General features: G+C 40.3%; 1 protein-coding gene across 1 annotated transcript; it reads left to right on the top strand.

Annotated features, from left to right (window-relative positions):
- Positions 1-35,421: 35,421 nt before the first annotated feature.
- LOC149024156 (Tetratricopeptide repeat (TPR)-like superfamily protein) lies at positions 35,422-39,753 on the top strand. The gene is made up of 2 exons (XM_089144480.1): positions 35,422-38,469; positions 39,372-39,753. Exon 1 carries the CDS (start codon positions 35,742-35,744, stop codon positions 38,349-38,351), a length of 2,610 nt encoding a protein of 869 aa, XP_089000606.1. The 5' UTR covers positions 35,422-35,741; the 3' UTR covers positions 38,352-38,469; positions 39,372-39,753.
- Positions 39,754-72,089: the final 32,336 nt, after the last annotated feature.

Consider the following 72,089-nt stretch of genomic DNA (forward strand, 5'->3'; position numbering starts at 1 on the left):
AGACCTCTCCGAAACTCTCTTTGGTGATTAGAACGATTCCTCTCAGGATCTGAAGCTTCTCATCTCTGATCTGCCAATTCAAGGTTAGTAATCACTTCGACATTACGAAATTCTTTTCTTTAATCTTATTTTTGATTGAGATCAGGAAGAAGATGCTGCATTCTTGCAACCATCCCTTCGTGATCTCCTTCGTTTCTTTGAGATCTATGATCATCGTCAAGATCTTAACCCTAGCCGAATAATTTCTTGAAACCCTGACCTTGTATGATCTTTCTGGAAACCTTTGGTAACCTCCTATGCGAGGGAAACCTCATGGGTAATATTTATGTTAATCTAAAGTTGATTTTCTATGGTTTTCTTGTTATAATTGGCCAAGCATCTATTCCCTTTCATCCTGTGATCATAACCTTTTCATGAGAGCCATAAAGGTTGAAACCCTAGTTTCTTGGGTCAAATCAAGAACCCATATTTTGACCATGACCTGATGTTTTTATCTTCCTATATGATTCTAATACATCCTAGGAAGTTCCTCTTCAAATTTCGGATCAACCTGACTTCAAACGAAGAAGTTATGACCAAAACAGTTTTCACTTTTCCGTACTGACTTGCTTGGTCGACTGGGCCAGTCTACCAAGCACTCGACCAATGGAGTCCGTAGCTTCATTTTTTGTCCGATTTGATTCGTCTGCTCTCTGATCTTTTAGGTATCTTTCCTAATGTTGTATCTATGCTTGTTAGGGGTTTATTTGCCAAGTTTGGTGTCTCTCTCTTTGATCTTTAGATTATCTTCAGCGATAATCAAGGTAAGGACAGTTATTTCATAATAACATAGATCACATACTCTCTGGTTTCTACTTTAAAAAACTATGAGTTGTTTACTGTTCTTGTACTTTATACTTCTGATATACTACTGTAAGTACAGTAGCACTTGTTTATGTATTCTTTTTCATTATTCAAGCTTATATGAAATGTTTATTACTGCTTGATCGGATTATGCTTTTACATTTTCTTTTATATGATGAACTGTTGGTTGTGTATGTCATCACTGATCTGAGAATGTGTTTGACTAGGTATGGTTTGGGAATGGGAAGTGTCCTTTTGACGCTTCTGTCCTTGGACATCGGAGGGAATAGTATGGGATGTTCTCCGAAGATGCCCATCGACGCTTTCCCGAATCATTGGTTGTCATACCTAGGGCTGTCTAGCAGTGTTTGGCTAGGATGCCCCCATTATATCAGACCCGAATCGGAAGGGTATTGAGACCGAACGACTCGTGGCAGCAATGTGATTCACGGGCGCTCAAGACCGGTAACCAACTCGTGAGAGGACGGGAATCATATTTTGGGGGCCATTTATTGGAGGGTTGCATATGGCTAGACTTGGTCTCCTGGGCGCTCAAGACCGGTAACCAACCCGTGAGAGGACATGAGAGCTTCTCGTTTACCATATGTGGATAACCAATGGGGTTGATGAGTCCGTAGTCAGGGACTATTAGGACTCTAGTAGAAAGGATACCAGAAAGGATCGCCAGGGGCGAGGAATGGACATATCTGGACCTGAGTTGATGTAACTGAGTAGATGACTTGCATTGGGCTAGGCTTAACCCTGACATGCGCCAGTACTTAGACCCATGGTGATGTGAGAGAGTGGTGACTTAACCCCCAGCCATAGAATGTCCCGAGGGATGCCGGACCCACTACAAAAAGGCGTTGTGTGATTGACCTACCCAAAGAAGTACGGTGCTATGACTTAAAGCATGTCTTCCATAGAGACCAGCATACATAGAGTTTAGATGCATACATACATTATCTGTTTCATATGGCATTGCATCTTGTTATGTTCTGCAACATGTTATTTATGTTGTTATGAGTTAACTTGCCTTACTGGGGCCTTACTGGGTTTCTTTCGAAACTCACTCCTTTTGTACCATATCTTTTGTTAGACTTCTCTACAGGTTCGGAATACCATGACGGTATGTACAAGGAAGCACAGGGTGAAGAAGAAGAAGAGCTTACTGAAGATGTGGAATAGTTTTCTCTACATTCTTCTAGACTTTTACTTTACTTGTATTAGCTTAGAGCTTAACCTTAGATGTCAATCTACCTTCCGCATATGTTTGTGGAGTATATTTCCGCTATACTCTATAGTTGCCTTTTTATTTGGTATCATGTTTTCCGCACTCTGATATTCTTAGTGATCCTTCTGAGATATTTTCTTGAATTTTATTATTAACTTATTAGAATACAATGATTTGTTCTTGCTTTTGATTATGTTATTGTGCTAAATGGATATGATCGTTCCTAAACTTGATCTTTTGGGCTGTGGATCACTCCCCCGGATAACCCAGATAGGGTATAGGCTGGGTGTATTTGGGCAGGATGTGACATTGATGGCCCCCACTATGAGGAGACCATTGATGAAGCATACTACCCTCCGGGTGCTGGCTACTACGAAGACTACTTTGAAGATCCCACGGGTGATTATGCTACATTCCAGGATTAGCTCTACCCTGGAGTGGGAGCGGCCGTGTCTAGTGCCTTTTATTTACACCTATGAGGACATTTTGTATTAAACTGAAGAAACCTTAGTTTAGATGTTTAACTATTTATTCTATCTTTTGAGACTTGGATTTGTAACCCTTAATTGTGATTCGAACTACTTTCCACTACAATTAGGGAGTGATTTCCGCTCACTCTCTATATACTTTGATTATATTTATGCATGGAGACCTTTTACTTCCGCACTCTGATTATATTATCTCTTTTAATCTTGTCTTGATCTCATTGTTTATATGTCATTACATTGATTATAATGTTCATGATTGTGTTATCGTGTATGTGGGAGGCATGGTTCCTCGATACTTGATCTTCGGGACTGTGGATCACATACTCGGGTATGCCAGGTAGGGTACCGGCTGGGTGGATGTGATAGAGTGGTATCAGAGCCCAAGTCCAAGTGAAACCCCAACCACAGAAACGATAACGGAACATTCTTGAGTCATAAATCCAAAAGTGACTCCTGTATTCTTAGATGTGAGTAATAGATAACTCGGACTAGAAACCTAATTAATGAAGCATAAGTTGGTTGTTGAATAATACACCATAACTATGATCTAACAAGCATCACTTAATGCAATAAAAAAGAAAGTGCATAATACACAATAATAAAGTGAACTTTATTAAGTTAAGAAAGTTTTACAACAAGTTACATCTAAAAAGCATAAACTAAAATCCTAGTACTATCAATCTATCTGGGGGACCACCTCTGATCTCTAAGTGCCCTGACATCATCGGAAATTTGAGTGAGCTGAGATTGCATCTTCTCCTATCTCGACTCTATTTGTGCCTGTCTCACCACCATCCTCTCATGCATGCCGAACATCTGCTCCTGCCTGACCTCCATCCTCTCTAGCATGGAAGTCATGGAAAGCATTTGGGCATACAAGTCTGGTGTCTCAGGAGCTGCATGTGATGGACCTCCGACCTCAAAGTGTGGTGCGGGAATCCCATGATCAGCCGGACCAGCATCACGCATCTCCGCATCATCTCCATCCTGATCATCTGAATTTGGATCATCCTACCCCTCATACACTAGTAACATCATCCTTGTACTCTGACTCCGACTCATCTTCTGGACCTGGTGATCTCACAGCATCATCTAGCTGCATCAATCCAACGGTCCTAGCTCCGATGGGGGTAACCCATATCCCTAGTGGCAGTCACCTTTGTGTCATCCAATCTGACCCTGAAATACCTGAAGATGCTTGTCAATAGTCGCCCAAAACAAAGATTCCTGGTACTCGGGTGCTCGACGATCTTGATCATGACATTTTGTATAATGTAGGCCAAATCTATCTCGAATCCCATGTAGATCAGATAAATGACGAAGGCGTCCATCATGGACACCTTCTGGTGATGTCTTGCCCCCGGTATGATGTTCCTACCCACTATCCGGCCAATAACCCTAGCTGACAGAGTCATCTCACCGCTGATCTGTGGACGATAGCATTGACGATCATCCCATAGGTAGTACAGATCTCATGTAACTCATAGGGAAGTAGATGTCTACCAAACTCCTCACCTGCTGATATCCATACACATGCATGCGGGTAGTGAGGTACCCCGAAAATCTCTGTAATTGTGCGTGTGGTGAATCTGATCCATGTCTCTCTGATCTGACTCTCCACCACTAACTGAAGCTGATCTCCTCCATGACCCTCCTAGAACGATGTCAAATTGCTGTAAAACAACCGTACTAACTCAAGATACACTGGTAAATACTCCGTAAACAAGTGTGTCCATCGCATCGTATAAATCTGCATCTGATCCTGAATGTGCTCAACTCTCGTAACTGCAGTAGTCACCTGTACTCAATACAACAGTGTCCAAAGTATACCTCGTAAAGAAACTCCGCCAGTGGAGTAATGAAGCGGTGTCGATCTATAACCTCCACTCGTAGCTGCACAGGAACCGGACCTCCACCTCTCCTGGCCCCTACTAAGCAACCTCGTCCTCGACCTCGTCATCGTCCCTGTCCCTGCATAGTGTCTGTATCTATAGAAAAGATGAAACAAGTCAAATGTCAGAGAATTACCTACAAGTTTAGCAAGAAGGGCATTTTCGTATTTTTTCGAAAAAATTCAATTTTGGGGAAAATTCAAATTGAACATACTAGAAGCATGTGCTTAATACTTGGAATTGCATGCTTATGAAGTTTATTTGAAGAAAACCCATCGAAATTGCGGTCTAAAGCCAAAAATTCAGTAACTTCAAAAGAGGAATTTTTGCATTTAAGTAAAAAATTTGGATTTTTGGAAATATCAAAATTGGTTGAGATGAATTGCATGAGTACATCTAGCATATCATTTCTAGCATGTAGCAACTGATTTGGTGTTAAAATTCCTAGCGGTTTGAGAGTAATCGAAATTTTACTAAATTTGGGGATTTCAATTGCGTTAGCGAAAGCAAGTTGGTGTTTGTGTTTATACTTGATGTTTAAGGTTTGGTTTTGCAAGGAAACTATGGGAATATGTTGCAAAGCATGCATGAACATGTTTCTAACCTAGAACAACAAGTTTAACATGGTATTTCAAGAAATCTAAATGAAGAACCCAACTTGAGAAGATGATGAATAATGTTTACCTTGCTTTGATCTTCAATGTGTGTTGTCTTGATGTTGTTGAAGCTCTAAACCACTTGGAATCTCCTTGAAAACCCTTGCAAGATTGTTCTCCAATGATTCTAATTTAGTTCTTATCATTCCCTTGATTGATTCCCCATCATTCCTTGCAATTACAATCAATTCCAATTCAATTCTTGATAATTAGCATATAGAACATAGGGTTTCGATTTGGGTATTCACGATTTGACCATTGGATCGTGATAAAATTTAGTGTGTAGTGTCCTCATATTGCCATGATCATTCCTGTCACATCCACCCAGCCGGTACCCTATCTGGCATACCCGAGTGTGTGATCCACAGTCCACAAGATCCAGTATCGAGTAATTCAACCTCCCACATTCACAATAATATAATCAAGAACAAGACTAAATCAAGGTTAACAATATTATATAAATGAATCAAAGTAAAGTAACAAGATAATCATCAGAGTGCGGAAATGATACCAATAGATATATAAAATCAAATATAGAGTGAGGCGGAATCTCACTCCACAAGTACAGCGGAATGTAGATCGAAAGTCAAAGGAGATTACAACTAATTCTAAAGACAAGAAAGAAATATATAATCTAACTAAGCTAAAGTCTATTCTAATTTGTAAAGAACGTCTTCATAAATATAGACTTCATCAATCACGCTCAGACACTCCCACTCCACAGTAGAGCTATTCTTGGTAACAAGTGAGATCACTCGAGGAATCCTCAATGTAATCTTCATAGTTGCCAACACCTTGCGTATGGTACGCTTCTTCATATTGCGCTTCATAGTCATCAATGCCTGTAGAATAGTCTAACAAAAGATATTGTACAAAAGTAGTGAGTTTCAAAAGAAACCCAGTAAGGCAAGTAATTTCATAATAGCATAAATAACATGATCGCATAAACAAAGCATAATGTGATATGATATGAGACAGACAATGCATGTATGAATCTAACTCTATGTATGCTGGTCTCTATAGGCAGACATGCTTTAAGTCATAGCACCATACTTCTTTGGGTAGGTCTCAATTTACTCATCCTCGGTTGGCAAAGGGTCCTTCATCCCTCTCGGACAATCCATGGCTGGGGGTTAAGTCACCTCTCTCTCACATCACCGTTTGGTCTAAGTACTAGCGCATGTCAGGGTAAGGCCTAGCCCAATGCAAGTCATCTACTTAGTTACATCAACTCAGACCCAGATACGTTGATTCCTCCCCTCTCGGGATCCTTTCTGATATCCTTCACACTAGAGTCAGCGTATCCGACTTTCTCAAATATGAACTCATCAACCCTATAGGTCATCCAAATATTGTAATATCCAGCCCTATTCTAACCCTGACCCTAACCCAGATCCACTATTGTATTTAGGTCCGAAGACCCAAAGTAGTGGTAGAAGAGACTTATGGACCCTTTTGATTGATAACTATGAGTCGGAGACTGAGCCCATGGACATTGACGATGATACCCCTTGCTTGAATACATTGTTAGTGTTTAAGGAAAGTCTGCGCATCGGAGAAGATTGATTTAGTTGAGGTACCTAATGACCTCCCGTGCACAATCTGAAGGTATTCCCCGAAACTAGACTTCTTGATTGAATTGTAGAAGAAAACCTCACTCAATTTGACCTTGTATAGCCTTTTAAAACCCTGTGTGAAGTTGCTGAACTAACCTGTTTTTCTGCTGAGATATATTTTTGTCGATCCTCTTTGGTCGATGCCATCGACCAAGGACCATCGACCAAAGTTTCCCAGTCAGCCAAGTTAATGATTCTATGGAATATTCCCTATTATATTTATAATAGCCTCGAGCCTTGAGCCCTATTGCAATCATTTTCACTCCTGAGAACGTGGGGGAGCTTCCCAAAGCAACTCCTAGGCATATGTGAAGGATACTCCACCAAAACTCATTGTTAATCATTGATTCTTGTCTCCATCTACAACTACAAGGTATGATCATCATTCCACTGTCTATTCTACCTTTTTCTATTCTTTTTTATTCCTCTCTTGTTGTTGAGACATTGGAGGTGGTGCTGCAACCTTGCAACCATCACTCCAAGTGTCCACTCATGCTTAACCTATGACCTTCTTAGCCATCTATTGATGCTATGCCCCCATCTCAAGCCTAGCATATGTATTCCTTGATTTTCATGTTAACATCATGCCATTTTGTACAAAACTGAGTTGTATGGTATGCTATGTTCATGTTTATCACTATCACATGATTCCAATCGAATTTCTATAAGTTCCCCCAGCTATTGCATGCTATTTCTATGCCAATGCAATCAATTCCAATTCATGCCATGATGCTTGTCACTTGAACTTGATAGCTCAATTTGGGGCTTTCTATTTAGACCATTGGATTATGTTAGTTTCTTGATTTATAGTTTCCTCATACTATTCTTAAGCATTCCTCCAAGTTCCAGATTGATCCGAACCCTGGAAAACCAATTTCGGATGAAAACCCCCAAAATCCACTATTCTGTCCCGAAGAAGTTTTGCTCGATCCTCTTTGGTCGATGCCATCGACCAAAGACCACCAACCAAAGTTGTTGCTGACAGCAACCTTAGCCAATTTTGACCCGATTAACATCCGATCTTCCCAATTTCTTCTTTAACTTATTATTGATGTTTATTTAGGGTCTTAACAATTCTTTTGCACCATTTCTTGGTATTCTCAATTCATCATCAACTCAACCTAAGGTAAGGATGGTTATCTCCATAAACATATAGGCCATCAACTTATGATTTGTGTTCATACTTAAAGAATAGAATCTCTTGATTGCTTTTAATTACTATAAGGCTGATATACATGTGTTAGGACAGTAATATCACAATTCATATTCTCTTGTCAATATCAAATTATTATTCTTGATTACTTGTGTCTATGATGGTTCATTTCAATATCATGATTTAACTTTTATTATGAAGATGTATTGGATGCATGAGAAATGATGAACTTGAATATGTGATTGCCTACGTATAACTTGGGATTGGGGAGTGTCCTATTGACACTTCTGTCCTTGGGCATCGGAGGGAATAGTATGGGATGTTCTCCGAAGGTGCCTATCGACACTTTCTCGGGTTATTGGATGACATACATAGGATTGTCTAGTTGGGTGGCTAGGATTGTCCTTGTCGTGTCAGACCCGAATCTGAAGGGCATTGAGACCGAACGACCCGTGGTAGTGTATGGTTTGATAGGCGCTCTAGGCCGGTAACCAATCCGGTAGGGGACATAAACCATGCTACGGATACCCGAAAGGGGCCATTTATTGGTAGGGTTGCAAATAGCTAGACTTGGGCTCACGGGCGCTCAAGACCGGTAACCAATCTGTGAGAGGACGTGAGAGCTTCCCATTTACTATTTGTGGATGACAAATAGGGTTGATGAGTCCATAATCTGGGATTATGCTGACTCTAGTGTGAAGGATTCCGGAAAGGATCGCCAAGGGTGAGGAATGGACGTATCTGGATCTGACTTGATACGACTGAGTAGATGACTTGCATTGGGCTAGGCTTTACTGTGACATGCGCTAGTACTTATACCAAACGGTGATGTGAGAGAGCGGTGACCGATTCCCCTACCATGGTTTGAGAGGACTTTACCCAATTACCACGGCATTCTCAAGATTCGGAATGGGTTGAGGGAGAGTGACTGACAACCCAAAGAAATATGGTGCTATGACTTAAAGCATGTCTACCATAGAGACTAGCATTCATAGAGTTAGAATCATATTTGCATCATATGTTTCATATCATATTGCATCATGTTATTATGGAATATCTACCTTGCTGAGTTCTTCAAACTCATTCCTTTTTGTACAAATATTTTTAGATTATCCTACATGTACCGAAGATTATGATGGCACCTCCTTCGAGACAGACTTTGATCCTGCATACTACCCTCCGGGTGGTATCTTCGGTGAAAATCAGAGTGTTGGTGCCGAGGAGGATTACTATTCGCACCAGGGTTAGCCCCACGATAGTGCGGGAGCGGCAGAGCTGGGCTTTCTTCATCCACACCATTGAGGATACCATCATTAGGATAGAAGAAACCCTAGTCTAGTGCCCCATTTCCCTAGTTTATTTATGGAACATTTTGGACATGTAATTAACTTGTTTGGGATTATCTTTTGATACTTGGAGTTGTAACTAACTTAATTATACTTCTTTTCCGCTGCTCTGAGAGGGTGATTATCACACATTCTCTCATCTTTATGATCATAGTTATACTTTGACATTATCTGGTTTTCCGCACTCGATTTATTGAATCTTATTTTATTCGTGATATTTAGTATTAGTTGCTTTTACCTTGATTATTATTGTTCGTGATTGTCTTATCGTGTATGTGGGAGGCATGGTCCCTCAATTCTTGATCCTTGGACTGTGGATCACATTCCCGGGTATGCCAGATGGGGTACCGGCTGGGTGAATGTGACACATATAGTAAACGGGAAGCTCTCATGTCCTCTCACGGGTTGGTTACCAGTCTTGAACGCCCATGAGCCCAAGTCTATCCATATGCAACTCTACCCATAAATGGCCCCCACAATGTGATTCATGTCCCCTCACGGATATAACTCACCGGTCTTGAGTGCCCATGAATCCCCATTGCTACCACGGGTCGTTCGGTCTCAATACCCTTCCGAATTGGGTCTGATATAACATGGAATATCCTAGCCAAACACTGCTAGACAAGTCCTAGGTATGAAAACCAATAATCTGGGAAAGTGTCAAAGGGCAACATTGAAAATATCCCATACTATCCGCAATGAAGTCCAGGGACAAAAATGTCAAAAGGACATTCCCCAATCCCAAATCATACCTAAACAATCACAATCATAATTTAGTCATATCATCCACGACAGATATCTCATCATATGAAAGAGTATAATAAGACAATATCAAAATAATGAGCAACATACATGAATAAGTATTCATACATGATCCAAGTACATAAAGTAAATAAGGAAATAAGATTCGAATATATTCCGGACAGACAAGAGGATGAATCCAAAGTTAGCAAATAAACCCTAGAATAGCATCACAGAATCATTAGGAAGTAGTCCTAAAAAAATAAGCATCAATCGAATCGAAACGGACGAAGAAATCCAATTCTGTCATTGCGGGTTGATTGGCTGGGTGGACTGAGTCAGTCGACCTAGGCAGTCTGCCCAAGAGCAAATCCGAATCCAAAAAGAGAATCTTTATCCGAAACCTATGCTACACAATCCGGAATGCGATGAAACTTGGAGAGAATGTCTAACACAGTAGTCTAAGACTAAAAAGCATAATTTAGACATCAAACAACTATTAAAACCATTACTTACTAATTTGAAATCATAGTTTCTATTTTGGTAAAAATCATGGTTTTCATTGGAAACATGCTATGAATGAAAGAGATGAACTAGAGATGATAAGATCTCATTCTAGTACAAGAACACAGTAAATCAGAGGTATGAATAATCATAGAGAGGCATCTACAATGCTAGAATAAATCAAAATAAGAATATGATCATAGTTTAAGAAGAAATCATAAAAATCATATTAAGAATAAATAAGATGATAATGGCACAAGAGAATGAAAAGAGATTGTAAAGATATGACTACAAGGTTGCAACATCTTCATCATAATCTCAGTTCAGAGATGAGAGTGATCATAGAAAGAATGAATCAATAACACAAAAGATTGAATACTAACCTTTGATTGAAGAACAAGAGAGAGAATTGGCAAGATTGCAAGATTAGATCTTTTTCTACACTTTCGGAGGCTTGGAGATGGTTTCCCTTCGTTCTCTAAGTGTTTTGGAGGCTAGGGATACTAAAATCATGAAGTCATGGGGTATATATAGCAAGATACCCTAAATAGAAGATTATGCTCGAGTTCAACATCTCTGGGTCGATTGGCTGGGTAGCCTGGCCCAGTAAACCCAAGCAGTCAACCCAGGCAGATAGCAAAGCCAAGATCAGGGAATTGAGGGCCTTCCACTACTCGGAATCAAATGAAACTTTAAACACATATTCAATAACTTACCTAGCATGGAAAAATGGCTTTAAATTATATCCCACCAAGCTCTATGGTCATCAACCAATCTTCTCTTCATCAAGGCGTAGTCTCTTCTCTATATTCAACACTGTCTTCAAGTATGGAGCATCATCTTCAATCTCCATAGGTTCGGAGTCGAACACTATGTCTTCTACTAATATGGCCCATAGTTGACTTTCACTTCTACTTCGGGTCTTCGGACCTACAGACAAAAGAGTATCCTGGTCAAGGTTAGGGCCGGGTTTCACAATTCCCTCCAAGTGTCATATCGATCGGAGCACCGAAAGATCAGTTTCGGGCCAAATCTCAATTTCTGCCCGTTACTGTCATGCCTTGGTCGACTGCCTGGTCGACTGACAGTCAACCAGCCAATCGACCAGCATATGACAGCAGCTCTGTACTTGGCCGAATTGCTTCGTTTGACCTCTGATTCGATTGTTTTCTTCTCTAATGTTACTTATGTGTTGTCTAGGGTACAAACACTGACTTTTGGGCTATTCTTAGTGATTCTTGGTATTATTTCCGACTCGATTAAAGTAAGGATGGTTATCGCCATAAATACATAGGCTATGGGCTTATGCCTTGATTTTCATAATTTGGTGAACATGGTCTCTTTATTACTTTTGAACATCATAGGACTATTATACATGCTTTAGAACAGTAGTATTGTGATTTCATATATTCTTGTTATAATGATTAATTATTATTGTCACTTATACTTATGATGAATCATTTCAATATTATGACTGAACTTCTATTATGGTGATGTATCAAATGTATGTGAGATGTTGGACTTGAGTATGTGGTTTCTTAGGTATAACTTGGGATTGGGGAGTGTTCTATTGACGCTTTTGTCCTTGGGCATCGGATCGGAGGGAATAGTATGGGATGTTCTCTGAAGGTGTCACATCCACCCAGCCGGTACCCTATCTGGCATACCCGAGTGTGTGATCCACAGTCCACAAGATCCAGTAGTTAGTGAAATCATCCTCCCACATTCACAACAATATAATCAAGAACAAGACTAAATCTATGTTAACAATATTATTCAAATGAATCATAGATAAGTAACGAGATAATCATCAGAGTGCGGAAAAGATACCAATAGATATATAAATCAAAAGTAGAGTGAGACGGAATATCACTCCACGAGTACAGCGGAATGTAGTTCGAAAATCAAATGGGATTACAACTGATTCTAAAGACAACAAAGAAAGATATAATCTAACTAAACTAGAGTCTTTTCTACTTTATAAAGGATGTCCTCATAAACATAAACTTCATCGATTATGCTCAGACGCTCCCACTCCACAGTAGGGCTAATCCTGGTAACAAGAGAGACCACTTGAGGGATCCTCACAGTAATCTTCGTAATCGCCAACACTTTGCGTATGGTACGCTTCTTCATCTTGCGCTTCATAGCCATCAAAACCTATAGAATAGTCTAACAAAAGATATTGTATAAAAAGGAGTGAGTTTCAAAAGAAACTCAGCAAGGCAAGTTATTCCATAATAGCATAAATAACATAGTATCACAAACAAAGCATATAGTGATATGATATGAGACAACAATGCTTGTATGAGTCTAACTCTATGTGTGTTGATTTCTATAGGCAGACATGCTTTAAGTCATAGCACCATACTTCTTTGGGTAGGTCTCATCTCACAACGCCGGTTGGCAAAGGGTCCTTCATCCATCTTGGACAATCCATGGTTAGGGGTTAAGTCACCTCTCTCTCACATCACCGTTTGGTCTAAGTATTGGCGCATGTCAAGGTAAAGCCTAGCCCAATGCAAGTCTTCTACTTAGTCATATCAACTCAGATCCAGATACGTCCATTCCTCGCCCCTGGCGATCCTTTCTGGTATCCTTCACACTAGAGTCAGTGTATCCTATGGCTACAACCAACTCGGACTACGGACTCATCAACCCTATAGGTCATCCACATATAGTAAACGGGAAGCTCTCATGTCCTCTCACGGGTTGGTTACCGGTCTTGAACGCCCATGAGCCCAAGTCTATCCATATGCAACTCTACCCATAAATGGTCCCCACAATGTGATTCATGCCCCCTCACGGATATAACTCACCAGTCTTGAGCACCCATGAATCCCCATTGCTACCACGAGTCGTTCGGTCTCAATACCCTTCCGAATTGGGTCTGATATAACATGGGTATAACCTAGCCAAACACTGCTAGACAAGTCCTAGGTATAAAAACTAATAATCCGGGAAGGTGTCAAAGGGCAACATTGGAAATATCCCATACTACTCCCAATGAGGTCCAAGGACAGAAATGTCAAAAGGACATTCCCCAATCCCAAATCATACCTAAGCAATCACAATCATAATTCAGTAATATCATCCACAACAAATATCTCATCATATGAAAGAGTATAATAAGACATCATCAAATAAATAAGAAAACATACATGAGTAAGTATTCATACCATATCAAGTACATAAAGTAAATAAGGAAATAAAATCCTAATGTACTTGCAGCATTCATATCATAATTGAAACTAACATAACAGTAGCAAATCTAAGTAGTTCCCAATTTAGAAACTAAATCTATACAAATCTATGTTGATATGGTAACAAATTTCCTTACCTTAAATAGATTCGAATGTATTCCGGAGGGACAAGAGGATGAATCCAAAGTTAGCAAATAAACCCTAGAATAACATCACACAATCATTAGGAAGTAGTCCTAAAAGAATAAGCATTAATCGAATCGAATTGGACGAAGAAAATAGATTATGTTCTTGCGGGTTGATTGGCTGGGTTGAGTGCTCCAGTCGACCCAGGCAATCTGCCCAAGAGCAAATCCGAAAATAAAAAGAGAATCTTGATCCGAAACCTATGCTACACAAATCGGAATGCGACGAAACTTGGAGGGATTGTTTAACACAGTAGTCTAAGACTAAAAAGCATAATTTAGACATCAAACCACCATTAAAACATTACTTACTAAATTAAAATCATAGTTTCTATTTTGGTAAAAATCATAGTTTTCATTGGAAACATGCTATGAATGAAAGAGATGAACTAGAGATGATTAGATCTCATTCTAGTACAAGAACACAGTAGATCAGAGGTATGAATAATCATAGAGAAGCATCTATAATGCTAGAATGAATCAAAATAGGAATATTATCATAGTTTAAGAAGAAATCATAAGAATCATGTCAAGAATGAATGAGATGATCATAGTACAAGAGAATGAAAAGAGATTGTAAAGATATGACTACAAGGTTGCAGCATCTTCACCATAATCTCAGTTCAGAAATGAGAGTGATCATAGAAAGAATAAATCATTAACATAAAAGATAGATTACTAACCTTTAATTGAAGAACAAGAGAGAGAGTTTGCAAGATTGCAAGATTAGGTCTTCTTCTTCACTCTTGGAGGCTTGGAGATGGTTTCCCTTCGTTCTCTAAGTGTTATGGAGGCTAGGGATACTAAAATCACGAAGTCATGGGGTATATATAGCAAGATACTCAAAACAAAAGATTCTGTTTGAGTTCAGCATCTCTAGGTCGATTGGCTGGGTAGCATGGCCCAGTCGACCCAAGCACTCGACCCAGGCTGATAGCAAAGCCAAAGACAGGGATTTGAGGGTCTTCCACTACTCGGAATCAAACGAAACTTTAAACACATATTCTATAACATACCTAGCATGGAAAAATGGCTTTAAATCATATCTCACCAAGCTCTAAGGTCATCAACTAATCTTCTATTCATCAAGGTGCAGTCTGTTCTCTATATCCAACACTGTCTTCAAGTATGAGGCATCATCTTCAATCTCCATAGGTTCGCAGTTGAACACTATATCTTCTACCAATATGGCCCATAGTTGACTTTCACTTCTACTTCAAGTCTTCGGACCTACAATCAAAGAGTATCCGGGTTAAGGTTAGGGCCGGGTTTCACATTGCCCCCTCCTTAAAAGAAATTTCATCCTTGGAATTGAAAGTATACCTGAACTTCCAAAAAGATGAGGAAACTTCTCCTTCATGTCTTCTTCCTTCTCCCAATGTCACATCCTCCCAGCCGGTACCCTAACTTACATACCCGAGAGTGTGATCCACAGCCCCGAAGATCAAGTATCGAGGAAATCATCCTCCCACATATGCAATAACATAATCATGAACAGAAATAAATCAAGGTTTAATATTATAAACAAGGTTCAAAACAAGAAATGAACAATCAGAATAATCAGAGTGCGGAAAGATACCAGATATCCAATGATATCAAAAATGAGTGAAGTGAGGCGGAAACTCACTTTACCAAAATAGCGGAACGTAGTATAAAAATCAAAAAGGGATTACAACTGAAACAAATGTACGAATAAATAAACTAACATCAAGTGTTTTCAAGTCTATAGATAACGTCTTCATAAGTATGGACTTCATCAATCCAATGAATCCGTTCTAACTCTATGCCGTTCTCAAAAGTAGTTCGCAGCTTGATCCGCCGAGGGATCATCAAAGTAATCTTGATCGTTGCCAGCACTTTGCGTGTAATACGCTTCACCAGCTTGTGCTTCTCTGTACTGCTCGTCATAGTATTCATGCTGCGGGATAATCTAACAAAAAGAAATATACAACAGGGATGAGTTTCGAAGAAACTCAGTAAGGTAGTTAATCCATAACATCATAGATAACATGTGGTAAAACATAACATGATGCAATGCAGTATGAAACAAGTAATGTATGTATGCATCTAACTCTATGTATGCTGGTCTCTATGGCAGACATGCTTTAAGTCATAGCACCGTACTTCTTTGGGAAGGTCACGCATACGGCTCCTGTTGGTAGTGGGTCTGGGCATCCCTCTCGGACAAACCATGGTAGGGGGTTAAGTCAACACACTCTCTCACAACCATTTGGCATAAGTACCGGCGCATGTCAGGGAAAAGCCTAGCCCAATGCAAGTCATCTACTCAGTTACATCAAGTCAGTTCCAGATACTTCCATTCCTCCCCTCTCGGGATCCTTTCCGGTATCCTTCACACTAGAGTCACGGATATTACTCACCGAACTCATCAACCCTATTGGTTATCCACATATGGTAAACGGGAAGCTCTCATGTCCTCTCACGGATATAACTCACCGGTCTCGAGCGCCCATGAGCCCAAGTCTAGCCATATGCAACCCTCCAATAAATGGCCCTCACAATGTGATTCCCGTCCTCTCACGGATATAACTCACTGGTCTTGAGCGCCCGTGAATCCCCATTGCTACCACGGGTCGTTCGGTCTCAATACCCTTCCGAATCGGGTCTGATATAACAGGGGTGTATCCTAGCCAAACACTACTAGACATCCCTAGGTATGACAACCATTGATTCGGGAAAGCGTCGATGGGCAACCCCGGAAACATCCCATACTATTTCCGATAATGTCCAAGGACAGAAGTGTCAAAAGGACACCTCCCAATCCCAAACCAAACTTAATCAAACACATTCTCAGATCAGTCATGACATACACAACCAGTAGTTCATCATATAAAAGAGAATGTAAAAGCAACATAAGTGTCTGTGAAATTTTAAAAGTAACCGCAAGCGCACGGTATCGTGTAGCTAACGGGTCGATCTCAAGGAGATATGCCACTTATAATTCAACTTCTTAATAGTAATGCGAGAGTGGAATGATTCAATTTTTGTTAACTAATTAACTAAACTAAACGATCCTAATCTATACGTCTAATGCAATCGAATTGAAACGAACAATAAATTAAACACAATCAATGCATAAATAAAAGACAGGAAAATGCAGATGCAACACCACCCGTCACCAGAAGCAGAGGCACGACTGTAGGCTTGCTCCGGTTATGTGGTCCGAGATTATGAATGAATAGGCAGAAAGTAAATAGCAAAGCAATAAACAAAGCAATAAAAGGAAAAGGAAATAACTAAAATGCAGATGCAACACCACCCGTCACCAGAAGCAGAGGCACGACTGTAGGCTTGCTCCGGTTATGTGGTCCGAGATTATGAATGAATAGGCAGAACAATAAATAATGCTGAAAGTAAATCCTAAATTAAGAATATGGAGGGGTAGATAGAAGCGGGAATGGAGGGAGGAGAGAAGATTAATAAAGAAGGTTACTTACTTGCGAATTGAACAAACAATTCGAATCTCAACCAACCCTAACAACCAGATCTAGATCTAGAATGATCTAAATCTGCAATTGCTAGACCCAGAGAAAAACGAATCTAAAAAAAATTGAAACTTGAAGCTTGAACTTGAAGCTTGAACTTGAATTGCATTACATAAAAAAATTAAACCTAAACATTTAATCTAGAAATTTAAATCTCACTAATGCAAGCAAAGAAAACTAAAGAAAACTTAAATAAACTGAAGAGAGAAGAAAGAATGCTTCTACTAAGCTCTAGAACATGTTCTCCTTTGATGGAGTATGCTCTCCTTTTATAGAGTTTACATGAGATATGAAGCACGGCTGAATTTGAATAAAACTCAGGGTTTCTATCTGACTCAACCAATTAGGATTTTGACGTAGTAATCGCGCCGACTTAGAGAAATCAGATGCATAATTCCACCGTTGGATTTGAGGTTTAAGTATTCGTGAAGCTCTCCTCCAAAAATCATCACGATCGGACATCGGATGACCGTTCGATGAAGGGTTTGATCGAAACTGGACAGAGGCATTCAAAAACGGAATTTTTCCTCTTTTTCTTTTTGAATATAATTCTTTTTCCTCTTTTTATTTCTTTAATTAAATCCAAGATAAGAGAAAAGATATTGAGGTATGCAAGGACTTTTTTCCATTTGGACTCTCTCAATAATATCTCTGTAGATTTGATTTAAAATCTCAGCCGTAGATCAAATTTGCCGTCTTTATCTCTTCAATATTTCGGAGTTGGCCAATAATCACACATCTCTAGCCCATCATGCTCCAGATCAGGCCCATTTTCGCATTTGAGAATTTGAATGGACTTCTTGACGTGTAAAATAGCATGATTCAAGCCCAAAACTCCAAATATTTGCTTAAATCTTGAAAAGTCCTAAAATCTGCAAAAACAACATAAAACCCAAGGTAACTCCACTCTAAGTGTATAAAATGCATGCTTTATGCCCTAAGATTTCACACATAAATGTGCTCATCAATAAGATTAAGCAGTAATAAGTAATTCATATAACATAAATAATGAAAAAGATGATATAAACAAGTGCTACTGTTCCCACAGTAGGACATCAGAATTAAAATACAATAACAGTAGGTAATCTCATAGTTTCATAGAGTAGAAACCAGAGAACAAGCAATCTATGTAGTTAAGGAATTAACTGTCCTTACCTTCTAACTTGAATGGAATCTTAAAGAATCAAGTATGATCTTGACAAAACCTGAGAAGACAGTCCTAAACAAGTGCACACAACATGTTAGGAAAGATGCATAAAGGAAAAGATCATAAATCAATCGAAACAGACCAAGATTGAGGTTGCTGTACTCATTGGTCGATTGATTGGTCTGCTGGACCAGTCGACCAATGCAGACAGTGGCCTGCAAGAATCCGAATTTTGAGAATCCAGAACCGAATTCGATGGTTCAAAAGGGTACAATTCAAAGGGGAATTATCATGGTAGTATTCTAGGGTATAGAGGATATCAAATCATAACTCAAAACAAGTTCTCAAGTTACAACCTAGAAATCATGAGGTTAACCTAATTAGGTTGAACATAGGTTGGGAGGGAAAAATAGAAAAATTAAAGATAATGAACTAGGATATGAAAGAATTCAGATCTAGTAAAGAAAACATAATAATTGGGTTCACATGATCAACAAGGGGGTTCCTGGGTTTGATCCAAGAAAATTAGGGTTTCACCCTTTTTGGTTCCCTCGGAAAATAATTGTGAGATCTGGATGAACAAAGACAAATCAAAACAGGAAAATATAGATGATTAAGTTTTAGGTTAACACAAGGTCACCCAAAAAGGATTTCCCTTTCACAAGGTAGGTTACCAAAAGTTCTCCAGACAATCACACAAGTTAGGGTTTCAAAGGATTAGGGTTAGGTTTTCAAGAATTCAACAGGCAGGGTTTAAGATCATGATGATGATCATGAGTCTTAAAGAATATGGTGAGATCAGAGAATTGATGATTACAAGAATGCTTCATCATCTTTCTGATCTCAATGAAGAACATAATAAAAGAAAGAAATCAGAGATAGAAGAGAGAGTGAGTGAAATCATACCTTTGCCGTAGGAAGATGAAGAATTCTTCAAGTCTTTGAAAGAGATCACCAAAGAATGCAAGGGAATGGGTTAGATTAGGGTTCTAACTCGTTCTAGAGGCTTAGGAGGCAGAGGAGGCGGAGTATTCCCGAGATTAGACTTAAATAGAAGTGACAGGATTCAAATTTAAAAAACAGAATCAATTGGTCGATTGATTGGTCGATTGATCCAATCGACCAATGAGTCGACCAATCAAGACAGCAACTTCAAAACAGGGAATTGAAGGCTCAGATCAAGTCCAAACATCAAGGGGTTTTGCACACCTCTAGAGTGACATACCTAGGAGTTAGAAATGCCTTTGAATCAATACAAAGACCACTCCAAGACCATCAACTAATCAAATCTTCATCTGGGTACAGTTTCCACCATTGGAACACTAGCATCAACACTCATGGATTCCAATCCAGCCATCAAGTCTTCAACAGAAATGGCCCAAAGATGACTTCTTGCCTTACTTCGGGTCACTGGACCTACAATAAACAGAGTTTCCGAATTAGGGTCAGGGGTGGGTTTCACACCCAAGGGGTAGTTCGATTCCTTAACTACTTGTCCTTTCTATCCAAGATTTTAACCGGTTCTTCCTTATAAGATAAATCAGCACAAAGTGCTTCAGGTTCTTGCTGTAGTATGTGATCCGGGTTCTCAACATACATTCGAAGCATTGAAACATGAAATACATTATGAGTCTCAGCGAGTGACGGAGGCAAAGCTAAACGGTAAGCAACTAATCCAATCCTTTCAAGATTCTCATAAGGTCCAATATAACGAGGACTAAGCTTTCCTTTAACATTAAACCCCATTACACCCTTCATAGGCAATACCTTTAGAAAAACGTTCTCACCAACTTGAAATTCCAAATCTGACCTTCTTCTATCAGCATAAGATTTTTGTCTTGACTGAGCAGTCTTAATCCTTTCTCTTATCATATCTACCATCACACTTGTAGCTTCAATCATTTTTGGTCCTAACACTTTCCTTTCTCCAGTTTCAGTCCAATACAGAGGAGTCCTACAAGTGTTTCCATATAAAGCTTTAAAAGGAGCCATGCCTATCGTAGACTGATAACTATTGTTATAGGCACTATTGTTATAGGCAAACTCAACCAAAGCTAAATGTTCATCCCAATTGCCACTCATATCAACAACACAAGATCTAAGCATATCTTCCAAAATCTGAATTGTCCGCTCATACTGAGGGTGGTGAGCAGTACTCAAATTCAACTAGGTTCCCAAAGCTTTCTGCAAACTATTCCAAAATCTTGAAGTAAATCTAGGGTCACGATCAGACACAATACTCACAGGCACTCCATGCAGATGAACAACATTGTCCACATAAAGCCTAGCTAACTTATCCATAGTGTGAGTGATCTTCATAGGAATAAAATGGGCTGATTTGGTCAATCTATCAACAATTACCCACACAGTGTCATTACCTCTACTTGTTCGAGGCAAACTAGTCACGAAGTCCATAGTAATGTTCTCCCATTTCCAACCAGGTAAGGGTAGGGGCTGCTATAATCCAAACGGAGGTTGTCGAACAGCTTTAACACGTTGACAAGTCTCGCACTTAGCTACAAAATCTTCTACATCAGCCTTCAATCCAATCCACCAAAAATGTTCTTTCAAATCCTTATACATCTTTGTACCTCCTGGATGTACGATAAAGATCGACTGGTGTGCTTCCTTCAAAATTTCCTTTTTAACTTCTTCAATTGCAGGCACACAAAGTCTTCCTCTAAACAATAAGGCACCATCCATAGATATACTAAAATCAGGGTCCAAATCAGAATTTAAAGAAATCTTCTCTATCTTCTCTTTCAATTCCGGATCCGAATCTTGCAAGGCAACAATTGGATCCCTAAGGGTGGATCTTGCTGTCATGGCTGAAAGCACAACATCTGAACTTTTGCGAAACAACTTCCAATTCAAAATCTGAGATTGACTTCAACAACGACTTGCTCAAAGCATTCAAATCTAGATCCTTCTTGTTACTTTTCCTACTAAGAGCGTCCGCAACAACATTTGCTTTACCAGGATGATACTGGATATCACAATCATAATCGGAGACTAATTCCAACCATCTTCTTTGTCTCATATTTAACTCCTTTTGGGTAAAGAAATACTTTAAGCTCTTATGATCTGTGAAAATCGCAATCTTCTCACCATACAAGTAATGTCTCCAAATCTTTAGGGCAAAAACAACGGCTGCAAGTTCTAAATCATGAGTGGGATAATTCCGCTTATATTCCTTCAATTGCCTTGAAGCATAAACTATCACCTTCCCATGTTGCATTAAAACCCAACCCAAACCAATCTTAGATGCATCAGTATAGACTGTCAGACCACTGGAATTATCGGGTATTGTCAAAACCGGGGCACTTGTCAATCTATCTTTCAATTCTTGAAAATTCTTCTCACATGTGTCAGACCAAACAAACTTCTCTTCTTTCCTAGTTAGCTTAGTCATAAGAGCAGCCAACTTAGAAAAGTTTTCAATAAATCTCCTATAATAACCAGCCAAACCTAAGAAACTTCTTATTTCTGACACCGTCTTTGGTCTTTCCCACTTGGCAACTGTCTTAACCTTGTCAGGATCGACACGAATACCTTCGGCTGAAACAACATGACCAAGAAATACCACTCTTGGAAGCCAGAAATCACACTTACTAAACTTGGCATACAGCTTCTTCTCTCTTAATCTTTGCAAAGTAATACCAAGATGCTTCCGATGCTCTTCTTCATTCTTTGAGTAAATCAAAATGTCATCGATAAAGACAATAACGAACTTATCTAACACATCATGAAATACTCAATTCATCAATTCCATAAACACAGCAGGAGCATTAGTCAAACCAAAAGGCATGACTCTAAACTCAAAATGACCATATCTTGTCCTAAAAGTTGTCTTACAAATGTCACTAGCTTTCACCTTCAACTGATGATATCCGGATCTCAAATCAATCTTCGAGAACACTGCTGCACCTCTTAACTGGTCGAAAAGATCATCAATCCGAGGCAGCGGATACCTATTCTTAATGGTCAATTTGTTCAACTCACGGTAATCAATGCACATACGCATACTACCATCCTTCTTTTTAACAAACAAAACCGAGGCTCCCCAAGGCGATACACTAGGCTGTATATAACCTTTATCTGAGAGTTCATTCAGCTGGTCTTGTAGTTCTTTCAACTCGGTAGGCGCCATTCTATATGGAGCTTTAGATACCAGAGCGGCTCCTGGAATTAATTCAATCGAAAATTCCAACTCTCTATCCGGAGGTAATCCTGATAAATCATCCGAAAAGACATCCTTGAAATCACAAACAACTTCAACTTCTTCAAGTTTCTTCTTCACTTCCTTAACTTCACTTTCAGCTGTAGCACTTTCCACTAGTGCACAAACTTGCATCAAAGCAGACAAAGTCTTCTTACTAACTCTTCCTTTATCACCTTGAAACTCAAAGGCTGAATTACTACTAATCTGAAATTGAATTTTCCTCGAAGAACAAACAATTACAGCCTTATGGGCTGTCAACCAATCAATTCCAAGAATCACATCAAGATCTTTCATGTCAAGAATCACTAAATCGGCTTTCAATTTCTTCTTACAAATCATAACGGGGCAATCTTCTATCACTTTATCGAGTTTCACAACTGATCTAGTAGGAGTACTAATCATTAAACAACTAGACAAATTCTTAGGTAACAAGTCAGTCTTCCTAATGAATGCAGACGAAATGAATGAATGAGATGCACCCGTATCAAACAATACAAATGCAGGAATAGAAGCGATTAACAAAGTACCTAAGCAACCACATTCCCAATTCAGTCATATCACACACAACTAATATCTCATCAAATGAAAGAGTATATAAAGACAAGATCAAATGAATAAGCAACATACATAAGTAAGTATTCATACATGATCGAATACATAAAGGAAATAAGAAAAAAAGATCCTATTGTACTTACAGCATTCATATCATAATAGAAACTACAACATCAGTAGCAAATCTAGGTGATTCCCAATTTAGAAACTAAGATTCACGCAATCTATGTTAATATGGTAACAATTGTCCTTACCTTAAATAGATTCGAAGATATTCCGGACGAACAAGGGGATGGATCCAAAGTTAGCAAACAAACCCTAGATAAGCATCATACAGTCATTAAGAAGCAGTCCTAAAAGAATAAGCATCAAATGAATCGAAACGAACGAAGAAATCCCTTGCTGTTATGCCAGGTAGATTGGTCCAATCGACCCAGGTAGTCTGCCCAGTGAACAGTAAGAATCCAAAATCAGATTTTTAGTCCGAAACCTATTATACATGATCCGGAATGCTATGAAACTTGGAGGGAATGTCTAACACAGTAATCTAAGACTATCTAGCCTATGTTAGACATCAAACGATGATAAAAACCAATACTTACTAATTTAGAATCATACTTTCTAATTTGGTAGAAAACATCGTTTTCAATGAAAACATGCTATGAATGAAAGAGATGGACTAGAGATGATGATCTCATTCTAGTACACTAATACAGTAAATCAAGAGTATGAATGATCATCGAGATGCATCTATAATGCTAGAGAAATCAAAATAAGATATAATCATAGATTTAAGAAGAAATCATAAGAATCATGTTGAGAATTTAATATGAAGATCATAACATAAGAGAATGAATAGAGATTCTAGAAGATATGATTGCAAGGATGCAGCATCTTCTTCATGATCTCAGTTCAAAGAAGAGAATGATCATAGTAAGAGTGAATCAATAACATATTAGAGTGATTACTAACCTTTGATTGAAGAACAAGAGAGAGAACTTGAAAGTTGCAAGGTTTGATCTTCTTCCACACTCTTGGAGGCTTGGAGAGGAGTTCCTTTCGTTCTCTAAGTGTTTTGGAGGCTAGGGATACTAAAAATACAAAGTCCTATGGTATATATAGCAATATAATCTAAACAGAAGATTCTGCTTAAATTCTGTCTGCTTGGGTCGATTGGCTAACTAGATTGACCCAGTCGACCCAGTCTGTCAACAAAGTCTGAATTAGGGATTTGAGGGCCTATCTCTTATCGGAATCAAATGAGCTTTTAAACACACAAACTATAACTTACCTAGCATGGAGAAATGCCTTCAAATCATGTCTAACCAAGCTTTAGGGTCATCAACCAATCTTCTCTTCATCAAGGTGCAGTCTCTTTTCCAAATCCAACAGAGTCTTCAAGTATGGGGCATCATCATCAATCTCCATGGGTTCGGAGTCGAACACTATGTCTTCTACTGATATGGCCCATAGTTGACTTCCACTTCTACTTCGGGTCTTCGAACCTACAAACCATAGAGTATCCGAGTTAAGGTTAGGGTCGGGTTTCACAAATACAATACTGCCATGTTGGATCAACCCTCCCCCTCACTATAGCTCATTGTGGCTTTCCCTGTCCCTAGCCCTATCTCCCTGTGAACTTGCTCCTCTCCTACTTCCAGACATGATAATTGTTGCATGAAAATGATAGCTTATGCAATTAAACAATACCAAAATAATATTTTCTACAAAATGAATATTTACAATTTTTTTGACAAAAGAAAAGGTTGTCATATCAAAACCGACAATGAAACCACACGAGCAGCACTTGAAAATACTTATGTAGTTAATCCATAATTTTCTTTAATTTTCAAAATCATTTCCCTTATTTGTTCCTAATTTTTTTCTCTTTTTTCCATAATTATTTATATTTTATATTAATGTTTTAATAATTTTCAAAAATAAAATAATTATTTATTGGGTAAAGAAAAATCTGATTTTGTGATTTATAAATTGGCCTATGGAGATCCACATGTTTTTTCGATCAAAATACAACACATATCATGCAAAAAGTAAACATTTATAGTGTAGAAAATACAATTTTTTATGCTCTAAAATAAATAAATGAATTACTTAGGGAAAAAAATTATGACTCCATGAGTTTGTAGATCGGTCTATGGTGTTCAATATCTATAATCTCATACATATTCAACAACATTATAGCATGCATTTTGAAAAGAAAAGAAAAACAGTTTGGAGAACCATGGTTACATTTCCGTTGAAAAACTCCACAAAACTCCCAGATCTATGGGAAATCTTACTTGATCGTTGCAAACAATGATGTACCCGTCAAGAATGAAGTGAGACCTACAATTATATGTCGAAGATCGAACGAGAATATAACAAGAATGCCAATAAGTAGGAGAGAGAAGGTCTAGGGGAGTTCTTGAGAAGTGAAAGACTATAACGGATCTGTTATGGTTTGAATTTGATTTTTGAATTCAAGTTTTTAAATTTGAATTCAAATTTAAATATTATAAACGAATATTGTACAATAGCCATGTTTATTTATAATTACATAAGACTTACCCATCAAGGTAAGTAACCTACTTATCAAAATTAGAGTTTTTCTTTGCATCATGGTATCAGAGCTAAAGTTTTGAGATTTTTTTTCCCCAAAACACTACATTTTCAATGGCCACTGTTAACACAACATTCCCCATTACCAATCTCTCCAACCTTGTTTTCTGTCAAGCTTGATGGAGCAAATTATCTCATGTGGAGAGAACAATTAGAATCCATTTTTATTACTTGGGATATGCCTCATCTTGATGGTACTGGACCAAATTAAACTATCACTACTGGAGGAACTCAAACGCCGAATCCAGCATTTCAAACCTGGAAAAAAATGATCATTTTGTTCGAGTATTAATCAATGCCACCCTCATACCGTCTCTTTATTCTCATATTATTGGCCTTAAAACAACGAAAGATGTATGGGATTCTCTTGCACAACTTTTCCAACAACAGTCCACTGCTTGAAGGACTTATCTTCACAGTGAATTGCAGATGATCAATAAAGGAACGAGCACAATTACGGACTATCTTCACAAAATTAAGTCCATCGCTGATTCCTTAGCAGCAATCAATGACAAGGTGAATGACTCTGACTTGGTAGCATATACATTAAATGGTATTGATTCGGATTATCTCACTTTCATCATCACTATGGAAAATATTACCCCACCCGTTACCTTTACCGACCTAAGAGCCAAACTACTTACTCATGAGCAACGGTTATGCCGTGGCTATGGGAACACTCAATCAATTTTAACTAATTCACATTCCTCTACTGCATTACTTGTTACAGATCAGCCTAAATTTAATCGGCCCAATAATAGTATTAATTCTTATCCACCCAACAACCGAAACCCACCTAGATCTGACTTCCGAAATTCATCAAATGGCCCTCCAAGATCTCAAAATTCCTATAACCGACCAAACCAAAACACCTTTACTACTAATTCCTTCAAATGTCAAATATGTGCTAAGCAAGGCCATTCGGCCAATAGATGCTATTTCCGTTATGCCCAGAGCTAAAATAATCCTGATCTACCACCTCATATTCCTTATTGCTGGCTTACATGGTACCCAAAATACCCAACACATTACACCACAAAATGATGCACAGTGGATATCGGATTCAGGTGCTACCAACCATGTCATTTGATCCAGCCATGCTACAACGATCTGCTACTTACAAAGGAGAAGACCAGGTTTCAGTTGGTGATGGTTAGACAGTCCCTATAACTCATATAGGCTCTTCAACTTTGAAAACAAATTCAAAAATCAAATTCAAACCATAACAGATCCATTATGGTCTTTCACAAGGGTTATAGATGCTTAGATAAGGACACTGGCAATGTATATTTATCCAGACATGTTATTTTTAAAGAAAAGGAATTTCCCTTTTCAAATCCCCCATCACACCAATCATCAAACAAACCACTAGTCGAACTTATTTATCTACCTGTTTTCATCCCACATACCCCATCAAATGTGCCTCCACTCACTTCTCATTCTTCTTCACCTATTTCAAACAACCAACCATCACAAACAACCCCTACAACATCATCACCAGCCATATCAATGGCAAATCCAACCCAAGATGTTAATCAATCCCCACCAACAATAGACCAACCACAGCCCCAACCATCTCATCCTATGATTACTAGGAGTAAAACCAATTTTGCCAAATCAAAAACCCCTCTCTCTTTACTCACTATTAGACACCCAATACCTCAAACCTTTCTTACCACCATCTCCAACATCCCAACTGAACCTAAAACCTACAAATCAGCCTCAAAAGACCCAAAGTGGATTGATGCAATGCAAAAAGAATACAAAGCCTTGATAGACAATCAGACTTGGAACTTGGTGCCTTATTACAAGGGTATGAATATTGTAGGCTGTAAGTGGGTGTACAGGATCAAGACAAAAAGTGATGGTTTCATTGAGAGATACAAGGCACGATTAGTTGCCAAGGGGTTCAACCAGCAGGCAGGAGTGGACTTTCATGAAACATTTAGAGTTGTAAAGCCAGCCACCATTCAGACAATATTAACCGTTGCACTCTCAAAGTCATGGCCAATACATCAACTTGATGTGAAAAATGCCTTCTTGAATGGCAACTTAGCAGAAGATGTTTACATGGAACAACCACAGGGGTTTGTTTCCACATCTAAACCAACACATGTTTGTCATCTACGAAAAGCAATTTATGGTCTCAAGCAAGCTCCACGAGCTTAGTAGTTTCACATATTCAAAACATACCTACAAGGAGAAGGTTTCAAGCAAAACATGGCAGATTCTTTCATGTTTACACGCAAAACCCAAGGTACACTGATAGTATTGTTGTTATATGTAAATGATATAATATTTATAGGAGCCAATGAAGCTGCAATTCAAGAGGTTATTCAAAGCTTGAGCAAAGAATTTGCAATAACAAATTTGGGACACTTGCATTACTTCTTGGGAATTGAGGCTAATCGAAGTTCAGATGGTCTTTTTTTTTTTGGTATAAAGGGGATTAAATTAAGCTGGTGAATAGGGATATTGATATGCCTCAGCGAGATTCGAACCCACGACCTCTTCACTAAGAGGTGTTGGTTTCAACCACTAGAACAGATCTGTGTTGGCAGATGGTCTTTTACTCACTCAAAGTAAATACTCCATTGATTTATTAAAGTCTACAAGAATGGAGACTTCAAAGCCATGCACAACCCCAATTGTAGTTGGAACAAAGTTATCATCAACAACAGGTTATCCCCTACCTGATCCAACACCATACAGACAATTAGTAGAAGCCTTACAATATCTGACGATCACTAGACCAGATATCTCATATGCAGTCAATCAAGTGTGTCAGTTAATGCAATCTCCCACAGAAGATCATTTATAAGCAACAAAACGTATTTTACGTTATGTCAAGCACACTATTGGTGCTGGTGTTCTCTTGAAACCAACCAAACTTTCTTTCATAGCTACTTACACTGATGCAGATTGGGTAGGATGTCCAGACACACGCCGATCAACTAGTGGGTTTTGCACTTTTCTTGGGGATAATTTGTTATCATGGTCTTCCAAGAAACAACCTACAGTAGCTAGATCAAGTACGGAAGCTGAGTACAAATCCCTTGTTGTCACAGCATCTGAGTTACTATGGCTTTCTTATGTTCTATGTGATTTGCAAGTACAACTTCCAAGAGGAATGGACATTTATTGTGATAATGTGTCTGCAACACAAATGGCTGCAAATCCAGTGCTACATGCTCGCACAAAACATATAGAAGTGGACTATCATTTTGTCTGAGACTTGGTTCAGAACAACACCATAAAAGTGCACTTTGTTCGGTCTAATGATCAAATTGTAGATGTGTTCAAGGGCTTAACATCACAAGCTTTCTTCAAGCATAGAGACAAACTCTTGCACCTGCCAATGTAGAGTTTGAGGGGGGATGAAAGACCATAACGGATCTATTATGGTTTGAATTTGATTTTTGAATTCAAGTTTTGAATTCAAGTTTTTTAATTTGAATTCAAGTTTTTTAATTTTGAATTCAAATTTGAATATTGTAAACAAATCTTGTACAACAGCCATGTTTATTTTTAAATACATAAGACTTACCCATCAAGTTAAGTAACCTACTTATCAAAATTAGAGTTTTTCTTTGCATCATTTCAAGAAGAGAGAAAATCACAAAAAATCAAATGATAATTCGCAAGAATTTTGGCGAATATTCGAAATATATCACCGAAAATATTGCCATTTTCAGCGATATCTTGAGAAAAATCGATTCGGCGATAAATAGTGAGATATCGTCGATTATCTCGCGGAAGAATCGGTGGTGTCTAACAATTTTGAGATTTGCCCACCTTTTCGGTTCGATACTCACAGAAACGGTGGAATTTCGGTGAAATGTTGTTCGTTGGTTTCACCCCAAATAAAATGGGTGCGGTGTAATTTTCTCTAAAAAAGTAAAATAAAAATAAATAAATAAATAGATAAAAGGAGGGGAAGAAGATTCAACAATGGAAACAATTGTAGTAGTCTATAGACAAACAGCCCAAACCTGTCAAGTCCTGTTGGGACCAAGGAACAATATGTAGCCGATGTCACACCCCGCCCGCCAGGCCCGGTTACCCGCCCGACGACCCGTGGGTGCGATCCGTCACAGGATCCATGGTTTTAGTCTATCAATAATAATAAATACAAATACCTGTAATCAAGAGCAAGAATAGCGCAATAATTAATAAACAGGTTACAGGAGTCCAAATACTCCGATAAATATCCAAGAAATAATCAAAGGAAAGAATCAAGAATCAATTGTAATATCGAGTTCAGCGGAAGCAAAATAAATAACTAGATAATCTTCATCTTCAGGAGGCTTCATGCTCTGCAAGTCCATGTATCACTGTCTGTGCCACATCAGCTTCAAACGAGAAGGCTCTTTCATACGAATCATCTCCAACTTCCGACGTTGTGCAACCATCTGTACAGTTTATATAATACATACAATGAAAGGAATGAGTTCCAACGAACTCAGTAAGGAACAAGCAATTCTCATATATATGTCAATACAATCCACGAATGCACATATGAAATGATATGGATGATATGTAGAAATATGAATGCTACTAAGATCTAACTATGCAAGTCTCTAATGGCTGACATGCTTTAAGATATACACCAGCCCTCCTTTGGGTAAGTCTCATCACTCTGATCCGGCAAGGACTGGTTACCTCTGTAGGGATCCTGGGCAAAGGGGTAAGTCCACACCTGGCTCTCAAAACCGTGGCTGGGGGTTAAGTCAACACTCTCTCACCACGACCATTGGCAATGAGTGCTGGCGCATGTCGGGGTTTCTAATCCAATGCAAGGTCATAATGGTAACATACTATATGAAGTCCAGATACTTCCCCTATGGCACCAACCAACTCGGTTCAGTATCCTTCGCAACCTAGGAGTGTGAATCCTCACGGACTGGCTACCTCTGTTGGACTCCACTCCTTAACCCTATGGTCATCCACATATTATTGGGGCGGATGCTCTCATGACTCCTCGCGACACCCGGTCCGCTCCTTGGACGTCCATGAGCCCAACCCTAACATATGCAACCCTACCATTACATGACCAATAGTGGACCACTGAGTCTCCGCACGGACTGGTTACCGCTGTTGGATGAAACATAGTCACGTCACCATTGTCACGGGTCACCCGGCTTCAATTCCCCTGCCGAAAGGGTAATAGCATGTGGGGTACCTAGCCATGCAATTCTAGACTCCCTAAGTATGTCATCAAGTAATCATGATAGTCTTTGGAGACATCGGCGGGCATGTGTCCCATTCCACAGCCTTCTGATATCCCAAGCCAAGATATCCCAATGGAATACCCCTTCCATCACAACTACACTACAATCACTCTTTATCATACCATGAACAGTTGTGCAATATCATGAAAGATGAAGTACATCAAAGAACACCACTAACAGCAAGTATACAATAAGATTCACATACTTTATACAATTACAGCAAGTTACATGATCAAAGAATAGTAAATAGAACAACAGAATCATCATGTATATGTAATTGCATATAAATAAGAATGCATGTCCTTACCTGTAATTTAGTAGAAGTCCTCTAACTTGCAATCCAAAACCTATTATAAGACTTTTATTTGAAACAGAGAACACCTAGGCATAGGGTTACAAGAATGTATAAGAGTCAAGAGTCAAAACAATTCAAAAATCAAACCTACACAGTTACTGGAAACCAGCCGGTTGCTTGTGGCGGTTGCTTAAGTTAAGCGACCTCCACAAGCGACCGCCCCTGTTTTAGACAGTTTCCAACTCCGAAAATCAGACTTTTTATCATCCGATTTCAATCCGTTTTGGGATGATCTTAGTCCGAAATTCAAGCTTAATAAGTCTAGAACAAGGGGGTAACAAGAAACCCTAGAATTAACAAAGATTTATTACCCAAATCATTCCCCTTGATGGGATCCATCCATTAAACAAATGCGGGGATTCGTTTAAGACGAGGATCTCATCAAGAACATTGAAAAGGGAGATACAACAAATCAATTGGGTAACCACTAACAAAATGGGGATGGGTTCATATCAATCAGAGGTTAAAAAGAAGAGAATAGAAGATGGAGATTCATTACCTTAATAAGAATCACCAAGAATAGAAGAGAAAAGGTTTCATATCATTAACAGCACTTCAGACCTGAATCCTGCACGATTCCACTGCCGCCTAATCGCCCAAAATAGCAATCCCGAACATAATAATGCGTTAATAGGGCGAGGGATGCTATTTATAACGAACAGGGGGCAAAAGAGGGCATTTTCCCGCAAGCAGAACCGGGCGGTCGCTTAAGGCGGTCGCTTGGTTTAATCAACCGCCACTAGTAACCGCCCCCAAGTATATTGCTGTACAAGGGTGCTTTGCTCATGGGGTTGAAGACCAAGTACAACCTAACCCAAATGAAGACATGGGGGAGATCATAGTCCGAAAAATCAATCATAATAGGTTTGTAACAAAGAGGTTAGGGTTTCATCATAACATATGGCTCATGAAAAGGTTATGATCACGGAAAGAGAGGGAATGATTGTTATCAAGAAAATAACGAGAAATCATAGGAAATCTAGTTTATGTTAACGAAACATTACCCATGAGGTTTCCCGCACATGGAAGGTTACAAGAGGTTTCCAGAAAGATCATTCAAGGGTTAGGGTTAAGGTTTCAAGAATCTATTAGCTAGGGTTAAGATCATGATGATGATCATAGATCTCAAAGAATAGAATGAGATCATGGAATAGATGGTTGCAAGAATGCATCATCTTCTTCCTGATCTCAAAAAGAACAAGAACGAAGAAAGAATAATTAGAAATCCTAATTAGGTTAAACATGGATCATGAAGAAAATATAGTGATCAAGTTTAGGTAAACACAAATATCACCCAAGGGAAAGAGAAACAAAGAATGCACAATCTGAAAAAGTGTTGGGAAGTTTCCAACAAATAAAAGAACAATAGGGTTTCATATATGGTTACCTCTCATGAGAGTTGGTTACCTCCCATGAGAGTTACCCATAATTAATTCTCATAAAAACAACCCAAGATAGATAAAGGAACATCTCATTAGTATTTCAAAATAAAGAATGGAATTAGGAAGGGTCTACTAATGAGAGAAAAATAAGGTTCTCAATTAAAGTGAAGGGAAACAAATTCAAATCATACAATTAGGGATTTACTAACAAGAATCCGTGTATCCCACGAAAAGACTAAGGAGAATAAAGATTCACCCTTAGGGCAAGGAATTTACAATCAAGAAAGGTTTTGGGGAGGGTCCAATGAATTAATAGAAAATAAAAGGGTTGTCAATTGTTCCAAAGAAAAACAAGGATCAACTCCTCAATCATGAGGACACAAGGGAAGGTCATGGTAATAATATGAGACCTTCCCCACAATAATAAAGATAGGTAGGAAATTAGGGAAAGTATCATTAAGAGCTTTGGTGGGATCAAATTCAAGGATCATCGCCATATGGCTTCAAGATCATAGAGTGAATTGGGGGATTCACTCTAGGGTTAAAAGAATTAAAGAAGAGGTCATTACAGTAGTGTAACACCCTTCTCATGATCAGAAAATCAGAAGTAGAGAAGAAAGAATGAATTAAAGAAGAAGCGAATTGAATACCAACATTTTAGAAGAGAAACTGATGAAGAAATCTGAAGAGATGCTTGAGGATCTTTCTTGGCTTCGAAGGAGAGGTTATAGGGATCTTCCCACGTTCTCCCAAGGCTTAGAAACAGATTGAGAGTGAAACACATGGAGTTCCCCCTTTTAAATAGCACAAAGAGTTCAAGAGTTACTAGGGTTTCACCAAACTGACCAAATTGACCCCGGTGGTTGATTGGTTGCCAAAGAGGAAGTTCAAAGGTCGATCCCACACTATCAAGAGGTTTAGAAACATGGTGGGAATATTTTACCACGAAATTAAAAGAAATAAAGCTTTTGAAAACCTTCAAAACAGATATTTACCAAAATGCCACTGCCTGGACAGCTTATTCAAAAATAGGGATTTAATGGGCTAAACTTCAATATTTTTGGATGGGCTTCTTTCAATACATCGTACTACTTACCTAGTATGGAGGGAAGTCTTCAAACTATGTCCAACTAAGCTTTAGGTCCATCAATCAAGTTCTTCTTCACAAATAAATAGTTCAACACCAAATCAAGTAAGGTTTCCATAAGGAAACACCATCATCAATATCCATGGGTTTTGGGTCAAACACCATATCTTCAACTGAGATGGCCCACAAAGACATCTTCCTAAGATTTTCAAAGATAGAAAAACTGAAATCACGGTCAAACTTCAAAGTCAACATTAAATAAAACCCGACTTCAAAAACACAAAAAAACAAAACCAAAAATAATTTTTTTTTTTTTTTCACCACCAACAACAAAAAAATATTTTTATTTTTTTTTTTTTTTTCCCCCAAAACCCCCCCCCAAACAACCTTTATTAGGGAATTTACCAAAAACCACCCGAAAATTCGTCGACATATCGGTTAATTTCGCCGAATCGGTGAAATGTCGGCAAGAATCACCATTACTCTGCATTTTCCAGCGAGTTTTTTCACTTGTTCTGCCTTCTGCTACCGCCTCCATCTTTGTTGTTGCCTCTTTTGTGAAACCTAGATCAGAGGATTAAGAATGGGAATTGTCAGAAAAGAGAGGAAAGCACTTCGAACCACGCTCAGAGACGAGTCATGAGTGACGTCTGTCACCGCTACAACCTACCACTATTTCTCTATTTTCCTCTCTCTCTGCAAAAAGTCATCTCTAGCAAACAAGGAACAAAGAACCCTTCTCTCTCTCTCTCTCTCTCTCTCTCTCTCTCTCTCTCTCTCTTATATATATATATATATATATATATATATATATATATATACTCTTGTCTCTGCAAAAATTTCCTTTTAAGTCTCTACATGAAAGACGACTCTCTCTTCTTCAGGGGCTAAGCTTCATCTCTGTTCATGAATTTCGGTGGGCTAAACTTCATCTCCGTTCATGAATGATGATTGCAGAAATTGCAAAGTAAGGGATCTCCGTTCATGAATGAGAGGTTGCAAAGTAAGGGCGTGAGAGAGAGAGCGAGAGAGAGAGAGGTGGATGTAAGAGTTTTGAGTGACATGTATCAGGCTATCAGCCTTTTGGTGTTGCATGTTGGAGAGAAAAACCTGGAATCATGCGTGTTGCTAGGAGGCTGGGACCCGCATGATTTTAAATTTAAGTATTTAATTCTTTTAAATGTCAGCGAAATATCACTGACATTTAAGGGTTTTGAAGGTTACCGACACCGAAATTTAACCGAATTTTCTAACCTTGGTTGGGACTTGCATCCGAGATTCGCGGATGTAAGAGTTCTGAGTGACATGTATTAGGCTATTAGCCTTTTGGTGTTGCGTACTGGAGAGAAAAATCTGGAATCGTGCGTGTTGCTGGGAGGCTGGGACCCTCATGAATTTAAATTTAAGTATTTAACCCTTTTAAATGTCGGCAATATTTGTCCGCGAAATATAGCCGACATTTAAGGGTTTCGATGGTTACTGACACCGAATTTTCTAACCTTGGTTGGGACTTGCATCCGAGATTCCTGATTCAGATTTTTTCAACGAAGAGATTCATAGTGAAGTGAAGTGAATATGTCAACATGGGAAGATAGGTCGTTTCCTCAATTGGGCAAGCATTCAGCATTCCTCATGTACAAAAATAATTCTAGGCCGCCCCTTCACAAATGACAATGGGCCTCCTTTTCCTCCAGGCACCTCTTTGCACTCTACAAGTTCCCTATCATTCTTTAAGCCCTCACCATTTACCACCACAAAACGTTAGAAGGAAGACTCGACATGATTCTAAGACAACTTCTCAAAATGAAAGAAACCCAAATCAGGCAAATTCTGAAAACCCTCCCGCAACTCCCAATTTCATTACACTCTTACCCATTATTCTACGGATCTTCAGCGTTCGCCTGGGATTCAGAGATTCAAGTACTCCCAATGTTCGACAAAATTCCGCAGAGAGACCTGTCTGAATGGAATAACTTGCTATTCCACTACACCCGTAATAATCTCAATCGTGAAGCCCTGAATGTCTTCTTGGAGATACGCCAATCAGGAGTTCCTGTTGATGCCTCTACTCTTTCCTCTGTTCTTAAGGTCTGCAGCTGCTTACTTGATCAAGTGCTTGGCAAACAGATACATTCCCACTGCATCAAATCCGGTTTCCTAGCTGATGTTAGCGTTGGCACTTCTCTTGTTGACATGTACATGAAAATCAATAGAGTTGAGGACGGAAAGAAAGTCTTTGATAGGATGCCAGAGAGAAATGTGTTGTCGTGGACTTCATTGCTTTCAGGTTATACAGTCAACGGGATGGCTGACCGTGTTCTCGAACTCTTTTGTCAGATGCAACTTGAGGGAGTTAAACCTAACCCTTTCACCTTTGCGAGTGTTCTTGCTGCTGCTTCTGCCACTCACTCTATGGAGGACGGAATTCGAGTGCATGGGCTGGTTATAAAACTTGGTTTTGAGTCCGCCACATATGTTTGCAACTCACTGATTAATATGTACTTGAAGTCTGGACTAATCAGAGATGCTACAGCGGTGTTTGCAGGCATGGAAAACAAGGATGCAGTTTCATGGAACTCCATGGTTGCTGGATTTGTATTGAATGGTTTTGATACTGAAGCACTCCAGCTCTTCTACCAGATGAGACTTGTGGGTGTTAAGTTGACCCAATCGATTTTTGCATCAATTACTAAATTATGCTCTAACCTTACGGAGCTGCCTTTTACAAAACAGGTGCATTGCCAGGTTCTGAAGAATGGGTTGGATTCTGATAACAACATTGGAACGGGAGTTATGGTAGCATATGCCAAGTGTGGTGAAATGGATGATGCTTCTATTTTGTTCTCAATGATGGATGGCTTACAGAATGTGGTCTCCTGGACAGCTATCATTTCTGGGTACTTGCAAAATGGTGGAATAGATCAAGCTGCTGATCTATTTTGTGAGATGATCAGAGAGGGTGTCAAGCCAAACCACTTCACCTACTCAACCATCCTTACAGCCTCACCCACTATTTCACCCTTTCAAATCCACACTCAAATTATCAAAACTAATTATGAGAACTCGCCATCAGTTGGTACTGCTCTACTGGATGCCCATGTTAAGATTGGAAATATCCAAGAAGCTGCAATTATTTTCGGACAAATCAATGAGAAAGACATCGTAGCTTGGTCAGCTATGCTCGCAGGATACGCTCAGGTTGGGGATTCTGAAGGAGCCATTAACCTTTTCTGTGAGATGTGCAAAGAGGGTGTTCGGCCAAATGAGTTCACTTTCTCTAGTGTTGTTAATGCTTGTGCACGTCCTACAGCTGCAGTAGAGCAGGGGAGACAACTTCATGGGAGTTTAATCAAGTTTGGTTTGGAAAATTCCATATGTGTAAGCAGTGCTCTAGTTACCATGTATGCAAAGAGAGGGAATATAGAGAGTGCTTATGAAGTTTTTAAGAATCAGGAAAAGAGAGATTTAGTTGCATGGAATTCAATGATCTCAGGCTATGCACAGCATGGTTGTGGTAATAAGGCCCTTCAAATTTTTGAGGAAATGGAGAGCCAAGGCTTAGAACTGGATGGCATAACATTAATTGGTGTTATCTTGGCCTGTACTCATGCAGGTCTTGTGGATGAAGGTAAAAAATACTTTGATTCAATGATCAAAGATAACCCTATCAATCCAACAATGGAACACTATGCCTGCATGGTTGATCTCTATAGTCGAGCAGGTAAGCTAAAAGAAGCCATGGACCTCATAAGAGAAATGCCATTTCCAGCAGGTGCAACTGTTTGGCGGACATTATTGGGAGCTTGTAGGGTTTACTGTAATCTAGAGTTGGGGAAGCTCGCAGCAGAAAACCTCATGTCTCTTGAGCCACAAGATTCAGCTGCCTATGTGTTGTTATCAAATATGTATGCAGCAGCTGGAAAATGGGAGGACAGAGCAAAGGTGAGGAAGCTAATGGATGAAAGAAAAGTGAAGAAAGAGGCAGGGTACAGCTGGATTGAAATAAAGAACCAGATACACTCATTCATGGCATGTGATCAATCACATCCCTTGTCAAGTTGCATAAATGCAAAACTTGAAGAACTGAATACACGATTAAAGGATGCTGGATACCGCCCAGATACAAATTTTGTGCTTCATGATGTAGAGGAGGAGCATAAAGAAGCCATTCTGTCTCAACATAGTGAAAGACTGGCCATTGCACTTGGATTAATCATCACCTCTCCAGGTGTTCCTCTTCAAATTGTTAAGAACCTAAGGGTATGTGGTGACTGTCACACTGTTATTAAGTTGATTTCAGTGATTGAGGGAAGAGATATTGTTGTACGGGATTCAAACCGTTTCCATCACTTCAAGGGAGGCCATTGTTCATGTGGGGATTACTGGTAATTAAAATTATTGCAAATTGGTTTCCAGTTTCAGGTATTTGAAGCCTGGTCAATCCTATTAACACCCAGCCTTCCCAACCTAGACACAAAAAAGTTCATGGTCTTCATACAATTAACAGGTAAAGAATAGAAAACTGTTGATTGATCCCTTCAGGGTTCTTCCTTTCTATTTCTTCCATTTCCTAGTGTTTGATTTTGGAGACTATGAATGTCTGGGAACTTATCGTGATGTGTGGAACGATTGTGAAAGGATTATCATCACTTGGAAGTTTTGCACTTGCGAAGCTCTACGTAGCAATCTGATTTTTCTTTTCTTAATGTAACAAATGACTTCTCCCTTCTCGAGAACTCGATTAGTGCATTTTCATGGGTTAATTTATAGATCTTAACATGCTTCAGTTTTGTACCAAGATGGCTGCTCTTCATTTTTCTACTCATTCTTATTATCCAAGAGTTAAGTATTTTAGATGGTGAATATTCTTTTCTATGTTGAATCTTCATCTTAAATGTAAAATTTTCTTTTGGCATGCTTTGAATGATGGTTTAGCTGTCAAAGGTAAAATTGGTAAGTCTGCTAAGGTGGATGATAATTGTAGTCATTGTGGCAATGGAACAAAATCTCTTTGGCATCTTTTCTTTGGTTGTGTTATGCTAAACATATTTTGTTTGCGGGTCCTCTTGACCTCAGATCTGAATTTCTGAAGGCTCAACCTTTGCTGGATTTGTTTGTGAATTGGTGCATCAAACTTAAATGGGACAAACCTATCTTGCATTGGTTATTTTCTATGTTGGCTGTCTTTTTACTATATCTGGAAGCTAGCAATGTTTATGTAACAAATAGTCTTTTGACCCAGGTAAGGTTTAGCAAACTATTCTTTTCTGGGTTGAAGAACTGCAATTATGTCTTCTCTGTTGCATTGGTACAAATTCTCTCTCTCCTACGGTTACTCCTATAGGTAGGGGTGGGTTCTCTATTCTTTGGACTGGCATCTTATTCGGATGTCTACTTCGGTGGTTACAGGTGGCAGATCCTACTCAGTGAACCAATGGAGATGGGGCTCTTTTTTTAGTCCATAATGGCTCATGTGAACATAGGCAGGTGGATGCTTCAAATTTTGAGACAAAGCTGGAAGTTGTCCTTGATGGGATCCTACATGGGATGAGAGTGGCAGAGACTAAAGGAATCAGTTTGCAATAAGTATGATCTGGTAGTCAATTTCTAACTGAGCTTTTACCTAATATTGTGGAAAGAACTTGGCCGTTTTGTCTAGCTCCTCTTTTGGTTTGGTATTGTACAGGGGTTACCTCAAGCAAGGTGCGAATTTTTGGCGAAATTTGCCGGTTTGCCCCTTGGCGAAATTGGCAAACTGGCTAATTTCGCTGAAATTTTGGCCCCCGCATTTCTAGGGGTATTTTAGGTCATTGGGGTCCAAATTTGGTGTCTAGCCTAATTTAATGTTAATAAACACACTGAGACTGTTGGATTGCTAGTTTCGTCTAAAACATCACTTAAATTAGTGTTCTTGATTGGCACATGCCTAGTTTTACAGTAAATCTTCAAGTGGCCGTAACTTTTGATTCGAGAGGAGTTACATGACCCACATCATATCAAAATAAACAGTTCAGAAAGCTCTACAAAATCCCTACTGGGTTTCATCTAGTAGGTGTCATTCTGATTGCCAAATTCCATTGTTTAGTGGGTTTGGGAGATTTGGGTTTCTAATTTGAATTGTTTTATTTTCCTAATATATTTAGGGTTTTTTAGCTATATATATATGATACAAGAAGAATGTACCCGACCTCGTTATAACCCCATATATATGATACAAGAAGAATGTACCCGACCTCGTTATAACCCCATTCGGGTATAAGACTGGCTATATGGTTGGGACATAGATCGATCATGTATAACTCATATGGAAGGCTCCATCCACTCTAAGGCAAAAAGGCAACAACGACACAAATAGAAGGTCCACCCCAGAGGCAAGTCAGGCAGGACGGTTATTAGAACCGTGTCAGTTCCAAACAAGGTAACTCATGCATTACTTAATGAAGACTCACTCCTTTGGTAAGACACGAACACTTCCTTAGTGAATTCCTATGCAGCACACCCACATGACCTTAATCTGATCACCAACTAACTTAGCCATTGGAGGCGGCTACCCGGCATCCTAGCTAGCTCGCGTCTAACCTCTTTTGTAGGTATCACCATCTTCATACTCAGGAAGATGACCAGGAGTCAGTTCGACTAAGTTGGGACCAGGATCAGATCTGAGACACAACAGTCTTTGGTGCTGTCTATGGAAATGAAAAGCGGGTCATGACACTCTAGCTTCGACCTAGTATCATATGAGGCCTTCAGAAGGTTAAAACTGGATGACAATATGCTAACTCCTTGCACAACCATTCGCAGGATCTTTGGCCATTACAAAAGGTACGATCCAACTTGACCTGAAGATAGGGACGTCACCTTGAGTTCGAGTCAATTTCATGGTGGTGAGGGACTTGTTAGCATACAACGTAATACTCAGGCGCCCAACGCTCAACGCGTTAGAAGCAATATCTCACCCAAACATATGAAACTCAAATTCTTGCCGAAGTCGGGGTAGGGGAGTGCAAGTCCGACCAGTCCACATCCTGACAATGTTATGTCAATTACCTAAAACAGAAGCACATGTCCGAAAGGTTGGGAACCGTCCTAACCATTGAGGTCCGAGACGATTGGGATGAGGACAATATGCAAAGAGCTGAATTGGTGGAGAAGTTAGAAAGGATCCAACTACACCAGGACAACCCAAAACACGGGGCAATGATTGGGTCAAACAGCCTGAGACCTTCAAGAAGGAGTTGACCGAATTATGGTGGGACAATGTAGACGTCTTTGCATGATAGGCGAATGACATGCTCGAGATTGACAAGAGGGTGGCTGAACACAAACTGTGGATTCAAAAAGATGCAACCCCGGTCATCTAGAGAAGGCAAAACTTTTCAATAGAAAAACACGAGCCAATCAGGGTTGAAACAGATAAACTAGAGCGATCAGGCTTCATTGATCTGATCGAGTCTTGACCTGGCTAGCAAACATAGTAATGGTCAAAAAGGTAAACGGGAAGTGGAGGATGTGTGTCGATTACATAGACCGAGGCCCGCCTGAAAGACTACTACCCACTACCGATAATAGATCTACTCATCGACGCAACGGCCGGGCACAAGGTTCTCAGTTTCATGGATGCATACTCCGGGTATAACCAAATTCTCATGAACCGGGATGATGAAAAACACACCTCGTTTATGAACTATCGGGAAAGCTACTTCTACCAGGTGATGCCGTTCGGGTTGAAGAACGCCAACGCAACCTATCAAAGATCCATAAACAAAATTTTCAAAGAGTAGATCAGGAGGAATATGGAGGTATACGTTGATGACATGCTCGTGAAAAGCTTGGCCTAGGCAAAATACTTGGCAGACTTAGAAGAAGCATTCGACATGCTATGGACTTACCAAATGTGATTGAACCCGGACAACTGTGCATTCAGGATGTCATCCAAGAAATTCCTTAGTTTTATGGTATCCCAAAAGGGGATCTAAGTGAACCCCGAGAAAATCAAAGCCCTGATAGATATGCAGCCCCCTAGAACAGTGAAAGATATCCAATGTCTAACCGGGAGAGTGGCCGTGGTAAACCGATTCATTTCCCGAGCTGGGGAAAAATGTAACTCATTCTTCAAAGCACTCAAAGCCACATCAACTCAGGGAGAAAGCATATGGGCTGAAGAGTACCAACAAGCCTTCGAAGAGCTCAAGAGATCGCTCGGGACAACCCCCGTTTTGGCTCGACCTACTCCTAGAGAAAATCTTACTCTCAACCTAGCCATCTCCCCGACCGCAGTCAGTGCAGTCCTAGTCAAGGGAGAGGCAACCCAAAACCTTGTCTACTATGTGAGCCATGTGCTCATTTGTGAAATCCAGCCCAAACCTAGCCAGGACACCCTATCTGTTTTGGGTAAAGAAGGGTTAGTTTAAATGTTACACCTTAAAGTTGGACCTTGATTTGATCTTAGCTTGTTGCTTGTAGACCCTTTTGGTTGATGATTTGGTGTCGGAACCCAAGCCCATGGACATTGTCGATGATGCCCCTCACTTGAGAGCATTGTCAGTGTTAGTTTTGAATTTGCGCACCGAAGAGGGGTGAATTAGTTGAAATATCTAATGAACTCCTGTGCCCAATCTGAATATATTTCCCGAAACTAGACTTCTTGATGGACTTGTAGGAGAAAACCCCACTCAATTTGACCCCATATAGCCCTCCAAATCTCTGTTTGAAGTTGCTGAACTATGTCTGGCAAATCCTGCTTGCGCATTGAAGAAGGTGAGCCTAGTTGGTGGACCTAATGAACTCCCATGCTTGATCTGAAGGTATTTCTAGAAACTAGACTTCTTGATTGACTCGTAGAAGAAAACCTCACTCAATTTGACCCTCCGAATCCCTGTTGAACCTTACTGTCCTGATTGGTCGACTCATTGGTCGATTGGACCAGTAGACCAATCAATCGACCAATGAGTTCTGTTTTTGCTAATTAGGTCGTGGCTGCTCTATTTAAGTCCAAATCTCGGGATTTCTTCGCCTCATCTGCCTCCTAAGCCTCTGGAACGAGTTAGAACCCTAATCTAATCAATTCCCTTGCATTCCTTGGTGATCTCTCACAAGACTTGAAGAAATCTTCATCCTCCTGCAGCAAAGGTATGTGTATACTCACTCTTTCTTCTCCATCTCTGATTTTCTTTCTTTAATATGTTCTTGGCTGAGATCAGGAAGAAGATGATGCACTCTTCCAACCATCCACTCCATGGTCTCATCTTGTTCCTTGAGATCTATGATCATCATCATGATCTCAACCCCAGCCAGTTGAATTCTTGAAACCCTAATCTGGAAACCCTAACCCTTGAAACCCTAACTTTGTGTGGTCATCATGAGAACCTTTTTGGTAACCCCCATATGAGGGAAACCTCATGGGTAATGTGGAGGTTGATCTAAATTCAATATTCTTTAATTCTTCTTGTTGTAATTGGCCAATCATCAATTCCCTCCCTCCTGCGATCTCAACCTTTTCCTGCAAGCCAAAAAAAGGTGAAACCCTAACTTCTTGGATCAAACCAAGAACTCTTAGTTTGATCTTGTTAACGTCCAATCAATGTGTTTTCCTTACTAGAATTGTAACCTATCAATCTTTAATTCTTTATCCTTGATCATACTATATTTTCTTCATGATCCATGTTTAACCTAATTAGGATTTCTAAATTATTCTTTCTTCATTCTTGTTCTTGATTGAGATCAGGAAAAAGATGATGCATCCTTGCAACCATCTATTCCATGATCTCATTCTATTATTTGAGATCTATGATCATCATCATGATTTTAACCCTAGCCAATAGATTCTTGAAACCTTAACCCTAACCCTTGAATGATCTTTCTGGAAACCCTTGGTAACCTCCCATGTGAGGGAAACCTCATGGGTAATATTTGTGATAACCTAAATTAGATTTCCTATGATATCTTGTTATTTTCTTGATAACAATCATTCCCTCTCTTTTCGTGATCATAACCTTTTTATGGGAACCATAAGGTTGAAACCCTAGTTTCTTGGGTCAAATCAAGAACCCATATTTTTACCATGACTTGAGGATTTTATCTTCCCATATGATTCTAATACATCCTAGGAAGTTCCCCTTCGAATTTCGGATCAATCCGACTTCAAACGAAGAAGTTATGGCCAAAACAATTTTCACTATCCCGTACTGACTCGATTGGTCGACTGGGTCAGTAAACCAATCAATCGACCAATGAAGTCAGTAGCTTCAATTTTCGCTCAGTTTGATTTGTTTGCTCTCCGATCTTTTAGGTATCTTTCCTAATGTTGTATCTATGCTTGTTAGGGGTTTATTTGCCATGTTTGGTGTCTCTCTCTTTGATCTTTGGATTATCTTCGGCGATAATCAAGGTAAGGACAGTTATTTCCTTAACTGCATAGATTACTTGTTCTCTGGTTTCTACTTTGTGAAACTATGAGATTACCTATTGTTGTTGTACTTTAATTCTGATCTCCTACTGTGAGAACAGTAGCACTTGTTTATATCATCTTTTTCATTATTCATGTTATATGAATTACTTATTACTGCTTAATCTGATTTTGCTTTTACATTCTCTTTTATATGATGAACTACTGGTTGTGTATGTCATGACTAATCTGAGATTGTGTTTGATTAAGTTTGGTTTGGGATTGGGAGGTGTCCTTTTGACAATTCTGTCCTTGGACATTATCGGAAATAGTATGGGATGTTTCCGGGGTTGCCCATCGACGCTTTCCCGAATCATTAGTTGTCATACTAGGGCTGCCTAGCAGTGTTGGGCTAGGATGTCCCCGTTATATCAGACCCGATTTGGAAGGGTATTGAGACCGAACGACCCGTGATAGCAATGGGGATTCGTGGGCGCTAAAGACCGGTAATCAACCTGTGAGAGGACATGGATCACATTGTGGATACTCGAAAGAGGCCATTTATTGGAGGGTTGCATATGGCTAGACTTGGGCTCATGGGCGCTCGAGACCGGTGAGTTATATCCGTGAGAGGACATGAGAGCTTCCCGTTTACCATATGTGGATAACCAATAGGGTTGATGAGTCCAGTGAGTAATATCCGTGACTCTAGTGGAAAGGATACCGGAAAGGATCGCCCGGGGCGAGGAATGGAAGTATCTGGACCTGACTTGATGTAACTGAGTAGATGACTTGCATTGGGCTAGGCTTTTCCTTGACATGCGCCGGTACTTATGCCAAATGGTTGTGAGAGAGTGTGTTGACTTAACCCCCTGCCATGGTTTGTCCTGAGGGATGCAGGACCCATTACCAACCGGCTGCCCAAGATATCTTAAATGGTTGAGGGAACCCAAGATATCTTAAATGGTTGAGGGTGTGAGCAGACCTTCCCAAAGAAGTACGGTGCTATGACTTAAAGCATGTCTGCCATAGAGACCAGCATACATAGAGTTTAGATGCATTCATACATTATCTGTTTCATATTGCATTGCATCTTGTTATGGTTCGCTTCCATGTTATTTATGTTGTTATGGATTAACTGGCCTTACTGAGTTTCTTTCGAAACTCATTCCTTTTTTTGTACAATCTGTTGTTAGACTTCTCTACAGAGTTCAGATTTCTTTGATGGTACGTATGAGGAAGCACAAGGTGAAGAAGATGAAGACTGAAGAGCAAGAAGAGCTGACTGAAGATTTGGATTAGATTTCTTTTGTTTCTTCTAGACTTATCTTTTACTTTACTTGTATTAGCTTAGAGCTTTACTTTTATTTCGATCTACCTCCCGCATGTGTTTGTAGGGTATATTTCCGCTATACTCTACAGTTGTCTTTTGATTTGGTATCTTGTTATTCCGCACTCTGATATTCTATAGTGATCCTTCTGAGATCCTTTCTTGACTTTTATTATAAATTACTTGAACATTATGATTTGTTCTTGCTTTTGATTATGTTATTGTGCGAAATGGATATGATCGTTCCTAAACTTGATCTTTAGGGCTGTAGATCACACTCTCGGGTATGCCAGTTAGGGTACCGGCTGGGAGGATGTGACAGAATCGATGTACAGACGAGATACTTGGATTTTGACAAGCAAGCCCTAGCCCTGCTGGTAGCTTCACGCAAGCTGAGGCCCTATTTTTAGGCACACCCAATAATTGTGCCGACCAACTTCCCGGTCAAAAAAATCTTGCATAGACCATATGTGGTTGGGAGAATGGTTGGATGGGCAGTAGAACTCAGTGAATATCAAATCGAGTTCAAGCCAAGGATGGCCATCAAGGCCCAAGTTCTGGCTGACTTCATTGTGGAAAATAGCATTCCTCGGACAATAAACAAGGATCCCGATCAACCCAATGATACCGAGAGACTCTGGTTGCTACATGTAGACGGTTTGAGCAATAGCTCGGCATTAGGGGTAGAATTGACCCTAAAAAGCCCGAGAGGTTTTAGAATTAGCTATGCACTAAGGTTCAACTTTACAGCCTCCAACAATGAAGCTGAGTATGAAGCTGTCCTGGCCGGCCTTCGAGTTGTCCGTGGCCTAAGAACACGGGAATTGGAAATAATAAGCGATTCCCACTTGGTTGTAAACCAAATCAAAGGGGAATATAGCACAATGAATGATCGGATGGCAAAATACCTCGCGAAGGTTGGGCAATACTAGGCGGAATTTGATCGAGTAATTTTCAAGCAAATACTCCAAAAGGAAAATGAAGAAGCCGATGAACTATCCAGACTTTCTATGGCCAAGTACAAAACGCTCGATTCAACAATTTGCATAGAAGAACTAGACTCCCCAAGCATACAAGAGATCAAGATCATGGAGGTCAGGCAGGAATCCGATTGGATGAGCCCGATTACGTCTTACCTAAATGACAACAAACTCCCGACCGATCAAAAAGAGGCTAGAAGAATCATAAACCAAGCTGCGAGGGGATGACCAATTGTATAAAAGATCGTTCTCTGAACCCCTCCTAAAGTGTATCGGTCCATCCTGAGCCAAGTACGCAATGGAGGAGGTCCACAAGGGAATATGCAGTGCCCATATGGGTGGGAAAGCACTGGCACAAAATTTTTTGAGGTTGGGACTCTATTGGCCAACCATGCAGCAAGATGCCCTCGAATACGTCCGCAAATGTGAGTAGTGTCAAAAACACGCCACTGTCCCGAAAGGACCAGTTGTGCCACTTTCCTTGATCTTATGCCCGACCCCTTTCGCCATGTGGGGGATGGACTTAATTGGGAAATTGCTCAAAGCCACAAGGGGTCAGGAATATCTCATCGTAGCTATTGACTACTTTTCAAAGTGGATCGAAGCAGAACCCTTGGCCTCCATCACAGAAAAACAAATGGAGAAATTTTTTGAAGAAAAGATCATCTACCGATTCGAGATACCTCGAGTCTTAGTGACCAACAATGGAAAACAATTCAAAGGCTTCGGGTTCAAGGCGTTCTGTAAAAGGTATCACATTGAACATTGATACTGTCACATCCACCCAACCAGTACCCTATCTAGCATACCCAAGTGTGTGATCCATAGCCCCGAAGATCAGTATCGAGGAAACCAACCTCCCACATTTACAATAATACAATCATGAACAAGACATAATAAATGTTATATTACATTAACAGAGAGATCAAAATAAGATTCAGAGACAAACATCATAATCAGAGTGCGGAAAGAATGATACCAATATAATAATCAATGTAGAGTGTAGCGGAAAAACACTCCACATAACACAGCGGAATAGTAGATCGAAAGTCAAAAGAAAGATTACAACTGATTCCCAAAAATGAAAGAAATAGAAAAGAAGTAATCAAAATTAAACTAAGGTCTCTTTTAATTTATAAATACAACTTCTAAAAGTAAAAGTCTCAGAATCCAAATAATGCGTAACAAGCACGTGAGTACGACTAATCCTGACGCAATATGTCTTCACCCGCGTCATCTGTTTGTGCTTCATAGTACTAGCCTTCATAGTCGTCAGTACTTGCAGTATAGTCTAACAAAGATATTTGCAAAAAGGAGTGAGTTTAAAAGAACTCAGCAAGGCAAGTTATATTTACAGTAACATAATAAAACATGATTTCATAACATACATAATGCAAGATGATATGAAATAGACAATGCATGTATGAATCTAACTTTATGTATGTTGGTCTCTATTGGCAGACATGCTTTAAGTCATAGCACCATACTCCTCTGGGTAGGTCTCAAATCACTCTCCCTCAACCATCTCGGTATCTTGCATCCCTCTCGGACATTCCTTGGCTGGGGTTTAGGTCACCGCTCTCTCACATCACCATTGGTTTGAGTATTGGCACATTTTAAGGTTAAACCTAGCCAAATGCGAGTCTTCAACTTAGTTATATCAAGTTAGAGTTAGATACTTTCATTCCTCGCCTCTCGCGATCCTTTCCAATATCCTTCTCACTAGAGTTGGCGTATCCTATAGCTACAACCAACTCGGACTATGGACTCTTCAACCCCATTGGTCATCCACAAATAATAAACGGGAAGCTCTCATGTCCTCTCACGGGTTGGATACCGGTCTTGAGCGCCAATGAGCCCAAGTCTACTACTTGCAACCTTACCAATGAATGCCCCCCACAATGTGATCCATGTCCTCCACGGGTTGGTTACTGGTCTTGAGCGCCCACAAACCCACACTGCTGCCATGGGTTACTCGGTCTCATTACCCTTCTGAATTGGGTCTAATATAACAGGGACATCCTAGCCAAACACTGCTAGACAAGCCCTAGGTATGACAACCAATAATCCGGAAAATAGTCAAAGGGCACCATAGGAAATGTCCCATACCACTTCCACTGATGTCCAAGAACAAAAGAATCAAAAGGACATTCCCCAATCCCAAATCATACCTAAGCAATCACATTCCCAATTCAATCATAACATACACAACTGATATTTCAATATATAGAAAGATAAACATATAAACATGATCAATTGAATAAGAAAATTACATGAATAAGACCTACTGTACTTAAAGTACTTACAACAATAATATCATAATAAGAAAATGGAAGAACAACAGTAAACTCATGAAATTCCCAAATTAGAAACTAAGATTCATGCAATCTAGGTTATTATGGAAACAACTGTCCTTACCTTAATTAGCTTCGAAGAAATTTTGGAGATCAAAGAGAATAAGTCCAAGGTTAGCAAATGAACCCTAAACAAACATAGATACACCATTAGGAATAAGCCCTAGAAGATTGGAAGTCAAATGGATCAAATCAGACAAAGAAATCACATACTATTAGCCTTGGCAGCTTGGCCCAATCGACCAACCAATCGACCAAATGAACAGCACGCAATAGAAATAAAAATTTTGATCCGAGACTCATCTTCCGGAATTCAAAACACTCCGAAAATTCAAGGACAACTTTAGAACAGTAATCTAAGATCAACTAGCATAGCTTAGACAACAACCATGATCAAAATTATAACTTTCTAATTTGATCAAAACAAGGATTTTTATAGAAAACAAGTCCATAGATCAATGGAGCAATTAGAGAGAACAAGGTTTCACTTTAGATGAATATTAGTAGTAGATCAGAGATAAGAACTAACATGAGAATGGATCTATCATGCTAGAGAAATCAAAACAATATGATCTCTTCAAAAAAATCAAATATGGAGATTCATTCTCACGTGTAGAGATTGTATAAGAGGTGTTTGCAAGGATGTAATACCATCTTCATAATCACAGTAAAGAGATCAAATCATAGTAAGAGTAAATCAATCAAAAGATTATGAGATTTCTAACCTTAATGATGAACAAGAGATGAAGAACTTTGAGAATTTGCAAGTCCTTCAACAACACCAAGGAGAGGCTTTGAGAGAGGTTCTCCACATTCTCTAGAGGTTTTAGAAACAAAAGAGGCTAAGAAATACGAAGTCCTATTAAATAGAGCATCAAAACCCTAATAAGAAGATCTCACACAGATTCAGTCGGCAGTTGGTCAATTGGCCCAATCGACCAGTCAATCGACCAAGGCTGACAGCAAGCCTTAATCAGGGACTTCAAGGCCCAAACCTCTTCAAATTCAAATGGGCTTCTCCTAACTCAAAAATTGACTCACCTAGCATGGAGGAATGCCTTCAAACCATGTCCAACTAGGCTTTAGGTCCCTCAACCAAGCTCTTCTTCATCAAGGTGCAGTTTCTTCTCCAACTCTGACAAAGTTTCCAAGTATGGAACACCATCATCAATTTTCATGGGTTCTAGGCCAGACACCATGTCTTCCACTGAGATGACCCATAGTTGCCTTCTTCCTTCACTTCAGGTCTTCGGACCTACAAACAACAAGGTTTCCAGGTCAAGGTTAGGGTTGGATTTCAAGATACTCCTCGGTCGCATACCCGCAAAGTAACGGACAAGTAGAGGTTATGAATCGAACGTTGTTAGACGGGATAAAAAGAGGTTGGAAGACAACCAGGCTTTGTGGGTCGAAGAGCTCCCGAGTGTCTTGTGGTCATACCGAACCACCATCCGAAACCCCACAAGGGAAACACCATTCCACCTGACTTATGAAACAGAAGCTTTGGTTCTGGCTGAGGTCATGCCCGGGTTTGTAAGTTACTAAACCTATACTAAAGGAGAAAATAAACAAGGACTAATAACCAATTTAGATTTCGTGCAAGAAACTCATGAAATGGCTAACTACAGGAACCAACAGTACCAAAAAATGGTGGTAGAATATTACAACTCCCGGGTGAAGACCCGAAGATACAGGTCGGGAGACCATGTGCTGCGAAGAACCGGGGCTTCAGACCCAAGGAACCAGGGAAAATTGAGCCTGACCTGGGAAGGCCCCTACATTATTGACAAGGAGATAAAACCGGGAGCATGCCGCCTAAGGGAACCAGAGACAGGAAAACCGATCGACCGATCTTGGAACTCCACCAACCTGAGGAAATTCTACCAATTGTTTGTACTGAGTTTTTTCAGAAATAAACATTTGGCCCAGGGTAATCTCACTGATACATCTCTTTGCACCTCTCTTGAGGACTTAATGTACAGTCACGCACAATGTCCCAGGTGTCATCCCGGTCACATATTTTTGCACCTCTCTTAAGGACTTCACATATAAAATCCCGGGCATGGTCCCGATTACATGTCTTTGTGCCTCTCTTGAGAACTTCACATGTAACATCCCAGTTACACATCTTTGCACCTCTATCAAGGAGTTCATACGTAATGTCCTAGGCACAATCCGGATTACATGTCTTTGCGCCTTTCTTGAGGACTCCACGTGTAAAGTCTCGGGTACAGCCCCAGTTACACATCTTTGCGCCTCTCTTGAGGACTTCATGTGTAACGTCCCGGTTACACATATTTGTGCCTTTAACGAGAACTTCATACTCAATGTCCCGGGCACAGTCTCGATTATGTCTTTTTTCTTGCACCTCACGAGGACCATTCATCGTTATACAACGATCATAGAATAAATTGAAGTTCAACGATAAGAAAATACTAGAGAGTACACAAGCTACAAAATACTTCGACCAGAAGTCAAAAAATTTCATTCACAAAAAACAGTTGGTATTACATCTTTCTGAATCCATAACTTGTGTTTTAGCTACAATAGCTCGAGACATAAAAACTACAAAAGGATAAGTACAAAACGACTCAGGACCCACACGCATCCTATAATTGATATACTGAAGCATCTTCGAACTTTTTGACATCGACTTCATTCCTTGAATGCTGTAATTGATATATTGAAGCCTCTTCGAACTCTTTGACATCGACATTGTTTCTCTGCTTTGATGCTTCAGTATACCTTCAAAGACTATCTCGGGGAGGACACTACCTTAGTAGTTTGGTTAGTCGGCAGGCTAGTGTTAGAGGATGTTTGTGAAATTAAAAGTAACCGCAAGCGCACAGTATCGTGTGGCTAACAAGTCGATCTCAGGGAGATATGCCACTTAGAATTCAACTTCTTAATAGTAATGTGAGAGTGGAATGATTCAATTTTTTTAAAACTAATTAACTAAACTAAATGATCCTAATCCATACATCTAATGCAATCAAATTGAAATGAAAAACAAAGCAAACACACTCAATGCATAAATAAAAGATAGGAAAAAAAATGATGCGAACAAAATAAAAATAAAAGGAAAAGGGAAGTGATTCGAGTGTCAGCTCTAGATCAAGGGAAGGGGAGTATAATAATAATGATTTTGACCATGGACCCTTTGCCGTAGCTTACAGTCCACCGTCGGGGGAACGGATATTAAAGAAAAAAAAGTGTAGAAAGTAAATAACAGAAAATAAATAACAAAACAATAAACAAAGCAATAAAAGGAAAATGAAGTCTTAACCAAAGAGAGGCACAACTGTAGGCATCTCTGATCAAGGATCCAGAGGAAGGGAGAATAATAAATAAATGCTGAAAGTAAATAACAGAAAGTAAAATGGAAACCTTAACCAAAGAGAGGCACGACTGTAGGCATCTCTGATCAAGGATCTAGGAGAAGGGAGAACAATAAATAAATGCTGAAAGTAAATCCTAAATTAAGAATATGGAGGGGTAGATAGAAGCGGGAATGGAGGGAGGAGAGAAGATTAATAAAAAAGGTTACTTACTTGCGAATTGAACAAACGATTCGAATCTCAACCAACCCTAACAACCAGATCTAGATCTAAAATGATCTAAATCTGCAATTGCTAGACCCAAAGAAAAACGAATCTAAAAACTTGAAACTTGAAACTTGAACTTGAATTGCATTACATAAAAAAAATTAAACCTAAACATTCAATCTAAAAATTAAAATCTCACAAATGCAAGCAAAGAAAACTAAAGAAAGCCTAAATAAACCAAAGAGAAAAGAAAATGTGCTTCTCCTAAGCTCTAGAACACGTTCCCCCTTGATGGAGTATGCTCTCTGAAACTTTTATAAAGTTTACATGGGATATGAGGCACGGCTGAATTTGAATAAACTCAAAGTTCTTATCTGACTCAGCCAATTAGGGTTTGGCGTACCAATCGGACAGACTTAGAGAGATCAAATGCACAATTCCACCGTTGGATTTGAGGATCAAGATGTCAAGAAGCTCTCCTCCAAAATTCAGCTCGATCGAACATCAGATGATCGTTCGATGAAGGGCTTGATCGAAATTGAACAGAGACACTCAAAAACATGATTTTTCCTTTATCCTTATATGAATGTAATTCTTTTTCCTCTTTTTCTTTCTTTAATCAAATCACAAATAGGAAATAAGATATTAAGGTATTCAAGGACTCTTTCTCCATTTGGACTCTCTCAATAATATCTTTGTATTTTTTACTGATAATATATAATCTTAGCCGTAGACCAAAATTTTCTTTATCTCTTAAATATTTCAGAGTTGGCCCATAATCACATCTCTAGCCTATCATGCTACAGATCAGGCCCATTTTCGCATTTGAGAATTTGAATGGACCTCTTGACGTATAAAATTTGCATGATTCATACCCAAAACTCCAAATATTTGCTTAAATATTGAAAAGTCCTAAAATTTGCAAAAACAACATAAAACCCAAGGTAGCTCCACTCTAAGTGTGTAAAATGCATGCTTTATGCCCTAAGATTTCACACATAAATGTGCTAATCAAAGGACATGTTAGTGTCAACAGCGGTGTCACTTGGGGTTCCGCCACCATCAGCCTGAGGTTCGTCAGTGGGCACAACATCAGCTTCTCCCTCAGGAGAAGGGGGATCTATGAAGTATACATGATCAGGAATCTCCACCTCAGGCAACTCGGGAAGACACTTTGGGCGAGGAATCTGGAGTTCATCGAAAACACTCGGGTCAAGGACTGGATGCAACTTCTTCATGTCCGGGGAGGACGTCTGTTGCAAGGCAAGTTTGAAGGCATGATCCCTTCCCCTCTTAAAAGTAGACATCGAGAGAACTAACTTCAGGTCCTTGAACTGAGGGGTGCTAAAATATTCCTCCAGCACCTTCCTCCTCATTGCCTTGGGAGTACCTCTAAGAGAAGCAGCCTTCATCTCCTCTACTGTTTTCCTCAGTCCCTCATTCTTCTTCGACTCCTCATCCCGAAAAGTCTTGGCCTTCTCTAGCTTTATGGAGACCTTTGTGAGCTTTTTCCCGAGAGACTTGTTTTTCTCTTTATGCTTCCCCCGGTTCTTGACAAGCTCAGAATTCTCCTTCTGCAGAGACGTCACTTCTTCCCAAGCCTCCTCAAGCTCCTTGTTGGCCCGATGAGAAATGTGGTTGGCCTGCTAATTGTAAAACCCAACCCTAACCTTAAACCGGAAACCTTGTTATTTGTAGGTCCAGTGACCCGAAGTAAAGTAAGAAGTCAGCTTTGGGCCATCCCAGTGGAGGACTTGGTGTCTGGCTTTGAATCCATGAGAGTTGATGATGAAGTTCTATTTATGGAAACTGAATCTTGATGAAGATCGGATTAGTTGATGGACTTGGAGTGTTCTCTATCTTTGTTTGAAGGCATTTCTACCTATTAGGTAAGTCACTTGACTTGTGTGCAAAATCCCTTTAGGATTGGATTTAATCTGGGTCTTCAATTCCCTGTTTTGGAATTGCTGTCAGCATTGGTCCACTGAACCAGTCGACCAATCCACTCAACCAATGAGTGCTGTCTTTGGCAATTAGGTTTTTCTTGCTCTATTTAAGTCCAATCTCGAGTCTACTTCGTATTTGCTACCTCCAAACTCTTTGGAACGAACCAAAGACCTCTGCAAGTCATCTCTCTTGCATCCTTGGTGATTTTCTTGACGGATCTTCGTCGAAACTCTTCCTTTTGCATCAAAGGTATGTCTATACTCTCTTCTTCTCCACCATCTCTTATTTTCTTTCCTTTTTGAGTTGAGACAGGAGAGAAGATGCTGCATTCTCTGTTGCAAACATCTCTGGACTTGTCTCTCATGATCATCCTAAGGATTAATGGCTAGAACAATGATCTTAACCATGATCATTGCAAGCTTTTGAAGGAATCATGATCAAACCATGATCTAGTCTTTGTTTAAATTCTGATTTGAATTCTGATCTCCTTGGATCTTCTATATTGATCATGTTAGTAGTCAATTGCTGTGTTTTCTTTTCATGATTCATGATCTATCAATCTCTAGTTGTTCTCTTCTACCATACTATGTGTTCTTCATGAATCATGATAGTTACATATATGGTAGGTTTTGTTTCCTTATTTAGATTTATGCTTTTAAGCCTATTTCCTTGAAGATCTAGGTATGCTTTTCATGATACCTTTACCTGAAGCAATGATCCATCCTCCTATTGTTCTTGTCTTTGATTTCTATCTAGAATTCTTCAAGATCCATGGTTGATCTAATTATGGTAACTTTTTGTTTCCTAATTTGGATCTTGATGGCTTGATTTGATTAGTGTTTTGAGGTTCCCTTTATGTTAGAATACTACTGATGTGGTTTACCCCTTGATTAGTACCCTTTTGAACCACCAAATTCGGATTTTGTATCTTAAAACTCTGTTTTTTTAGGCTACTGTCTGCATTGGTCGACTGATTGGTCGACTGGACTAGTCGACCAATCCACTAGACCAATGAGTACAGCAACTCCAGAATTGGTCTGTTTTGGATGTTTTGGTATCTTTTCTGTTACGGATCTTTCCTAATATGTTGTATACACTTGTTTAGGACCTTCTTCTCAAGTTTGCCAAGATCTTACTTGATTTCTTAGGATTCCTTTGCGAGTTATAAAAGGTAAGGATGGTTATTTCCTTAATTACATAGATAGCATGAATCTAGTTTCTATATTTGAATATCATTGATATGTTTCCTTAATTAGAATTCTTACAATGATATACTATTGTTGCATAACTTTAATTACAGTAGCATTACTTATTCATATTGAATTGACTCATGTATGATTTACTTACCAATTATATACAAAGTGATTGCAATTATTGATTTCTTTCCATATATGAGGTTACCATATATGTGATGGTATGAATTGATGCATGTGTATGCTTAAGTATGGTTTGGAAAGGAGAGGTGTCCTTTTGACACTTCTGTCCTTGGACTACTACGGGAATATTATGGGATGTTTCCGGAGATGCCCTATGGACACCTTCCTAAACTGTTGGATGACATATCTAGGATTGTCTAGTAGTGTTTGGCTAGGATGTCCTGTTATGTCAGACCCTAATCGGAGGGGTATTGAGACAGAACGACCCGTGGTAGCAATGGGGATTCATGGGCGCTCAAGACCGGTAACCAACCCGTGAGAGGACAGGAATCACATTGTGGGGGCCATTTATTGGTAGGGTTGCATATGGTTAGACTTGGGCTCACGGGAGCTTAAGACCGGTAACCAACCCGTGAGAGGACGTGAGAGCTTCCCGTTTACCATATGTGGATGACCAATAGGGTTGATGAGTCCGTAGTCAGGGACTATGAGGACTCTAGTGTGAAGGATACCGGAAAGGATCGTCAGGGACGAGGAATGGACGTATCTGGATCTGACTTGATGTAACTAAGTAGAAGACTTGCATTTGGCTAGGTTTTACCCTGACATGCGCCGGTACTTAGACCAATGGTGATGTGAGAGAGTGGTGACTTAACCCCCAGCCATGGAATGTCCCGAGGGATGCCGGACCCATTACCAACTGATGATGAGTGATTGAGACCTTCCTAAAGAAGTACGGTGCTATGACTTAAAGCATGTCTGCCAATAGAGACCAGCATACATAGAGTTAGATTCATTCATTCATTGCTTGTCTCATATCATATTGCATTTATGTTTGTTCTGAAATCCTGCCATTTATGTTATTATGGATTTAACTGCCTTACTGAGTTTCTTTGAAACTCATTCCTTTATTGTACAATGTTTGTCAGACTATTTTGCAGGCACTGAATATTATGACGGTCCCTATGAAGAAGCGCAAGGCGAAGAGGCATATCTCCAGGAAGGTGATTGCGGTTACAACAATTACACTGAAGATCCCGCGAGTGGTTATGCTCCGTACGATGCTTAGTCCGACCATTGAGTGGAAGCGTCCTTGTGCTGTTTATGAGACTTATAACGATGTTGTCTATAAAGTGGAGAACAATTTAGTTACCCATTGTACTTGCTACTGGGATTAGATTTTGTCTAGTTTATTCTCTTTTAGAGCTACTTTTCCGCTGGTTGTGGAGTGGGATTTTGCCTCACTTTACATATCTGTTTTTGACACTCTGATTATATCTAGTACTCTGATTTATTTATGATTCATTCTTTCCTTATTGGATCTATGGTTTATCTTCCGCACTTTTATTATGATTGTTCATGATTATGTTATTGTTTATGTGGGAGGTTGATTACTCGATACCTGATCTTCGGCTGTGGATCACACTCTCGGGTATGCCAGATAGGGTACCAGCTTGGAGGATGTGACAGATTGGTATCAGAACCCAAGGATTCGAGGAAATCCTAACCACAAAAGACAATAACTGAACATTCCTGAGTCATGGATCTGAAATGACTCTTCTACTCTTAGAAGTGAATAATATAACACTTGGATTAGAAACTTAACCTATGAAGCATAACAGAACATTTCTGAATAACATACCATAATTATACTTAAACAAATGTCACTAATGCAAAGAAAAGAAAGGTGCATAATATACAATAATTAAGTGAAACAAAATGAACTTCATTAATTTCAAAATTTTTTACAACGATTACATCTGAAATGCATAAATGAAAATCCTAGGGTACAGTCTATCTAAGTGATCTTCTCGATCTCTCGTATGCTCGAACTCCTCCGCTAGCCGAGTCACCCGATGCTCTATCCTATCCTGTCGTGACTCCATCCTCTCATACATCTGCTCTGTCCGACCTCCATCCTCTCTAGCATGGAAGTCATCGATCTCATCTGTGCCCCAAGATCCGAAGTCTCCGGAACTGCATGTGAAGGGCCACCGCCTCGAAGTGTGATGAAGGAAACTCGTGATGCACCGGCTCAGCCTCGTGCATATCCGCATCATCTCCGGCGTGATCATCACTATCGGGACCGATATCCTCTCCTCCATCCTCTCGACCCCCGATCCTCATCCTCCGACTCCTCATCATCCTCACCCTCTGGACCAGGAGATCTCTCCGATCGCTGTAGTCTCATCCGACGAATGGTCCGAGTCCCAATAGAGTAACCCCGTGAACCGGTGTCCACCGGTGTATCCTCGAAGCTCACCCCGAATGCCCGAAGATCAAGGTCGGTAGCCTCCCATAGCAAAGGTTCCGCATGCTAGGCCGCAGAACCAAGTCCAGCATGACCTGCTGAATGATGTAGGAGAGATCGATCTCGAAGCCCATGTAGATGCGGTAGATGACTAAGGCCTCCATCACCGTGACCCGATGGTGATGTCCGGCTTTTGGCATAATGTTTCGGCCGACTATGCGACCGATAATCCGTGCGAGAATCCGTCATCCGTCCGCTGGTCCACGGAGTGAAGCATCGACGACTATCCCATAGCGTAGAGCATATCTCGCGAAGCTCGTATGGCATCGGATGGCTGTCCGGATCTGCTCCTGCAGGTATCCACACACACCGCCGTGGATAGTAAGGAACCCGCAAGATCTCAGCCGGTGCTCGAGTGGAGAAGCGAATCCGAGTCCGGAAGACCCCGCTCCCGAGGACAAGTCTAAGTGGATGTCCTTGGCCTCGAGCCTCCTCTGTGTAGGTAAGGTTGCTGAAGAACAACCTCACTAGCTCCGGGTATACCGGCAGATCCTCGGTGAAGAGATGAGTCCACTGCAACGTGTCGAATCTCTGCCGAATCCTAAAGACTCTGAGCTGGCGTAAGTGAAGTAGACGTCCCATCTCGATATTGCAGTAACTAAAGTAGGCCTCGTACAGGAACTCGGCCTGAGGTGTGTCGAACATGTCTGGTCTCCTAACCTCCTGTCTAGGCTCTGAAGGAACCTGACCTCTGCCCCTAAGTGCCCCTACAATGCGACCACGACCTCTACCTCGTCCTCGCCCTCCCCTCTGCATAGTGGGTATCTGTGAAAGAGACAAGAGACAATTCCAGTTAGTGCTACCTTAAGATTTGAGCCAAAAGGGTATTTTCATAATTTTTTGGAAAATTTCAAATTTGGGGGAAATTTGATTTGAACATACTAGCATGTGCGCAATACTTGGAATTTCATGTCTATGAGGTTTGTTTGAAGAAAATCGATCGAAAACTTGGAATAAAGCGGAAAATTCAGCAAGAAGGAAATTTGGGGATTTTGCAATTTAGGTCAAAATGGGATTTTTGAAAAGTTGAAATTGGTTAAATCAAATTGTATGGACCTATCTACAGTATCATCTTGAGCATGTAGCATTTGATCTCGTGCGAAAATTTCAAGCGGTTTGAGAGAAAACGAAATTTTTCTAAAGATAACGATTTCGGTATGAAAACGTTGCGAGATGAACACCAATGTGTTAGAACTTGTTGTCTATGCATGGCATTGTGTTTAAAACCTAGGGAATATGTTTCTAAGCATTCCTAAGCATGATTTCTAGCATTGGATACAAGCAAAACATGGTTTTGATTGAAATGCAAGCATGAGAAGATGAAAATGGAAGAAAGAATGAGAGATTTACCTTGTTGTGATGATTTTGTGTTGTTGTGTTGTTGTTGAAGCACCAAAACACCTCAAGAACACTTGTGAGAACCTTTGGAGACTTTCCCTAGAGCTCTCTCACCTTTGGAAGAAGTTAGAATGAAGTTGGAATGTAGAAATGAGGCTTATAATGCGAATTTTCGCATTCTGTCTGCATTGATCGACTCATTGGTCGACCGGGTCGATCGACCAATCACTCGACCAATGGTCACAGAGACCTCTTTTGCTGTTGAATTTTTGGAAAATGTGATTTTTGCCTTATGGATTATTGTTTGATGACTATATGGATATATTTGAGCATGATTTAAGTTTTCAAATCATTTGGACTTGTGGTTTTTGTTGAAACTTTGAAATTCGGTATTTTGATGTTCTCAGTTTTGCAGAATGGTTACTCTGAGAAGTGGGCGTGGTGAATCCAGTGGTCAAGGAGGTGGTGAAATACCTCATGGTGGTGGTGAAATACCTCATGGAGGTGGTGAGATACCTAATGTTGATCAGGGTACCCATGAGATACCTGGTGCCCCGAATGTTGGGAGTTTCCGAGATATTGCCAATATTATGGGCAATATGATGCAGCAGCAAGCAACTCAGTTCAACCAGATGTTGGTGGGTTTCATGACTCTGCATAATGAGACTCGAGCTGGTGCTAATGTGAATCCTCATGCCGCAGCTCCCGAATGCGGGAGGTTTAGCTGGAACTCCTCATACTCGCTTGATGGAGAGTTTTCTGAAGATGCAAGTACCCACTTTCACTGGAGTTACCAAGGACCCCTTGTTTCCTAACAAGTGGCTTCGTGAGTTGGAGAAGGCTTTCCGACATCCGCAATGCTCGGAAGCTCGAAGATTCTGTTTGCTTGAACAGAAGTTGCAACAAGAAGCCGATGCATGGTGGATCTCCACTCGACCTGTTTTTGGAAGGTTTGCATGCAGGAGTTGTAACTTGGGAGTTGTTCAAAGAGGCTTTTTGTATGAATTACTTTCCCGAGGCGGTGAAGGATGCGAAGGAAGCTGAGTTCATGGTTCTTACACAAGGATCTCTGTCTGTGTTGGAGTACCAACAAAAGTTTGAGGAGCTTCATTTCTTTGCTCCAGATTCTCTGAAGGATGACCTCGCCAAAGCAAAGAAGTTCTTCAAAGGACTGCGCCCGCCATTAAAGCTTACCTCACGATCCAGCCTATAGTGAGCTATGCTCAAGTGGTGCGAGAACTCGAAGAAGTTGGAAGAAACAGAGAAGGAAAGTGCTCGTGTGCAAAAGCCCCGCGCAGTCAAGGAATTCTGGGTTGGTGGATCGTAATGATCGGCGTTTTGTGAGACCTACACCCTACCCCACTCCTACCTTTCAGGCTAAGAGTGTAGGTCAGAACTCGGGTTTTCAGCAGCCTGGCCAGTTTAGACAATATGGCGGAAACCGACCACCAGCAAGTGCAAGTGCAAGTCTAGGCCTTTTGTTCAAGCCCTCTGTTGCAGCCACCCCTATTGGACCCAGCAATCCTATTTGCTTCTACTGCAAGCAAGCTGGTCATTTCGCTCGTGCCTGTCCGAAGCGGCTCGCCCAAAGAGCTCGCTCCAATGGTGAAGAGTGCTCCTGCTCCTCCCTCCGGTAGAGTTTTCAGTATTTCCAAAGTCTGAGCAGGATCCAAGCCATGAAGTGATTACAGGTACATTGTTAGTTGCTTCTATTTCCGCATTTGTCTTATTTGATACGGGTGCATCTCATTCGTTCATGTCATCTGCATTCATCAAGAAGACTAACCTAATCCCTGAGAAGTTGTCTAGTTGTTTATTGATTAGAACACCTACTGATCCTGTTGTGAAACTAGATAAGGGGTTATCTAAATGTCCTGTGTTGATTGGTGAGAAGAACTTGGAAGCCAATTTTGTAATTCTTGATATGAAGGACTTCGATGTTATTTTGGGGATTGATTGGTTAACAGCCCACAAAGCTGTGTTCCTTTGTTCCTCAAAGAAGATTCAGTTCCATATTTGTGGAAGTCCGGTCTTAGAATTTCGGGGGGAAAAGAGAAGGGTTTGTAAGAAGGTGCTGTCCGCACTGATGCAAGTCTATGCCCTAGTGGATGATGCTTCATCTGAAGGCAAGGGTAAAGTGGAGAAAAGAGTCGATGAAGTCAGGGTTGTCTGCGACTTTGTTGATGTCTTCCCTGATGATCTATCAGGAGTGCCTCCGGACAGGGATGTCGAATTCTCTATTGATCTCGTCCCTGGTGCCGCTCCGGTATCTAAAGCTCCGTATAGGATGGCTCCTACTGAGTTGAAAGAGTTGCAAAATCAGTTGAATGAGCTCATTGATAGAGGTTTCGTACAGCCTAGTGTGTCACCTTGGGGAGCTCCGGTCTTGTTTGTCAAGAAGAAAGACGGTAGTATGCGCTTGTGCATCGACTACCGTGAGTTGAATAAGCTGACTATCAAGAATAGATACCCGCTGCCCAGAATTGATGATCTCTTCGATCAGTTGAAGGGTGCAGTTGTGTTCTCAAAGATTGACTTAAGGTCCAGATATCACCAATTGAAAGTGAAGTCTAGTGATATCTTCAAGACAGCTTTCCGAACGCGGTATGGTCACTACGAGTTTAGAGTCATGCCCTTCGGATTGACCAATGCTCCTGCGGTGTTCTTGGGACCTCATGAACCGAGTATTTCACGATGTGCTTGATAAGTTTGTGATTGTTTTCATTGATGACATCTTGATCTATTCGAAGAGCGAAGAAGAGCATGCGAGTCATCTAAGTTTCACTTTGCAAAGGTTGCGAGAAAAGAAGTTGTTCGCTAAGTTTAGCAAGTGTGATTTCTGGCTTAAGAGAGTGGTATTCCTTGGTCATGTGGTTTCAGCCGAAGGTATTCGTGTCGATCCTGAAAAGGTTCAAGCTGTGGCTGATTGGGAAAGACCGAAGTCGGTAACGGAAATAAGAAGTTTTCTTGGATTGGCGGGTTACTACAGAAGGTTTATTGAGAACTTTTCTCGGTTGGCTGCTCCTACAGAAGTTTTCTTGGATTGGCGGGTTGCTGATGCTCTTAGTAGGAAGAACCAGAAGAAGACTTTGGATTTGAATGCGTTGAGTTTACCATTGTGGTCTTCTATTGAGAGTTTTGATTTGGAAATCGTCCCTGAGAATTCTGATTTTATTCTTTCTACCATGACGGCAAGATCTGGTCTTAGAGATAAGATTGTTGCTCTGCAGAGTTCTGATCAAGAGCTTTTGATCAAAGTTGAGAAGATTTCTTCGAATCTCGAGTCGGACCCCGACTTTGGTATATCCATGGATGGTGCTTTGTTGTTTAGAGGAAGACTCGTGTGTGCCCATAAACGATGAAATTAAGAAAGAAATATTGAAGGAAGCACACCGATCGGTCTTTACTATACACTCGGGAAGCACCAAGATGTACAAGGACTTGAAGGAACATTTTTGGTGGATTGGTCTGAAGGCTGATGTTGATGATTTTGTTGCCAAGTGTGAGACTTGCCAACGTGTGAAAGCCGTTCGACAACCCCCATCTGGATTACTTCAACCTCTTCCTATTCCTAGTTGGAAGTGGGAGGATATCTCTATGGACTTTGTGACTAGCTTGCCTCGGACAAGTAAAGGCAATGACACTGTGTGGGTGATTGTTGATAGGTTGACTAAATCAGCCCACTTCATTCCTATGAAGATCACTCATACTCTGGATAAGCTAGCAAGGCTTTACGTGGATAATGTGGTTCGTCTGCATGGTGTGCCATTGAGTATTGTTTCGGATCGTGATCCTAGGTTCACCTCAAGGTTTTGGAATAGTTTGCAAAAGGCCTTGGGAACCCATTTGAACTTGAGTACAACTCATCATCCACAGTCTGATGGACAATTTGAGCAGACAATTCAGACATTGGAAGACATGCTCAGATCTTGTGTGGTGGATACGGGTGGTAATTGGGATGAACACCTAGCTTCGGTTGAGTTTGCCTATAACAACAGTTATCAAGCAACAATAGGCATGGCTCCATTCAAGGCTTTGTATGGCAGTACTTGTAGGACACCTTTGTACTGGACTGAGACAGGTGAAAGAAAAGTCTTAGGTCCTGAAATGATTGAAGCTACGAGTGCTATGGTAGATATGATAAGAGAAAGGATTAAGTCTGCCCAGTCAAGACAGAAATCTTATGCTTGATAAGAGAAGGACCGATTTGGAATTTCAAGTTGGAGAGAAAGTCTTTCCCAAGGTTTCACCAATGAAGGGTGTGATGAGATTCAATGTTAAGGGAAAGCTTAGCCCTCGTTTCATTGGACCTTTCGAGATTTTGGAAAAGGTTGGACCTGTTGCGTATCGATTAGCATTACCTCCGCCTCTTGCTGGTGTTCACAATGTGTTTCATATTTCGATGCTCCGAAAATACATAGAGAATCCAGAACACATTTTGCAGCAAGCACTCGAAGGACTTAGTGCTGATTTGACCTACGATGAAGAACCGGCCGAAATCTTGGATAGGAAGGACAAGCAGCTGCGGAATCGCACCATCCCTTTGGTTAAGATTCGGTGGAAGAACCATAACCCTGAAGAAGCTTCTTGGGAGAAGGAAGAAGACATGAAGGAGAAGTTTCCTTACTTCTTTGGAAGCACAGGTACGCTTTCAATTTCGAGGACGAAATTTCTTTAAGGGGGGGGGGGAGAATGTAAAACCCAGCCCTAACCTTAACTCGGAAACCTTGTTATTTGTAGGTCCAGTGACCCGAAGTAAAGTAAGAAGTCAGCTTTGGGCCATCCCAGTGGAGGACTTGGTGTCTGGCTTTGAATCCATGAGAGTTGATGATGAAGTTCTATTTATGGAAACTGAATCTTGATGAAGATCGGATTAGTTGATGGACTTGGAGTGTTCTCTATCTTGGTTTGAAGGCATTTCTACCTATTAGGTAAGTCACTTGACTTGTGTGCAAAACCCCTTTAGGATTGGATTTGATCTGGGTCTTCAATTCCCTGTTTTGGAATTCTGTCAGCATTGGTCGACTGATTGGTTGACTGAACCAGTCGACCAATCCACTCGACCAATGAGTGCTGTCTTTGGCAATTAGGTTTTTCTTGCTCTATTTAAGTCCAATCTCGAGTCTACTTCGTATTTGCTGCCTCCAAACTCTTTGGAACGAACCAAAGACCTCTGCAAGTCATCTCTCTTGCATCCTTGGTGATTTTCTTGACGGATCTTCGTCGAAACTCTTCCTTTTGTATCAAAGGTATGTCTATACTCTCTTCTTCTCCACCATCTCTTATTTTCTTTCCTTTTTGAGTTGAGACAGTAGAGGAGATGCTGCATTCTCTGTTGCAAACATCTCTGGACTTGTCTCTCATGATCATCCTAAGGATTAATGGCTAGAACAATGATCTTAACCATGATCATTGCAAGCTTTTGAAGGAATCATGATCAAACCATGATCTAGTCTTTGTTTAAATTCTGATTTGAATTCTGATCTCCTTGGATCTTCTATATTGATCATGTTAGTAGTCAATTGCTGTGTTTTCTTTTCATGATTCATGATCTATCAATCTCTAGTTGTTCTCTTCTACCATACTATGTGTTCTTCATGAATCATGATAGTTACATATATGGTAGATTTTGTTTCCTTATTTAGATTTATGCTTTTAAGCCTATTTCCTTGAAGATCTAGGTATGCTTTTCATGATACCTTTACCTGAAGCAATGATCCATCCTCCTATTGTTCTTGTCTTTGATTTCTATCTAGAATTCTTCAAGATCCATGGTTGATCTAATTATGGTAACTTTTTGTTTCCTAATTTGGATCTTGATGGCTTGATTTGATTAGTGTTTTGAGGTTCCCTTTATGTTAGAATACTACTGATGTGGTTTACCCCTTGATTAGTACCCTTTTGAACCACCAAATCCGGATTTTGTATCTTAAAACTTTGTTTTTTTAGGCTACTGTCTGCATTGGTCGACTGATTGGTCGACTAGACCAGTCGACCAGTCCAGTCGACCAATGAGTACAGCAACTCCAGAATTGGTCTGTTTTGGATGTTTTGGTATCTTTTCTGTTACGGATCTTTCCTAATATGTTGTATACACTTGTTTAGGACCTTCTTCTCAAGTTTGCCAAGATCTTACTTGATTTCTTAGGATTCCTTTGCGAGTTATAAAAGGTAAGGATGGTTATTTCCTTAATTACATAGATAGCATGAATCTAGTTTCTATATTTGAATATCATTGATATGTTTCCTTAATTAGAATTCTTACAATGATATACTATTGTTGCATAACTTTAATTACAGTAGCATTACTTATTCATATTGAATTGACTCATGTATGATTTACTTACCAATTATATACAAAGTGATTGCAATTATTGATTTCTTTCCATATATGAGGTTACCATATATGTGATGGTATGAATTGATGCATGTGTATGCTTAAGTATGGTTTGGAAAGGAGAGGTGTCCTTTTGACACTTCTGTCTTTGGACTACTACGGGAATATTATGGGATGTTTCCGGAGATGCCCTATGGACACCTTCCTAAACTGTTGGATGACATATCTAGGATTGTCTAGTAGTGTTTGGCTAGGATGTCCTGTTATGTCAGACCCTAATCGGAGGGGTATTGAGACCGAACGACCCGTGGTAGCAATGGGGATTCATGGGCGCTCAAGACCGGTAACCAACCCGTGAGAGGACAGGAATCACATTGTGGGGGCCATTTATTGGTAGGGTTGCATATGGTTAGACTTGGGCTCACGGGCGCTTAAGACCGGTAACCAACCCGTGAGAGGACGTGAGAGCTTCCCGTTTACCATATGTGGATGATCAATAGGGTTGATGAGTCCGTAGTCAAGGACTATGAGGACTCTAGTGTGAAGGATACCGGAAAGGATCGTCAGGGATGAGGAATGGACGTATCTGGATCTGACTTGATGTAACTAAGTAGAAGACTTGCATTTGGCTAGGTTTTACCCTGACATGCGCCGGTACTTAGACCAATGGTGATGTGAGAGAGTGGTGACTTAACCCCCAGCCATGGAATGTCCCGAGGGATGCCGGACCCATTACCAACTGATGATGAGTGATTGAGACCTTCCTAAAGAAGTACAGTGCTATGACTTAAAGCATGTCTGCCAATAGAGACCAGCATACATAGAGTTAGATTCATTCATTCATTGCTTGTCTCATATCATATTGCATTTATGTTTGTTCCGAAATCCTGCCATTTATGTTATTATGGATTTAATCGCCTTTTACCGAGTTTCTTTGAAACTCATTCCTTTATTGTACAATGTTTGTTAGACTATTCTGCAGTACCGAATATTATGACGGTCCCTATGAAGAAGCGCAAGGCGAAGAGGCATATCTCCGGGAAGGTGATTGCGGTTACAACAATTACACTGAAGATCCCGCGAGTGGTTATGCTCCGTACGATGCTTAGTCCGACCATTGAGTGGAAGCGTCCTTGTGCTGTTTATGAGACTTATATTTATAACGATGTTGTCTATAAAGTGGAGAACAATTTAGTTACCCATTGTACTTGCTACTGGGAATAGATTTTGTCTAGTTTATTCTCTTTTAGAGCTACTTTTCCGCTGGTTGTGGAGTGGGATTTTGCCTCACTTTACATATCTGTTTTTGACACTCTGATTATATCTAGTTCTCTGATTTATTTATGGTTCATTCTTTCCTTATTGGATCTATGGTTTATCTTCCGCACTTTTATTATGATTGTTCATGATTATGTTATTGTTTATGTGGGAGGTTGATTACTCGATACCTGATCTTCGGGCTGTGGATCACACTCTCGGGTATGCCAGATAGGGTACCGGCTGGGAGGATGTGACACTAATAGAGTTCCTGAGAGAGTCTTAACTCCTCCGACTGGCGGGGGCCCGATTGCTCACCTCAACAAAGCAATGGGCCGCCCCATCCAAATATCTAGAAAAATAACAAGACAAGGTTAGAATAGGGATACAAATGGCTTAAAGTGAAACAAAAGAAGCATGAAAATTTACTTGTAAGCATCTGGGAAGAGCACTTCCTCCCGGGAATTCTTCAAAAACTCTTGATCAAACAGGAGGGTGGAACTCTCAACCCAACACTGAGAAACAATCGGGCCCACAAAAATCGAGTCCCGATCAATTAAGTACCACTGAGGAGTGAAAACTCTCGAAGACCCAATGTGAGAGTCGAGCTCATGAATTCTCACCCTCTTAGTCGGGACGACTCGAGGAGGGTTCTCAGTTGGGATGTCCCCCTCTCGAGGATCACAGAAGCAACCCTCTTCTTAGGACTTTTTGTAGTCTCAACGGCCACAATGGAAGGCCTAGTAGTAGCAGCAAGGGCAGAAGTGGGCTTTGGTTTTTGCATAGGCTTCCTAGCCTGAGCAAAAGACATGGCCCCGCTGGCAGCGGCCATCAGGGCATCGAGAGGAACTTCATTTGACACTGCAAAACAAAGAAAAATGATCAGGTTAGAGATCAGAATGCACATAAAAAAGACAACATGCACAAGGGGCTCCTCGGGATCAAGACCAAACGGGATATTTAACTGGTCAACCTCCTCCCTCGTCTCCTCTCTTGGAAATCAATGATGAAGGGCTTGGGAGGACGACGGAAAAACAAATAAATCTCCCTCCACTTTTTAGTAGTGGACAGGATAGAATCCTTCTCGATGAAATTTCTTTGAAACTCAAGGGCCTAAGACGGCCTCTTGGCCAAGTAGTGCCAGCCCCGCTGAGAATGGGGATGGAGCATGAAGAAATTATGAAACAAGAGGAAAGTCAGGACAATGCCCAAATTGTCAAAAACCACAAAATCCGATTATGTTATGCCAATTGTTCGGGCTGAGGTTGGCTGGGCTAAGAGAGAAGTGATTTAAGACATCTACGAAAAGAGGATGAAGGGGAAGACGTAATCCTTCAATGAATGCATCATAATACAGCGGGTAGAAACCCCTTGGGGGACTATTCACCCAATCATCTTCACCTGGGAGGCAAACTTACCCATCGAGAATGTGAAAATATGTAAGAAACTTGCTCAGGTCAGGCAAAGTAAGGGAACATGGCTAAAACTCAGGTCCCGAGGTCCTCTGTACAAAATCCACGTGCCAAGGTGTTCATGGCTTGGCTTGGGCCCAAGCCAAAGCATGGGCACTTAGCCTCTTTTTGTCAAGCTTACAAGGAACGAGACCACGAAACCCACTCGGGCATTGAAATGGAGGATGGGGAACAGAAACCCTAGATTGGGAAGGACCGGGCTGTGAAGAAGATATAGATCTCGAGTGGGAGGAAACACCCGGCAGATCAACATGAGAAGGAACGCTATGGACAGAAGTAGAAAGAGAAGCGGACCCATCCTCAGAACCAGAATCATCCTGAGAAACTGTGTTAGGGTCCTCTTCATCTGGGAGGGAGGACGAACCCGCCTGATCACCCAACATGGCAAAAGAACGCGCATCCCAATGACCTCCTCAAAAACCCTTGGATCATCGTCAACGAGGCTGTCACTCGAGGAACAGTCAAGCGCATCCTCCGAGGATTGCTCGTGTAGATCCTTCAGATGATCCACTGTGAGGTTGACAACTCTCGTCTAGTCACTGTCACCCTCACTAGCATAGCCCTCTAAGGCGAGGCATTTCTTCCCTGGAACCTTAGGAATAGGGATCTTAGGTAGACCAGATCTAAAACCACCTTTCGGAAGCATAATTGAAAATGAACTTACTAGTCGAGGTAATTAAGAAGACAACTTGAGGCAAAGACCGATCGGGAGCTTGGTTGAGAGCGAAGAAAGTGATGTGCTCACAAACGACAATGGGAGGGGGTATTTATACCCCTAGACTAGTAGGAGATAATCTCAATCGAACGGCTAAAGAGCGACGAGATCGATGGTCTAGGTTGCGAGATGTTTGAGTTTCTCGAAGGAGCCATTATGACCAACTGCCCTGGTAGATGACGTGGCGACACCAGACTGGGGCTAATTCCTGGGGAAGCTCAACAGTCAAATGTCTAACAAATTGAGTCGGGAAAATATGAGAACATACCACAGTGACCCAGTTCCTAGCATTGTCTACCCCGTCCAACGATGTCAGCATCACACGGGCTAGGGGGCTAGTGATACGGGAAGAATGTACCTGACCTCGCTATAACCACATTCGGGTATAAGACCGGCTATATGGTCGGGACATAGACAGATCATGTATAACTCATATGGAAGGCTCCATCCATGCTAACGAAAAAAGGCAACAATGACACAAATGGAAGGTCCACCCCAGAGGCAAGTCAAGCGGAACGGTTATCGGAACCATGTCTGTTCCAAACAAGGTAACTTATGCATTGTTTAACAAAGACTCACTCCTTTGGTAAGACACAAACAATTCCTGTGCAACACACACACACGAGACCTTAATCTGATCATCGACTGACTTAGCCATCGGAGGCAGCTACCCGACATGCTAGCAGGCCCACATCTAACCTCTTTTGTAGGTTTCACCATCTTCATACTCGGGAAGATGATCGGGAGTCAGTCAAACTAAGATAAGTGCCGTCCTCGTGGTGGCATGATGGGAATCTATTGAGATAAGGCAATGGTACAATGAGTTAGTTCAACAGGCAGAAAAATTCAGAAAGAAAGGTATTTTGGTAATTTTTCAAAAATTTTCGATTTTGGAAAAATTGCAATTTGAACATACTAGCATGTGTAGAATACTTGGAATAACATGTTAGGATGGTTTATTTGAGGGAAATCCATAAAAAATCAAGTCTATGCAAGAAAATTCAGCAAAAAGAAAAGAAGGAAATCCTCTTTTGGGTCAAGTTTTGGAATTTCGAAAATGCAGAATTTGGTCGAATGAAGTGCATGTACACCTCTATCATATCAAATCAGTTATGTAGAAAGTGATTTTCTTTCAAAATTCCTTGGAATTTGGAAATGGGAATAAATTTGAAAACCTAGGCTTTTGTGATGTGAATAGTGAAAAGTGAGAAAAAATTGTCAAAACTTGTTGTTGAAGCATGGCATTGTATGGAAATTACTTGGAGCATGTTAGTAAATGTTTCTAAACATGATTCATACCTATAACAACAAGTATCTCATGGATTTGAAAGAAAACAAGACAAGAATTCAACCATTAGAGAGTTGGATTATCACTTACAAGTTGAGAATCAAAGTGTGTAGTAGAGAAGTTGTAGAAGCCTTTGAGAACCTTAAATGCCTTGAGAGACCTCAAAAACCTATTCTCCAGAGCACTCTCATGAATTTTGGGAAGTTAGAAATGATTTGAAATGAGAAGAAGTGGGCCATTTAAGTGATTTTCGCACAATGGGCACGTTTGGTTGCTAAGGCTTGGTCGCTCCAAACGACCAAGGGGTGACCGACCAATAGAGTCAGTGAGCTCAATTTTTGGGCCATTTTGGGAAATTTTGGATTTTTGGCTCATGATTGTATGTGTATTGCCTATATTGATGAAATTAAGCCTAATTTGTTTATTCGAATCGTGGTAACAAGTTGTTATTGATTTTCTTCAATTTTTGTCTTTTGATCTTTTTCAGATTTACAGGATGGTTACCCTAAGAAATAGCAACACCTTTGCGGGTCATAATGAGAAAAGAAGGGTACCTAATGGAACTGTACCTGATGGTGTTTCTGGTGACCAAGTGCCTGTAAATGGCTAGACTGTTGATAATCTCCCTAATGCTCCACCAGTGGCAAATTTCCAAGATATTGCCAACATTATGGGAAATATTATGTAGCAGCAAAGTGCACAGTTTAATCAGATGATGACCGGGTTTATGACTTTGCATAATGAGACCCGTACTATTGCTCATGTGAACCCTCATGAGACCACTATGCCGAATGCTGAAAGATTGGCAGGAACTCCTCATACTAGACTAATGGAGAGTTTCCTAAAGCTTCAAGTGTCGACCTTTACTGGAGTGTCGAAGGATACTCTTTTCCTTAATAGTGGTTGAGGAATTAAAGAAGGCCTTCAGGAACTTGTAGTCTACCGAAGATCAAAAGATCTTATTGCCGAGCAGAAGCTCCAGCATGAAGCAAATGCTTGGTGGAATTCTACTCGCCCTATTTTGGAAGATTTGCATGCAGGTGGTATTACTTGGAAAATATTTAAAGAAGCTTTCTGTAAGAACTATTTCCCTAGAGCAGTGAAGGATGCAAAGGAAGCTAAATTTATGGCCCTTGTGCAAGGACCTCTCTCTGTGCTAGAATATCAATAAAATTTTGAAGAATTTTTTTTCTTTGCTCCCGAATCTTTGAGAGCCGATTGTGCTAAAGCAAAGAAGTTCTTCAAAGGTTTGAGACCTACTATCAAGATATATCTCACTATCCTTCCGATTGAGAGCTATACTCAGATAGTGCAGAACTCGATGAAGATTGAAGAATCTGAGAAGGAGAGTTCTCGCTTCCAAAGACCCTAGCAGAACAGAAACCTTGGTTTGGTTGACAGAACTGACAGGAAGTTCACAAGACCTACACTCTACCCTACTTTGACTTTTCAACCTAGGAGTGTAGGACAATGTTCTAGAAATGCACAAGCCG

This window comes from Hakea prostrata, chromosome 2 (assembly GCF_041222555.1).
Source record: "Hakea prostrata isolate BN-2017 chromosome 2, UWA_Hpros_2, whole genome shotgun sequence".
Lineage (NCBI taxonomy): Eukaryota > Viridiplantae > Streptophyta > Magnoliopsida > Proteales > Proteaceae > Hakea > Hakea prostrata.

What these genes read in the sequence shown, in the direction of transcription:
- LOC149024156 (XM_089144480.1), top strand. Translation starts at nt 35,742, where the DNA reads ATGATTCTAAGACAACTTCTCAAAATGAAAGAAACCCAAATCAGGCAA.